We start from the raw sequence: 72089 nt of genomic DNA on the forward strand, positions 1-72089 counted from the left end.
AATATACAGGTATCTGTACCCCCCTCCCCCCTGAAAGGTGCCAACTGTGTCACCGGAGGGGGGGAGGAATCTGATGAGTGGAAGTTCCACTTTTGGGTGGAACTCCACTTTAACGTCAAGTACGCCAATGAAAAAAGGTATCACCCTGTTTTACAATTTATTCCAACAGAAAACCACATTCTCCAAATCTACCTCACACCTGCAGTGGGAAATTGATTTACAACAAGACTTCTCCCCTCTACAGTGGCAGAGGGCGTGTAAGATAACTCAGAGAGCCACTAGATGTTCCACATTGTGGGAACTCACTGTTAAGATAACATTGCGATGGTACATCACTCCTGCTAAACTCTCCAAATTCAATCCGATTAATAGCGATAGCTGTTGGAGACAATGCGGATTACGCGGTAATCTTCTTCACGTTCTCTGGCAATGCCCCAACATTCTTCAATATTGGTTGGAGATTTTCAATATCATATCTGACATTGCCAAAACAAAAATTTCACCTAACCCAGAACTCGCTCTACTTTCCATTGGCATTGAGGACTACCCTCCTAAACTTCACAACACCATTATAAACATACTTCTAGCTGCAAGATTGACACTAACCAGACACTGGAAAGATCACATATCCCCAAAAGTCTCTGAGGTAATAGACCTCATAAATTTACACTGCTCACATGAACAGATCATGATGACCAGTTCCGGACACGTCCAATCCTACACCACTCAATGGTCTCCTTGGTCTTCCTGGTATCTCAACACTGGTTTACTCCCTCTCCAATGATAACTCCTACTAATACTCCTGGTAACAATGAATATGCTGAGCTCTCTTCCAACACAACTGGATCCCAATAGGGGATCTAGGGAGAGAGGACCCAGCCCACAGCGTGGACATCCCGATTACTGTTAGTAAACCTTGCATTTGTTTAACACCGTAAGTTCTTTCCTACACCACCCCTGGTATTTGGACCCGAAATACTGGTCTCATAGTTATCTTTACGCTTGTACTCTAACTCTTTTGTGTAACTGTTTAGACGACTTATTGTTACTGAATGTTACTGCCATTCAATGAAAATAAATACAAACTATTGAAAGAGAATGCTGGTATGGCATATGGCAGTGATCAGAATGCTGGTGTAATGTGATGGTAATCAGGATGCTGGCATGGTGTATGGAGGTGATCAGGATGATGGTATGGTGTATGGTGGTGTTACCATGAGCCTTGGTAACATTGGGGCAGGTATATAGATAAATAATGCAGCGCTATCTGAATAAATCCTCAATATCACCATACCATAATCACTATAAATTGAATATAAAGTGCTATATCTAAAATAAATACATAATTGATTCATAAATATACAACATCAAATGATATGTGCATCACAGAACAATAATAACAGTGATCCAAACAGAATCCCAGTACAAAGACAAAGAGAGGGTAGACAGGCAGACCATGTAGTGGAGGGGGAGTGCCACATCCGATAGTTATATCAAAAAATGCAGAACGGTTCCCCTAAGTGGACTTTTAAGGCACTCAAAATAGTAAAGCAGTATACAAGGATATGTATAAAAAATTACATAAATTTTATTGAAAAACTTTAAAAACAAATGTAACAAAGCATTGATTATTCATACAAAACATGTATAGTGTTATAAAGAAGTAAATAACGAATTCTCCTTACACCCAACGCGTTTCGATATATGTGTCTAATCCTTCTTCAGGGGTGTGGAGATTTAGGAGAACCTTATCTAAAATGAAGTTAAATGTACAAAAAATCAGTTTAAAGGAGACTCAAGGCACAAAGTTCAAAAACAATTATTGGATTTAGACTTTGTATTTTAACACTTACACATGGTTAATTGGTAGAGATGTTTCACAATGGTTAGTTGGTTACCATAGGAACTTGCAATTGGAATGGCATCAAGTTTTAGGACTGGTAATGGATCGATCATAAGCTTGGAGAATATGTGTACAGATGATTTGTACGGAAAAAATTCTAGTAGAGGATGGGGGAAGGGAGGTCCCTCATGCACTCCACCGAAGGCGGTCAGGCCAAGGGAATATACTGAGGCAAAGGAGGAATCCCTGGGAGTAAAAAGAAATGTGGAAATGACAGTAGTAAATGATGCAAGGACGGATAAGAAAAATAAATTCAAAATAGTATATCTGTTTGTTTATTAATTTATACCTAAATGGCATTATTCTCATACAAAATATGAAATGAATTATTATATATACATATCTCTCTACCCTATTTCATATAGAGATATACACAGACTAGTTAACCCTTTTATTAAACCAACACAAACATAACCCGTATACTATATACTATTCTTCAACATTTCTCTGGTCTCTTTTTGTAGATTACATTTACTATTCCCATTTCTTCCTTTACCACACCGAGTACATCATTTAGGTATAAATTAATAAACAAACAGATATACTATTTTGAATTATTTTTCTTATCCTTCCTGGCATCATTTACTACTGTCATTTCCACATTTCTTTTTACTCCCAGGGATTCCTCCTTTGCCTCAGTATATTCCCTTGGCCTGACCGCCTTCGGTGGAGTGCATGAGGGACCTCCCCTCCCCCATCCTCTACTAGAATTTTTTCCATACAAATCATCTGTACATATATTCTCCAAGCTTATGATCGATCCATTACCAGTCCTAAAACTTGATGCCATTCCAATTGCAAGTTCCTATGGTAACCAACTAACCATTGTGAAACATCTCTACCAATTAACCATGTGTAAGTGTTAAAATACAAAGTCTAAATCCAATAATTGTTTTTGAACTTTGTGCCTTGAGTCTCCTTTAAACTGATTTTTTGTACATTTAACTTCATTTTAGATAAGGTTCTCCTAAATCTCCACACCCCTGAAGAAGGATTAGACACATATATCGAAACGCGTTGGGTGTAAGGAGAATTCGTTATTTACTTCTTTATAACACTATACATGTTTTGTATGAATAATCAATGCTTTGCTACATTTGTTTTTAAAGTTTTTCAATAAAATGAATGTAATTTTTTATAGATATCCTTGTATACTGCTTTACTATTTTGAGTGCCTTAAAAGTCCACTTAGGGGAACCCTTCTGCATTTTTTGAATCCCAGTACAAAGTGATAAAAATTCTTATATTAACCACTTGCCAACCGGCCCATAGCCAAATTATGGCTACAGGACGGTTGCATAACTCTGGGAGGGCGTACAGTGATGTCCTCCCAGAATTCCACTCTTGCACGTCCCCTGGAGCGCGCACCTGAGAACATCCGTGAACGCCGGGTCCAGAGGACCCAGTGCATCACGGATCACAGTAAATGGCCACTGATAGAGGCTGTTTACCACGTGATCGCTCCGTCAAATGACGCCGGTACATGACGTGTCATGACGCCGGTTCTTCTCTCCCCTCTGTGTACCGATCAGTACAGTGTGAGAGGAGAGGGGAAGAGATCAGTGGCAGCAGCGCTGTGGGCTGGATCTGTAGTGCTCACAGCGATGCTCTGTGACAATTGCAGTCACATCCAGCCATCCATCCATCCATGCTCAGCCATCCCTCCATGCTCAGCCATACTCTGTAATACCATGGAATACCCTGCAATACTCTGCAATACTCTGCAATACCCTGCAATACTCTGCAATACCCTGCAATACTCTGTAATACTCTGCAATACTCTGCAATACCCAGCCATACTCTGCAATACCCATCCATACTCTGCAATACTCGGCGATACCCAGCCATACTCAGTCATACTCGGCGATACCCTGCAATACCCTGCCATACTCAGCCATACCCAGCCATGCTTAGCCATGCTCAACTATACTCGGCCATGCTCAGCCATGCTCGACCATACTCTGCCATGCTCAGCCATACTCGGCCTCTGTATGTAGCCAGGCTGTGGAAGTCTCATACATGTGGTATCGCCGTACTCAGGAGGAGTAGGAGAATCTATTTTGGGGTGTCATCTTTGGTAAGTACATGCTGTGTGTTAGAAATATTGTATAAATGGACAACTTTGTGTTAAAAAAAATGTGTTTTAACCACTTCCCGCCCGCCGGCCATCATATGACGTCCTTGACTTTGTGCGGGGATATCTGAATGATGCCTGCAGCTACAGGCATCATTCAGATATCAGCTTTTTCAGCTGACAATTCCCTACACCATAAAAATGATCATGGCAGCTGTTCCAGGAGGCGAGAGGGGATGTCCCCCCCTCCCACCGCCCTCTGGTGCTTCTTCCGACTCACCGCTACGATCGAAGCCAGTATCTTTTTTTTATTTCAGGCTTCCCAGCCTAGAGGTGAGATTTGGGGTCTTATTGACCCCATATCTCATTGTAAAGAGGACCTGTCAGGACATATTCCTATTACAAGGGATGTTTACATTCCTTGTAATAGGAATAAAAGTTATCAAAAAATAAATTTTTTGGAAAAAATTGTCAAACTAAAATAAATAACGTAAAATGAACAATTAAAAAAAAAAAAAATTAAAGTGCCCCTGTCCCCGTGTGCTCACATGCAGAAGCGAACACATACATGCCCACATATGAAAACGGTGTTCAAACCACACATGTGAGGTATCGCTGCGAACGTTAGTGCAAGTGCAATAATTTTGGCCCTAGACCTCCTCTGTAACTCAAAACATGTAACCAGTAAAAAATTTTAAATTGTCGCCTATGGGGATTTTTAAGTAGCGAAGTTTGGCGCCATTCCAGGAGTGTGTGCAATTTTGAAGGGTGACATGTTAGGTATCTATTTACCTGGCGTAACTTCATCTTTCACATTATGCAAAAACATTGGGCTAACTTTACTGTTTTGTTTTTTTAAAGCACAAAACTGTTTTTTTCCCAAAAAAAGTGTTCGAAAAATTTCTGCGCAAATACCGTGCGAGATAAAAAGTTGCAACAACCGCCATTGTATTCTCTAGGGTCTTTCCTAAAAAAATATATAATGTTTTGGGGTTCTATGTAATTTTCTAGCAAATAAATGATGATTTTTACACGTAGGAGAGAAATGTCAGAATTGGCCTGGGTGCTCCAGAACGCCTGAAGGTGCTCCCTGCATGTTGGGCCTCTGTATGTGGCCACGCTGTGTAAAAGTCTCACACATGTAGTATCGCCATACTCGGGAGCAATAGCAGAATGTGTTTTGGGGTGTAATGTGTGGTATGCATATGCTGTGTGTGAGAAATAACCTGCTTATATGACAATTTTGTGAAAAAAAAAGAAAGAATAATCTTGACTTTGCAAAGAATTGTGGGAAAAAATGACAACTTAAAAAAACTCACCATGCTTCTTTCTAAATACCTTGGAATGTCTTGTTTCCAAAAAGGGGTCATTTGGGGGGTATTTGTACTTTTCTGGCATGTTAGGGTCTCAAGAAATTAGATAGGCCGTCAGTACTTCAGGTGTGACCAATTTTCAGATATTGGCACCATAGCTTGTGGACTTTATAACTTTCACGAAGACCAAATAATATACACCAATTTGTACTTATTTTTACCAAAGATATGTAGCAGTATGAATTTTGGCCAAAATTTATGAAGAAAAATTACTAATTTGCTAAATTTTATAATAGAAACAAAGAAAAATTCATTTTTTTACAGAATTTTCAGTCTTTTTTCTTTTATAGCGCAATGGTGATTAAATGGTGATTAAATACCACCAAAAGAAAGCTCTATTTGTGTGAAAAAAAAGTCAAAAAATGTCATATGGGTACAATGTTGTATGTCTGAGTAATTGTCATTCAAAATGTGAGAGCACCGAAAGCTGAAAATTGGTCTGGTTAGGAAGGGGTTTTAAGTGCCCAGCGGTCCAGTGGTTAAGCAAGTCCACAGTGAAAGAAGTTGATATTGAAGTTCAATGATATCCAATATTGTGACCTGTGCTATGTGCATCACAGAACAATATTAACAGTGCTCCAAACAAAATCCCAGTACAAGGTGATAAAAATGATTATGTTAAGCAAGTCCACAGTGAAAGAAGTTGATAATGAAGTTCAATGATATCCAATATTGTGACTGTGTGATGGTGCTCCAAACAATGATAAGGGGACTTCAAACATGTGACTGCACAACTAAGTTTGTTCTGGAAAAGCAGCTGAACCACCTCTGGGCTCTATGTGTAATGGTCTCTGTGGAATCCACAGGTAAATCCAATGATGCTTTCCTCGGTTCAAAAATTAAAAAGAGGCTGGATAGTGTAATATCGTTTAGACATGATTTTTATTACAGATAAAAGCATCAGGGTACTCACACTTTTATGGTGGTTCCAGTGCACCAAACTACAGTAAACAGACAGTAAAATTCAATGCAAAAGGCTTGAAAACTTGTGTAACAGCAGATGCTCAGAGAGCGTGTGTGGTGACTCCTCTACCATCCTGGCCCCTCCCCCAATGGGACAGGTGACAGGGGCTGGCTGCACTCTGTATTTGTATATGTTGGAGGCAGTGATCAGGGACACTGGGGCAGGCTGACACTGCAGTCTGTGAGTGTACATGCAGTGTGACAGGCTTCTGTAAACTCACAGGCTGCAGCAACGGTTCTCTCTGCTCTCACAGCAGATCTGTGTGAGAGCAGAGAAAACCAATGTTTACATTTGGTTTCCATTGAGTACTATGTGATTGCTGTGATTGGACACAGTAATCACATGGTACAAGCCCATGAGATCACCCATACACAGCAGTAAAGTGATCCACTGTGTCCAATGGACACACCAATCCCAAACTCCTGGGTGAGCGCTTTGTGAGCCACACATGACCCACCCATGTGAGCTGATGTACTGTCACGTACCTGGTGACTGAGCCTGACATGCAGAGGGAGGGCCTATTGTACAGCCCCGGCTCAGAGACCACTGATTTTGTAATGGTGAGAGCTGTTAGAGCGCATCGATGTAAGGGTGCCTGTACAGTATTTTGTGTAGGGGGTGTGTCACCAGGATGGACCGGATAGCTAGACAGTGGGTGTTAGAAAGAACAGCAAACCCAGGGCTGGTGGCAGCAGGCAGCAGTAGGCAGTTGCAATAGTTGATGCAAGAAGCCAGGCAGGTGCATGCAGAGCAGAAAAGACACAGGATACGTGGTGAGACAAGCCAGGTTGATAACAGATGGTCAGATGCAGCCATAGACAGCAGACAAGGAATAGTCAAGGTACAGGCAAAGATCGGCAACACGAGTTCAGGCAGATAAGCAGAAGGCAGAGGCAAAGTCCAGATACTGGTCAGGGTCAGGGTTGGAGATATTCACAAAGTTAGAGGCAAGCCAGGTCTAATACAGAAGTAAGCGTGATCATGTTAAAGAACACAGGTACAGCTGCAGATCAGACAGCAATGTGCTAGTTCAACTGGTGCACTTATATATGCCATTTGGCACCAGTGTAATGGTGAACACACGTGCGCTGCTGTGCGAACTTTTGCACGCATGCACACGTTCTTCCCTCTTTTCCTGGCAAGATAGGCACTTGTGAGATTGCACTTGTGCATGTGCATTTGCTTCTGCCTTTGAGCATCATCTGCGTTATGGCCTGCACATCCCTTACATGTACAGATATGTTAACCTGCATTGGTGCTGCTTCCTATCCACCCATAGCCTATAAGCGATTAAAGGGCAAGGTTTTCAGTTTTGAGTGGTCTCTTCAAATGGCAAAGTAATATATTATACATTTTTCACATACTGTATAGTTGACACATGTGGTGTTGTTTATACATTCATTTGTATTTTTTTGTATTGATTTGATTTGGTGTGGGAACACACGACAACAGCTGCTGCAATCACTGTGGATATTATTTAAAGTACATATATTTTTGAATATTTTTAATATTGTGGTATGGTAGTGTGGGAGATTTATGTTTTTTGCTATTGCCATACTTACTGCATTTGCAATATTGTCCAGTGTTCTTTTTATTTTTTTTGTTTCATAAATATTTATTGAAGTTAATGAAACTTACAAGTAACATACCTCACCTCACCTCACCCTACTCGAACATGGGCTGTTTGCGGCAAATTTGAATGCCGCGGAACACCCTTTAAAAGTCTATGGGAGAAATCAAGAGTGCTAATTTTAAAGGCTTATATGCATGGTATTGTCATAAAAGTGTTTGGGGACCTGGGTCCTGCCCCATGGACATGTATCAATGCAAAAAAAAGTTTTAAAAATGTCCATTTTTTCGGGAGCAGTGATTTTAATAATGCTTAAAGTGAAACAATAAAAGTGTAATATCCCTTTAAATTTCGTACCTGGGGGGTGTCTATAGTATGCCTGTAAAGGGGCGCATGTTTCCCGTGTTTAGAACAGTCTGTCAGTAAAATGACATTTCAAAGGAAAAAAAGTCATTTAAAACTACTTGCGGCTATTAATGCATTGCCGGTCCGACAATACACATAGAAGTTCATTGATAAAAACGGCATGGGAATTCCCCAAAGGGGAACCCTGAACCAAAATTTGAAAAAAAAATGACGTGGGGGTCCCCCTAAATTCCATACCAGGCCCTTCTCCTTCTCCTTGACACTTCTCCTCTTCTGACGGTTCTTAAATACCGGGGGGGTGGGGCCACCCGGTGACCCCACCCCCCTCTGACACACGGTGACTTGACGGGACTTTCCTGTGGCATCACGGGGAATGCCACAGGGAAGTCCCGTCATGTCCCTGTGCGTCAGAGGGGGGCGGGGTCACCGGGTGGCCCCGCACCCCCCGTTATTTAAGAACCATCAGAAGAGGAGAAGCGTCACACAGCGGGAGCCTCCCTCCATGCCAGCATGGATGCGGAGCAGCCCAAAAAGAAGATGAAGAGAAGAAGATGAAAAGAAGAAGATGAAGAGAAGAGCGGGAGCCTCCCTCCATGCCATGGATGCGGAGTGGCCGAGGAGAAGAAGGGAAGAAGACGCAGCAGAGGAGATGCTGGATGAGAACACCGGAGGAAGAACCAGAAGAACCAGAAGAAGATGAAGGAAGATAGAAGATAGAAGAAAGAAGAAAGAAGAAGCATTTAAATAAAAGAGTTGTCAAAAACTCTCTCTTGTCATTTTTAAAATTTTTGACAGTTTTTAGTGAAATGGTAGGGGTACTTTTGCACCCCCTTACCATTTCACACAGGGGGGAGGGCCGGGATCTTGGGGTCCCCTTGTTAAAGGGGGCTTCCAGATTCTGATAAGCCCCCCCGCCCGCAAACCCCCACAACCACCGGCCAGGGTTGTGAGGATGAGGCCCTTGTCCTCATCAACATGGGGACAAGGTGTTTTGGGGGGCTACGCCAAAGCACCCTCCCAATGTTGAGGGCATGTGGCCTGGTACGGTTTAGGAGGGGGGCGCTCTCTAATCCCACCTCTTTTCCTGCGGCCTGCCAGGTTGCGTGCTTGGATAAGGGTCTGGTATGGATTTTTGGGGGGACCCCACGCCGTTTTTTTTTTTTAATTTTGGCACGGGGTTCCCTTTAATATCCATACCAGACCTGAAGGGCCTGGTATGGAATTTAGGGGGACCCCCACGTCATTTTTTTTTAAATTTTTGGTTCAGGGTTCCCCTGTGGGGAATTCCCATGCCGTTTTTATCAATGAACTTCTATGTGCATTGTCGGACCGGCAATGCATTAATAGCCGCGAGTAGTTTTAAATGACTTTTTTTCCTTTGAAATGTCATTTTGCTTTCGGACTGTTCTAAACACAGGAAACATGCGCCCCTTTACAGGCATACTATAAACACCCCCCAGGTATGAAATTTAAAGGAATATTACACTTTTATTGTTTCACTTTAAGCATTATTAAAATCACTGCTCCCGAAAAAATGGCCATTTTTAAAACTTTTTTTTTGCATTGATCCATGTCCCCTGGGGCAGGTTCCAGGTCCCCAAACACTTTTTATGACAATAACTTGCATATAAGCCTTTAAAATTAGCACTTTTGATTATTCATGTTTATGTCCCATAGACTTTAACGGTGTTCGCGCGTTCGAACGGATTTTTTGCCTGTTCGCATGTTCTGGTGCGAACCGAACAGGGGGGTGTTCGGCTCATCCCTAATTTCGACATGAATACAGCATGAATTAACAAGTATTCAATTGAAACATATGAATTTTAGAGGCATAGAAAAGAATTCAGCATTCTTATTCAAAATGAGACGCTCCCTTTATTATTCTCTAATGCAAAGTAAACATAAAAGCTTGTTTATGCCAGTATATAATCTAGGGTTTTACCATTTCTTAGGAGATATTGTTGGCTGTGAGAAGTGATGTGTTTGTTTTTTATGAAGAGATGAGGAAAAGGTCTAAAATTGGAAGGGAGTGTTAGAAGAAGACGAGGGGGAAAAGGAAAAGGGAAAAGGCAAGTCCAGAATCCCCTCCTTTGCACAAGCAAGAGCAGTCAAAACAGATGTTTGTTGAAGTTAAAAGTTTATTATGAGGAAAATTTGGTGGTCCCTATATGCAACTGTTTCACTTTAGGGACAGAGGGAGAGCATCAGTCAGAGCGTTTGTTAGTTCCTATTTCTATTGAATGATTATGCTGAGAAAAAGTCAACATTTACTCTCAGAGTAAGCAGTTGCTGTCTTAAAGTGTTGCCAACTGTACCATGATGATGTGAATTTGGATATGTTTTTCTTAAATTTTTTCTATGTTGTTAAGTCTGGAGTATCATTCCTTTTTCGTTGGGATGGCCAAAGAGTGCCAGTGGCAGGGGATGCAATGACTAGCAGTGTTTATCATAAACAATACTGGTGATTTGAGATAACGTCTCTTTGGGATGACAGTATGATGAAGCAGGTATTGAGCCAGGGAGAATTCAATATTTTCTGAAGTGACCAAGAGAGTAGTGTCTTGAACTAATTTCCAAAATTTCTGGATTGTAGGGCACGACCACCAGATGTGCTGCTTTGGTCCATCCTTGGCACCACAACGCCAGCATCTAATAGGAATTGATGTTTGAAAATTTGTTGTGCAGTGCGGGGGTTCTGTACCAACTTGAGAGAGTTTTAAAACCACACTCTTGTGTGGCTACAATGAGGGAGCACTTGTGTATGTAGGAGCAGATAGATTCCCACTCAAGATTGGTGCATTACGTGTTTAGATCATTTTCCCAAGCAGGGAAAAATTTAGGGGGTAAAGGTAGTAGTGGACGGTCTGTATAGCAATTCTCTGAATTTCCACTAAATAAGAAAAGGTACCAATTACTTATGTAACCAAATTCAATCCATTGCTTTTGTGTGTAATAATATTATGTTTCTGAGCAGTTTTCTGGCTGATCATTTTAATAAAGTATACCCTGCCAGACTGAGATATTAACCAGAAATGTAACCTGTGTTAATAAGAGGAGCACATTTAATAAAAATGCAGACATTCACAAAATGGCTACAGGAATGTTTTCTGTTCCCAAGCTGAAGCAAGTGAACAGAAAAATGTGTTTTTCATTCATAATTTATGATGCTATTGTAGTTCATGACACAGGTAACTAAGCCACTGACATAATAGCCATAAAAGACAAGACAACATACATTATTCTCCATCCAGACAACCTTCTAACTGAGCCACACTTTGCAGGAACCGATTCATGCAAACATAATAATATGTTCTATGCACAGTTTTGCCCATTACAAAGAAATACTACAGTCCCTTCTATAATTAAATGAAAAGACCTTCTGAATGTGACATACGCATATTGCAATAACGTGGACTTCAGAGATAATACTAATTGCACACCAAAACAATACATCAAACTTAAAGCTGTTGTCCATACACAGAGAAATTGGCTAATTAATGGCAAATAGGCTGTTTGCTTTTTGCAAGGGAATTTTCCTTTAGTTTAATCATTCATCTTCCTTGCGTGTTATTGGGTATTGTTTGCAAGATGAGTTTTCATCACATACACTAAAAAAAATGTTTAGCCAGGTATTGGAGAAATGCTGTTAAGTCGCCCCTATTTCTCCTTTGAACCAGGGTTGGACCTATGGGTGTATGGATAGAACTCTCTGATCGATCGGGTAATCAAGACACACACATGGGATGGTGAATCAAAATTACAATGGTTTACTGGGTTTGCATATATCTTATACACTTACGGAAAGAGAAAAACCTCCCTCTTATTATCAGCCAATGAGATTGAAGCATAGACTTTATGAAAAAATAAGCATAAAATGTCATAAATTGCACATTCTGCCTAGAGATATCCCTCAGGCTATATCTAAATATAAGTTTATATATATGTGACCACGTATGCTAGGCAATCTGCCAATTGTTCCAGACATGCGACCATTGTTTTATCACTTCATATATTGCTAAATGTCAAGCTAACCACATGTACATCCTGTTCAAGTACATAGCTCATATTCTTGCAAAAAGAATTCTACACTTATAACTTTCTGCATATGAAAGCAAAATACAATTCTTCTTGTATATCATGTCATATATCTTAAAGCAGTACTCTACAGATCCTAACAATCCCTCCTTTGATCATAACAGACAAAAAGTCTGTATTGATCACCAATATTATTCATTATACCATCTATGTTTTGTGTAAAGCATAGAAACAAAAGAACATAATATACATGTCATTGAAAAAGCTGATAGGCAGACTGAAAAGTTTCTTTTAGGAGGGGAAAAAGAATCTGGCAAGTTTTGGGGAACACGGGGAGAACCAGAGTCTGTAGGGGTTTCCTGTTATTGAGAGAATTAGAGTTCCATTGTTTCATCTGTGGACATGTATATTTTTCGGTGATCAGGGGCTTTCTTTATCCTTGATGCGTGGATCCATTGTGGGCTCTGGTCAGTCAGGACTGCTGTTCTTGCAACTTTCAAGACTTCAAAAGGTCCTTGGAAGTTCGGGCCTGTGTGTCTTCTTGCTACTGGTTGCTTGAGCAACACCTTGTCTCCGGTTATAAAAGGATGTGTTGGTTCTGTGGAGAGAGGAGGAAAGGTGACAGCTACCTTGTCATAATTTTCTGTAAGGCTACTTACCAGGTTTTTCACATACTCTTCTGTAAAGAATATAGATTAGGTTCCTCTCCTATTTCTATCTATTTCCTCTGTGTTGGTTTTCCCATTAATATCTCATAAGGGGATAAGCCGTTTCTGGAATGGGGTGTGGTACGGATTTGGAAAAGTATTGCGGGAAAAAAAGTTAACCAGTTTCTCAAAGTTCCTCCTGTCACTTTCTTTAGTTTATCTGTAATATTTCTGTTCATCCTTTCTACTACTCCTGCACTCTGGGGGTGATAAGGGATGTGTAGTTTCCATTGAATATCTAACAAATCAACCTATCAGCGAGTGCATTCCCTTTTGCTATTTCTGTTTTATCATAAGAGTGCCCGCGAACCTTAATTACATTAATGTGGCGAGGAAGAAGGAGCGCTTTTAATAAAGCGTCCACATGCTATCTGTGTATACACTCACATCCTGTCCTTCAAAGAGCTGACATGCTTTAGTAAGAGCAATTAGTTCTGCTTGTTGCGCTGAAGTTACTTGCAGTGGTTTACTTTCTAAGATAATTTCTGGGAGCATGACAACTGAGTAACCAGTCTTGTATGTGTGATCGTCAGGATGTGTACAGCTACCGTCTACAAACACATGTAAGTAATCAGGGTTGGGGTTGTCTTTTAAATCAGAACATGGTGAAGTAGATTCTAAAAGCTGTTGATTGCAGTCATGTTGAGGAATAGGATCAGTTTCTGAAAGATGCAAGAGAGAGTGTAGAAACCTGACTTGTGGTGTGGTCTCTGAACATGATTTGATTTCAAGGTTCTGTGTGTTGAAAAGTATGAATTCATAACCACTTGTACGTTGTGTTGTGTACTCAGGTTTTGCATAAGGTGTACCACCGAATGTGGTGTGTACAATGTTGTGTCCTCCCAATGTGATTTTGGATGCCTCCTTTACAGCCATTGCACAAGCTACGAGAGCTTGAAGGCAAGAGGGCATCCCCTGAACCTGCACGGATAATTTCTTTGACAGATATGCAACGTCTCAAAACCCCACCATGTCGTTGTGCTAAAATTCCTGCAAACGCTGGACCTGAGACTACACATTATAAACAGAATGGTTTATTATGGTCAGGTAGACCCAATGCAGGTGCCCTTGAGAGGGACGTAGTGAGGGTGGTAAATGCTTGTAGCATTTCCTCAGTCCAATTAATCATTTTTGGAGAGCCCAACAATGTAGCTGCTCTAAGGATCGAGACCCAGTGCAAACAATCAGGTATCCATTGTCTGCAGTAGACAATCAAGCCGAAGAAGGAGAGCAGTTCGGCTTTCTCCTTCAGGGGACTGAGGCATGTAAGTGCTTTGACCCGAGCCGGTGACACCAAGCGTTTCCCTTGTTTGATTATACACCCCAAATACTCAACCTGCGACCTGCACCACTGGATCTTTTTGCAAGATGCCAAGTGACCTTCTGAGGCGAGGTGATGTAAAAGGTGCTCAGAGTCGGACTCACAGCGTCCCTGGCTCTCACTACACAGCAGTAGGTCATCTACATATTGAAGCAGTATGGAACCCTGAGGAGGTGTCCAGTCGTCAAGGGATCGTTTCAATACCATAGAGAAGGCTGCTGGGCTGTCAACAAATTCTTTGTGGGAGCCGTGTTCAGGTCAATTAACCCGGCCCCAAACAAAACCAAAGATCCTTTGTGCGTCCTCTCCAACTGGTACACAAAAAAAATGTGTTCCATGGACTAACTATTTCCTTTAGTATGCCTTCCTTTTTGTATTCTTCAATCAATGGTGAAATGCCCTGCAGTTTTTCTTCTGTAAGGGGATATTGTTTTTGGAAGTGTGGTATTGTGTTGGGTTTGAAAGTAGGAGAGTAAGGTGTACAATTAAGATGTCCTACAGAGGTTTTGTCCTTAGCCCAAATTGGGTGATTTTCTAGCGGTCCAGGTAGAAGCATGTAATGTCCCCTGAAGTCTTGATATTTAGGATTAGTCAAGTCACATAGTGGAGACTTTGCTGTCAATCCACCTTCTTGGTCAAATCTTATATTGATTCTTAAAGCAGACATTAAGTCTCTTCCCATTAAGGAAAGGTCAGTCAGTCAAAACAGCAAAACACATAGTTGTAAGAGGTTTGTCCTGTAATGTACTAACTTGTAATGGAGGAGTCACTTTATGTTGGACGTCAGTTCCATTAATACCCTTTGAGCAACCCTCTGTACATTCTGGAGTGATAAACCTACAATCAGTGAGTGATATATTTTAAGTAGACGAACCAAAAATGAGTAAAAATCTTCCCCGGGATTTTGTTTGCAAAACAACACAGTGTGTACACTTGTGTCCCCTTTGTATGCTTTCTGCCAAGCTAGTCCTAGTTGGCCCGAAAAAATATCCCACCCTTCAGGTTTGTCATAGGGAAATGCCACGATCAAAGCTGCAGCTACATCAAATTCAACCGTGGTTTCAGGGTCTACTGCTTGAATAATGATTTGGAGATCTTCTGTACTCATCCTAGCTCCTGTACAATACCTTTTTAGAAAAGTTGCAGCAGCTCTGGAATCCTTTCTAGGTTTAGGGCAGGTGTCCCTTATATCTTTAATCATGTCGACGGGGAGGGGGATCTGAACCTGAGTATTACCTAACGTGATCAAAGAAAGGGCCTTAGAGGGTTCCTTCTCTTTGTTTGCAGAACGAAGGATTATCTGACCTGCAGACTCTACTTCTTGTAATGCTATAGCTAGTTCTTATGATTTTTTTTCTAGCCTCTTTGCTTCCCTCGCTTCTTTCTCCCTGTCTTTCTTTTTCTACATTTTACATCATTTCATCATATATTTACAATCCCAGTCACTCAGGGAGGTAATTGTGTCGATTATGCGTCCCACAAATTTCTCAATGCCTCCTCCCATTCTTCCACGGAACATGGTCCCGCTGATCCCAAACTTGAAAGATGCAACTGATGTGCATGAGTTTGTACATTTTCCAAAAAAGGATTGACACAATTTGCCCCACAAGTGCCTTTTACAAAATCATAGGGGGAAGGTTGGTCCCGCTCACCTTCGGGAATTCCTTCCCTAATTTATTTCCCATAATTATTTCACAATATCCTTAATGTCACAATTAGGGATGAGCTTCGAGTTCGAGTCGAACTCATGCTCGACTCGAACATCGGCTGTTGGCCACTTTGCCGAACAGCGAACAATTTGGGGTGTTCGTGGCAAATTCGAAAGCCACGGAACACCCTTTAAAAGTCTATGGGAGAAATCAAAAGTGCTAATTTTAAAGGCTTATATGCATGGTATTGTCATAAAAAGTGTTTGGGGACCCGGGTCCTGCCCCAGGGGACATGGATCAATGCAAAAAAAAGCTTTAAAAACAGCCGTTTTTGCGGGAGCAGTGATTTTAATAATGCTTAAAGTGAAACAATAAAAGTGTAATATTCCTTTAAATTTCATACCTGGGGGGTGTCTATAGTATGCCTGTAAAGGGGCGCATGTTTCCCATGTTTAGAACAGTCTGACAGTAAAATGACATTTCAAAGGAAAAAAAGTCATTTAAAACTACTCGTGGCTATTAATGAATTGCCGGTCCGACAATACACATAAAAGTTCATTGATAAAAATGGCATGGGAATTCCCCACAGGGGAACCCTGAACCAAAATTTAAAAAAAAATGACGTGGGGGTCCCCCTAAATTCCATACCAGGCCCTTCAGGTCTGGTATGGATATTAAGGGGAACCCCGGCCAAAATTTAAAAAAAAATATGTCGTGGGGGTCCCTCTAAATTCCATGCCAGGCCCTTCAGGTCTGGTATGGATTTTAAGGGGAACCCGCTGCCAAAATTTAAAAAAAATGGCGTGGGGTCCCCCCAAAAATCCATACCAGATCCTTATCCAAGCACGCAACCTGGCAGGCCCCAGGAAAAGAGGGGGGGATGAGACAGCGTCCCCCCCTGAACCGTACCAGGCCACATGCCCTCAACATTGGGAGGGTGCTTTGGGATAGCCCCCCAAAACACCTTGTCCCCATGTTGATGGGGACAAGGGCCTCATCCCCGCAACCCTTGCCCAGTGGTTGTGGGGGTCTGCGGGTGGGGGGCTTATTGGTATCTGGAAGCCCCCTTTAACAAGGGGACCCCCAGATCCTGGCCCTCCCCTTTTCACAAAGAAACTGTCAAAAATGTTAAAAATGACAAGAGACAGTTTTTGACAATTCCTTTATTTAAATGATTCTTCTTTCTTCTATCTTCTATCTTCCTTCGGTTTCTTCTTCCATCTTCTTCTTCTTCTGGTTCTTCTGGTTCTTCCTCTGGTGTTCTTCCTCCGGTGTTCTTGTCCGGCATCTTCCTCCAGCATCTTCTTCCTTTCTTCCCCTCGGGCTGCTACACATCCATGATGGCATTGAGGGAGGCTCCCGCTGTATGACGCTTCTCCTCTTCTGACGGTTCTTAAATAACAGGGGGTGGGGCCACCCGGTGACCCCGCCCCCTCTGACGCACGGGCACTTGACAGGGACTTCCCTGTGGCATTCCCCGTGATGTCAGAAGGGGCGGGGTCACCCATTACGTAACTCCGCCCCTTCTGATGTCATGGGGAATGCCACAGGGAAGTCCCCGTCAAGTCCCCGTACGTCAGAGGGGGGTCACCGGGTGGCTCCCCCCCCATTATTTAAGAACCGTCAGAAGAGGAGAAGTGTCACACAGCGGGAGCCTCCCTCAATGTCATCATGGATGTGGAGCGGCCCGAGGAGAAGAAGGGAAGAAGACGCCGCAGAGGAAGATCCTGGATGAGACCACCGGAGGAAGAACCAGAAGAACCAGAAGAACCAGAAGAAGAAGAAGATGGAAGAAGAAACTGAAGGAAGATAGAAGATAGAAGAAAGGAGATAGAAGAAAGAAGAAGCATTTTAATAAAGGAATTGTCAAAAACTGTCTCTTGTCATTTTTAACATTTTTGACAGTTTTTTTTGTGAAATGGTAGGGGTACTTTTGTACCCCCTTACCATTTCACACAGGGGGGAGGGCTGGGATCTGGGGGTCCCCTTGTTAAAGGGGGCTTCCAGATTCCGATAAGCCCCCCACCCGCAGACCCCCACAACCACCGGGCAAGGGTTGTGGGGATGAGGCCCTTGTCCTCATCAACATGGGGACAAGGTGTTTTGGGGGGCTACCCCAAAGCACCCTCCCAATGTTGAGGGCATGTGGCCTGGTACGGTTCAGGAGGGGGGCGCTCTCTCGTCCCCCCTTTTTTCCTGCAGCCTGCCAGGTTGCGTGCTCGGATAAGGGTCTGGTATGGATTTTTGGGGGAACCCAATGCCATTTTTTTTAAATTTTACCGCGGGGTTCCCCTCAAAATCCATACCAGACCTGAAGGATCTGGTATAGATTTTGAGGGGGACCCCACGCCCTTTTTTTTGTAATTTTGGCTGGGGTTCCCCTTAATATCCATACCAGACCTGAAGGGCCTGGTATGGAATTTAGGGGGACCCCCCCACGTCATTTTTTTTTTTTTTAATTTTGGTTCGGGGTTCCCCTGTGGGGAATTCCCATGCCGTTTTTATCAATGAACTTTTATGTGTGTTGTCGGACCGGCAATTCATTATTAGCCGCGAGTAGTTTTAAATGACTTTTTTTCCTTTGAAATTTAATTTTGCTGTCAGACTGTTCTAAACACAGGAAACATGCGCCCCTTTACAGGCATACTATAGACACCCCCCAGGTATGAAATTTAAAGGAATATTACACTTTTATTGTTTCACTTTAAGCATTATTAAAATCACTGCTCCAGCAAAAACGGCAGTTTTTAAAACTTTTTTTGCATTGATCCATGTCCCCTGGGGCAGGACCCAGGTCCCCAAACACTTTTTATGACAATAACTTGCATATAAGCCTTTAAAATTAGCACTTTTGATTATTTATGTTCGTGTCCCATAGACTTTAACGGTGTTCACGTGTTTGAACACATTTTTTGCCTGTTCGCAAGTTCTGGTGCGAACCGAACAGGGGGGTGTTCGGCTCATACCTAGTCACAATGATACTTATAATACTTATTACTCCTCTTACTGTTAAACCTTCTTCAAATACAAAATTATTATGTTTATTGAATCTCAAAGTTTGAACCCTCGGGGTACCTTCTCTAAATAAAGGTTCCTTTCCCACTTTAAGGTGGTAATACACTCAGAACACCTTTGTGACATTTGTTTAACACACAACAAACACAATAACACTGATATAACTCTATAACTCTATGTATATCACTTCAAGATCAAACCAAATAGTAAATCAACTCCCTTATGTCGAAGTATATATTCACATATGCAAATGATCACAACAAAATACAGAGCAATATATTCATGAAGAAACAACGTTAAATTGTGTGCACACAATTTCCCCTTTTTTTTTAAGAAAGCATCAAATGCTCTCTATAATCCTATAAGTCCGGCCAGCCTAGCGGGACATCATTTAACCATTAAAACTATGCAACTTATTTATCCCAGGAGAGCCAACCTAGCAATCCTCTAGATTATGTGACCTCTGCATCCCAGGAGAGCCAACGTAGCAATCCTTGAGATTATACAATTTTAAAAAAAACAATAGGGGTCAATTGTGCTAGGATAAGTGAAAAGGCTTCGCAAAATAAATTTACAAAGTTTCCATTCACCTTGCAGTCGATCACCACCACTTCTGGTACCACTTCTGGAATTTACCTTTAGTTTAGTCATTCATCTTCCTTGCGTGTTATTGGGCATTGTTTGCAAGATGAGTTTTCATTGCATACACTAAAAAAAAATGTTTAGCCAGGTATTGGAGAAACACCTATACTCCTAATCTCTCAGAAGGTTTAACTTACCAATTAGTTCTTAGATAAGGATAAAGATAACGATAAGATACATACTTTATTGTCATTGCAACACAGATTACAATGAAACTCTATAAAAGCTGCACACATATGTAAAACATGTAGCAATCTTAACATACACACATGTAAACAATTACAACCACCCCCCATATGAAAAGCCTAAAATGAAACCCTACCACAGCAACAAAGCCAAGTCACTTACAGATAGACAATATTGTTCAAAATGAACATTTAGGGCCTTGATAGCTCTTGGAAAGAAACTTTCCTTGAATCTGATTGTCCTCACCTTTATATTTCTGAACCTCCTGCCAGATGGCAGTAGTTTAAAAAAGATTCCAGGGTGAGACAGGTCACTCGCTATTTTTCCTGCTCTGCTGACACAGCAGGACTTGTAAATTTAATTTAAAGGAACTAATCTGCAGCCCACAGCCTTCTGCACAGCATTTATTATTTTTTATTATTTTCTGAAGGGAAGCCTTTTTTGCCAGTGTGCAGTTGGAATACCAGGCTAAAATTCAGTATGTCAGCACACTCTCAACTGAGGCATGATAAAAGGACCCCAAGATGTTTTTCCCTAGGCCATTTTTCCAGAGAAATCTCACTAAATATAAACATTGCTGACACTTCTCGATAACAGCTATCACTTTAGATGACCTGGATAAATTGTCTGAAATATTAATACCTAAAAACTTAAAAGCAGATACCCACTATACCAATTCTCCTCTGATATAGAGTGGAACCATGTCAGTCTTATGCCCCGTACACACGGTCGGATTTTCCGATGGAAAATGTCCGATCGGAGCATGTTGTCGGAAATTTCGACCGTGTGTGGGCTCCATCGGACATTTTCCATCGGATTTTCCAACACACAAAGTTGGAGAGCAGGAGATAGAATTTTCCGACAACAAAATCCGTTGTCGGAAATTCCGATCGTGTGTACACAAATCCGACGGACAAAGTGCCACACATGCTCAGAATAAATAAAGAGATGAAAGCTATTGGCCACTGCCCCGTTTATAGTCCTGACGTACGTGTTTTACGTCACCGCGTTCAGAACGATCGGATTTTCCGACAACTTTGTGTGACCGTGTGTATGCAAGACAAGTTTGAGCCAACATCCGTCGGAAAAAATCCATGGATTTTGTTGTCGGAATGTCCGAACAAAGTCCGACCGTGTGTACGCCCTATTACTCTTCCTAAAATCAATGATTAATTCCTTGGTCTTCCCAGTGTTTAGGGACAAATTGTTTACCTCACACCACTCTACTATAGTGTTTCTCAACTCCAGTCCTCAAGGCGCCCCAACAGGTCATGTTTTCAGGATTTCCCTCATATGAAATGGCTGCGGTAATTATTAAGGCAGTGAAACTGATCAAATCACCTGTGCAAAATAATGGAAATCCTGAAAACATGACCTGTTGGGGCACCTTGAGGACTGGAGTTGAGAAACACTGCTCTACTACATTAGCCACCTCTTCCCTGTAATGCTTCTCATCCCCTCTTGTGATATAACCTACTATGGTGGTATCATCTGCAAATTTGGGGGGCTAAGTATATAACCTTGTGGTACTCCTATGCTAACCACACACTGGGAAAAAATATGCTTACCCAGTTTAACCACCTGTGGGCGGTCAACCAGGAAATCCTTTATCAAAAAGCTAAGGTAAAGGGGCAAATTCAGCTTCAACATCTTCTACACCAAATAAATCTGGGACAGCGGTGTTGAAAGCCGTACTATAGTCAATGATCAAAATTCTTACGTAGTTGCCAGACTGTTCCAGATTACCTTAATCCACATTTAGTGCAAGAGCAATAGTGTCCACAGTGCTTCTATTGGCTCTGTATGCAAATTGGTGAGGGTCAAATACCGGGTCGAGTGCAATCAGCCTATAGTCCTTCAAGCTATCTATGTTTGCCTTTTTCAGTATTGGAGTGACAATAGTAGATTTTAAGCAAGTTGGAACTGCAGTTAACGATAACGATTGATTAAATATATTAATAAAGACCCGTGAAAGTTGGTGGGCACAGGCCTTAACAACCCTCCCTGGGACCCCATCTGGACCCTCTGATTTCCAGATGTTAACTGACTTGAATGCCTGATGCACCTCATGTTCCTGTATCACAGGTGCAACGTCACCCAATCACAAACTTGAAAAGTGTGTTACTTCAAAGCTTTAGAAAAAGCTGTTTCATTTCTCAGCCAGTTGGATATTACAATTTGCACCCTGATGAGTGTTCCCTCTATGGTTTAGGATATGCAGTATCCCTTTCCAGCCTTCCCATGCATCATTCACTCTAAATTATTCTTCAATTTTATTTGTATAATCTATTTTGGCCTCTTTTATGCCCCTCTTTAGAGGTTAGTTCTAGCAACACTATACTTAACCTTGTCCCCATTCCTATCTGACCTATCCCATTCTCTCAAAAGACAAGGAACTCTTTTGTCATCCATGGCTTCTGATTAGGAAAACCTTGATATGCTTCCTTTCTGTAACAATATCTACACAAGTATTAATGTAACTCAGTATTGTTTCCTAATATGTCTGATATATTAGCAGGCTTATCCATGTGAAGAAGATATTCACTCCTTAAGCTGATTGTCCAGTTTCTAATGCTTGGCCCTCTGACATATTTTTTTTTTCATTACAAACAAAGGTATTGCTTTTCTAAGGGCAAAGTTCACTTTGCAATAGAGGTTGTGCTTTGCAGGACAAGTATCCCCAGAGTCTAGTTAATGTGTTGAATTTTACTTGCATATAATATCCAATTGCCTGCAAGGAACTCTGTCCTCAGCTTAGAGTTGAATTCCAGGCAAAAACCTAATTACATGGATAAAAAACACACACATTTTCCCTGCCAACTTATTTGTATTCCTGTAGATCAATTTCTGGGATTTGCACAGCTCTATCACAAAGCCTTGGCTGGCAAGACAGACCCAATTTCTCTCTTTTAAAGCAGTTTAGTAACACTGAGAGGTCTTGTCCCTCCCCCAGCCTGTGATGTGACACAAAATAAGAAGTAGCAGTCTGATGGGTTTATTTCTCTGTCACTCTGCTCTCTCCTTCTATCAGCATGCTTTTTGCATTGTAGGATAAATGATTGCCTCCTTGTGTTGCTTCTCCCTCATCTATTCTACACTCTGCAGCACAGGGCCTGCAAAAAGCTGATACCAAGTCAACTTTTGGTACTTACACAGCTTGCATTATTATGCATTTAAAGACATGTTAATAAATACAGAGCTGCACTACTTGTGTCTTTTATTTCCACCTGGAGTTCAGTTTTCACATGAGAAAACCATATATTCTACTTTCTTAACACTTCCTGGCACCAAACCTTTCTATGTAATGATTGCTAGGTGTGTGAAATACCTTGAAGGCCCCCTATGGCCTTATGGATGTTTGCTATAAATAAATAATGTCCATACAAAATGAATTGCCTTGCAATAGTTAGTCAATTATTTTCCTTTTGGAAGACAGGCTTACATTGATTCAATGCCTGAAGCCGAGTACATTTCCATAGCTAGACCCACTGATTGAGCTCTATGGTGTTAAGAACAACTACCAGCAAAAAAGTAAACATTTTTCTTTGTCATTGATTGGTTCTGCCCATTGGGATGTACTTAAAAGTGCAGTGGTGCTATTGTAGGTCTAGGTTGGTATCTTTCTTTGATTTTTTTTTTTTTTGGAGAAGACAAATAACACACCTCTCATTTTTCCCAGAAGACTTAGAGCAAAATAGTATATCACCCTTAATGCTTTTAGATATGCCACGGTTTCAAAATCAAATCCATAATGAAATCTGTAAACGTGTTCATATTTGTCTTAAAGTATTACATCTTAAAAATCAATAGGTGCCTTGGTGCATACTAAATAGGTCTGTAATCTGCAGCATGGTGTTTTTTTTCTGAATTAGGAAGGCACCTACACCCAAAGGGTGATCAACCTCAATAATAGGTATTGGATGCCTTACTCTGATCAATGTGTGATTAGCACATTTAAAATCCACACAGGTATGAATATCAGATCTCTTTGATACACTAAAATGGAATGGGTCCCGTCACTGGTTTAATAATATTATGTCCTTGTATTTAAGGACGCTTTTGTGCAAACCATACAAAGGTCTAAAAATTCATTGTAACTTGCTGTATCTAGAAATATTTTACATTTTCAATAACAGTATATACGTTCACTTTTCAAATTAAATAAGTACTATCTTTTTTTTTTTTTTTAAATGTAACTCTCCATGGGACCAAGTGCCAATACAATTTAATCCCATCATGATTAGTGGCCCCATGATCCCCTTAAAAACAACTATATATGCTGGATGTAGTTCCATCATTTTTTGAAGCCCAAACTATTGGCATTCCCGTGGGGGGAGATACAGCCAGCACAGAGCCCAACCACTCTGAGTGATGTCACTATTATGAATAAACAATCAGTGCTGCTTATTCACGTCTAATAGTAAAAGATCATTCATAGTTTTGTCTCTGTGTAAAGTATCTGCCCTGAGAGTGTACAAGCAGTCTCAAAAACATTACACAGAGCCACGACTCCAAATGATCTTTCATTATTATGAATGAACAAGCAACACTAATTGTTTATTCATTACAATGACAGATTACTTAGAGCTGTGACTTTCTGTGTGTCTATCGGGGTTGCTTGTACACATACATAGCCCAGCAGATGGATCACAAAGTGCTGGAACTCTATGTGAGCTTTCACTATTTTTGAATGAGTGATCAATGATGTGGGACCAATGACATGTATAACTCTTGTCTGACATTACCAATCTTTTGTTTAAAAAATGGACAGCTCTCATAGTGCTGCAACCATGTGTCATTGATCAGCTGGCTTGTGGATGTTTAAAAGCAGCCCTGATAGAAATGTGCTGCCAGCTGCCTGATCTGTTTTTGTGAATGGCAATACTGGTCTCTGTTATGTCCTCTGCTGTCTATGTCAGAGATGTTTCCTTTTCTTTTAAAAATGTCCCAGGATGCAGACTGTGTAACACTGAAATCAGCCTGTGAGCCAATCAATATGTGAAATCTGTGTTGCCAATCTTAAGAGGCAGATTTAATGCCCAAAAGGGTTAAACGTGAAAAAATGTTTGTAATCAGAAACAGCTCCGGCGTCTGACTTACTTTAACATTATCATCTAGTAATAGTAATTTTTGATCATCCATGGTTTTATTGTGAATGAATGAATGAATGATTTGTAAAGCCCTGCAAATGCAAACTGAATCGCCTCAAGGCATTATATCCGTTCTGTGTTGTCAGCTTCTTAGAAGAGATAGGTCTTGAGTTTTTTCCTGAAGGCCTGATGGTTTTCTTCCATGCGGATGTAAGTTGGAAGAGCGTTCCATAGCCGTGGTCCTTGGACTGCGAATCTTTGTTCTCCCTTTGATTTGTAGCGGTATTTGGGAATGAGGAGGAGGTTTTGGTTAGATGATCGACGACTGCGATTGGGTGTGTTTTGTTTTATTTTCTCTTGAAGGTATTGAGGAGCGTTTCCTTGTATGCATTTGTGGGTGAGGCAGAGGGTCTTGAATGTGATCCGAATCTTTATGGTTAGCCAATGCAGGCTCCTCAGGGATGAGGAGATGGATTCCCAGGGTTTTTTCCTGTTAGCAGTCTTGCCGCCATGTTTTGGATGAGTTGTAAGCGTGCAAGCTGATATTGGGGTAATCCTATGTAGAGGGAGTTTGTGAAGTCGAGTCGGGAATTGATGATAGTTCCAACTACTGCTGCTTTGTCCTCTTCTGGGATGAAGGGGATGAGTCTACGTAGCAGGCGGAGGAGATGGTCAGATCCCCTAACTACTGATCCTATTTGTGCATCCATTGACATTTCTGAGTCAAAGATGACTCCGAGACTCTTGGCTTTGGTGCTTGGAGGGATGGTCTGTCCAAAGATGGTGGGAGGTGTCCATGGGATCTTTGTTTTGGAATTTTGGTTAGCGTGTAGGAGAAGAAGTTCTGTTTTTGAACCGTTGAGTTTAAGAGAGCTAGTGGTCATCCAGTCGTCTATCAGAGTGAGGTATTTCTCTAGTTGCTAATGATGGTCTTTTTGTCTGGTGATGCGGAAATAGAGTTGAGTGTCATCAGCGTATGAGTGGAAGCAGAGGTCCGATTTTCTGATGATTTTGAGGAGTAGGCGGATGTAGATGTTGAAGAGCACTGGTGACAAGGGTGAACCTTGAGGGACTCCACAGGAGATTGTGTGGGTTTCTGAGGTGAATGCTCCTAGTTTCACTGCCTGAGAATGATTCTTTAAGAAGGATGCGAACCATTGTAGGCCAGAATCTGTGGCTCCTGCTACTTCTGTGAGGTGGATGAGTAGAGTATTGTGGTACACTGTATCAAATGCTGCACTGAGGTCTAACAGTACCAGGAGACATGATTCTCTGTCATCTGCTGCTTCGAGGGCGTCATCCCATATTTTGAGAAGTGCCGTTTCTGTGCCATGGCCTGGGCGGAAGCCTGATTATAGAGGGTCCAGGAGTTTGTGTGTGTCCAGGTGGCGTTGTAGCTGTTGTACTACTGCTTTCTCCATAATCTTGGAGATGGTGTTGAGGCTGGTTATCAGTCTGCGGTAGTTAGGGTCCTTAGAGTCGAGGTTGGGTTTCTTTAGCAGGGGTTTGATGATGCCTTGCTTGAGGGTGGTCGGAACAATCCCTTCTTTGAATGACTGATTTATGAGGTGTGTTATCGTAGGAGCCAAGATGTCGGAACATTCTTTCAGGAGTTTTGTGAGAATGATGTTGTTTGGTGATGTGTTGTCTCGAAGGCTTCTGATGATATTTTTGGTGGTGTCAGTGGTGATTGGGGTCAGAGAGAAATTTGATGATTGTGTGATGTTTGTGTCGATATCCTCTTTTTGCTTTGGTTGAGTGAGGTTGGTTATTTTTTTGTGTTGAATTTTTTCCCGAATGCTGGCAATTTTGTAGATGAAAAAATTTGGTAACTCATTGCAAAATTCTTGAGTTTCATTTGCTGGGGGTTCTAAGCAGGTTGGGTTCATTGACTTGGCGACTATTTTGAATAGTTCTCGCGGCTGGTTTAAGGCAGTTAAGATGGTGTTTGAGAAATGTTCTTTTTGGCTTTGAAGATTGCTTTGTGATATTTCACAGTGAGTGCTTTGTAGTTTGTAGGGTTTTCCTTGGTAGGATTTCTTCTCCATGCTCTTTCAGCTCTTCTGCATTCTTGCTTGAGTAGGGTGAGAGTGCCATTAAACCATCTTGAGTTTTTTTGCGGATGAGTGTTCTACGTTTTGGCACCACTGAGTCTACTGTTTGTAGTAATGCCTTGTTTAGGGAGTTGAGTGTATGTTCTGTTGAGAGGTTTAAATTTATCAATGGTATTTTGTTTGATAATGTGGTTTTGAAGAGTTCAGAGTGTAGTTTCTTCTGAGATCTGTTCCAGTGTGTTGTTGTTACGTGTTTCCGTTTTTGGAGGGTGGTGTTAGTGGTGATTTTAAATTTGATAGCGTGGTGGTCTGTCCATGGTAGTGGAATGTTGTCGGATATGTTGATGTCCATATTTTGTTTGAAGATGAGGTCCAGAGTGTGTCCTGAACCATGTGTGGGAACATTTATCAGCTGCTGAAGACCTAATTCTTCCAGTTGGTTAATGCAGGCGGTAGCGATAGGGTCCTGGGTAGAGTTTGCCCAGAGGTTAAAGTCCCCAAGTGCCAGAAAGTTTTTGGTTTTCAAGGTGTGTATTGAAATGAATTCAGTGAGTGGTGTAAGGAGATTGGTTTTCGGTCCTGGTGGTCTGTAGCATAGTAGTATGTGGATGGTGTCTTGGGGTGTTGTTTAAAGATGAAGGGAGAGTGTCTCCATGAAAGGCACTGAGTTCTGTAAAGTTGGTTTGGTGAACACAAGGTGCGATTTGAAGATCACTGCTAGGACTCCTCCTTTTTTTCCTATTCTGTGCTCAGTTAGGATACTGTAGTTCTCAGGCACCAATTCAGTTAGGATGGTGTTGCAGTCGGGTGTAAGCCAGCTTTCAATGATGAAGAGGCAATCTATGTTGTTTTTGATGATGTCATGGATTTCCAGTCTGTGCTTGTGGCAAAGGGCTAAAAAAATAACCCATCTTTCCTCACATACAAAATGGCTTTTCAATGCCAAAATGCATTTTATAGTTGAGTCCCTCACGTCCATGCTTTAAGAATTTATAGAAATGACTTCTTGGATGTTGCAGTGTTTCGCCCTTGTTGTGGTTCTCATTGTATGTAGACTTGGAAATTGCAATAATGGATGTCAATTCTTACTGTACTTATCTATATACAAAGCTTGGAGCTCAGATAATTTAGAAGACCTTGTACTCTCTTCTGGAATCTTCAAAGTGCTAGATTGGGTCTTCTAAGAAGTTTTCTTCTGAATTTCAAAAAGATACTGGGGGTTATTTACAAAAGGCAAATCCAGTTTGCACTACAAGTGCACTTGGAAGTTCAGTCACTGTAGATCTAAGGGGGACATGCAAGGAAAATAAAAAAACAGCATTTTAGCTTGCACATTATTGGATGATAAAAACAGCAGAGCGTCCCCTCATTTCAGATCTTCCCCTCAGAGCTACAGCGACTGCACTCTCAAGTGCACTTTCAGTGCTCTTACAAGTGCACAGTGGATTAGCCGTTCATAAAAAACCCCCACTGTCAATTTGATCCCTGATTTTTTTTTCCTTTGTTTATATGTCACAATTAAAACACCAAATATTTTTCCTGGCCACATAATTTTTAGTGATTTAAACCACTTTTTATGTAGTTTGTCCAGACATATGAATACCTTGGCTCAGAGTACTTGCTTAGTCTGTTTATAGCCGAATTACAATCTAAACCTTGCCCATTCCAAAGGTTTGAATAAAGTCCTTGTGACAGACCTAGCCAGGACAGAGGCTTTTGGAGGAGACTGAATGCCAGCCTCTTGCCAACCGATTATGGGCTCTGGCATTTGGGGGAACGGTGCTCTTTGTGAGCTGTATGCCTGGGGACCCTTGAGGTGGAATTACTTTAGATTCAGGTGCATGTCCCCCAGGACACACAGACTCTAGGGACCCTGGATATGCCATTGTGATGGGAGTCACTAATAGGGGCACAAGGTGAATGAGAACCCCACTATGATCTGTGCTAGTAAGACTCAATGCTTTATATATGTATATATAATGTGTGCTGTCTCATTGTGTTGTGTACTATTTGCTGTGCTAGTTTGGGGTGGGGCTGTATTCCAATTTTCTATTGTGTCTCTCTGCCTTGGATATCACAGGATGTGTAACTCTATGGAGGGAGGGGGGATTCCTCCAACAGCTCTCCCTGCTGATAAGACTGTGTACTGATGAGACGTTAAACACACCTGACCTGTGTGTCCATTGTCATTAGACAGTTTAACCCGTCCTGTTTTCCAAGGGTGGGGGGGAAGTGGGATCTGTATAACATGTTTTTGAATAAAGATATCATTCCTGCTTGAATCTCAAGACAGAGCATCTTGTCTCGTATTTGGGGGAGAATTATTTGTATGGGTTCCTTGTTTGGCTGATTGAAGTGTCCAGTAGCTGCCTTTGTGTTCGGTTATGGAATCTCCTAAACGGCTTTCACCCCTTTCATACTCGGGGTGTCGTTACAGTCCTGAACTTCAGGTTCCATTAGATAAGTTCTCACTTATGCATGCACAATTGTTCTAGTTGCTACAATATTATATTAAAGTGATAATAAAAACACACTGTTTAATTTACATTATCTCCGGAAGAAGCCACTGGCACTATATTTATATATAAAAAAAAAAAGGAGCAACTTTTTTTTATAATTGACATACAGCTATCATGTGACCCAGCTCTTTCCCAGCCTATTTGCAGTGAAACATCAGTGGGATTAGCTTCTAGTCCTCTGTGTAACATGTTCAAAACAGATTACAGAGGAAAAATACATAATTAATATTAAATAAATGTTTTAAATCATCGTACAAATATGTAGTTGAACTCAAATATTTACATTTTTTGTGCAAAACCATGGTGTGTGCTATCTAGGGAGAGGTAATGCCAATCATAGGTTTTATGTCCCTCCAGCCTGTGTCTATTGTTGTCAATTGTGCTTAGAATTACTAGGAGGTGTAATCAACATGTAATCAACAGTGAGGTGTAAACAGCCTGTAATATTCCAGTTAGCCGCATCCAGGCTTGTACATCTGTCCCAAACTGCAGCTAACCACTTTGTGTGAGGCTACATGCAATTATCGACCATTCAGTCAATCCTGCGGCTGTACCAACCCAGCCATGTGAGAGGGGCCTTACAGTGTGATGCTTTCTGAAGCACCATCCACATTCAGATAGCTCTTCAGAAGGCATTTGACAGGCAATGGGGAGGCATTGTATTGCCTCCTTACCACCTGCTTTAACCCATTAGACCCCACAGAAGCAACACCATTCATTTGAAATGATTGGATGATCTGCACATCCCTCTGACTATGTTCCTGCAGAGACACCAGTACCAGACATCCCCTGCAGACAACTGCACTCCTGAAACCACAGAAACTATTTTGTTCCTACTTTCTTTAGTCTCCTGTATTTCCTGGATAACAAACATGGCATTCCTGGGCATAGCCAGGAGCCAGTAGGCTAGGCTTGCTTGGCTTATAGGAACAAGGACTGCTATATATGGTATGCTTCTACACTAAGCTATATTGCCTGACCACTTGCTTAGAGGGGACCATTCAAGTACATTGGTTTTTATACAATTGGTTAATTTGTGTAGTACAGGCATAACCCACTTTTAAGTACACAATGGGGTTTATTTACTAAAGCTGGAAAGTGCAAAATCAGACTCACTTCTGCATAGAAACCAATGAGCTTCCAGGTTTTATTACCAACGCTTAATTGAACAATCTGGGGTTAGAAGCTCATTGGTTTCTATGCAGAAGGGAGTGTGATTTTGCGCTTTCCAGCTTTAGTAAATAAACCCCATTGTGTACTTAAAAGTGAGGTATGCATGTACACAGGATACAATGTCTGGTATATAATCAGTCCAAACATTTAAAAAGTCTCACACATGTGGTATGGACATACTCAGAAGGAGTTGTAGATTGTGTTTTGGGGTGTAATTTTGGATAAAGTTGGACAGCGAAAAAAGTAAACCTACACTGACCAGCCATAACATTATGGCCATTGGTCACTGATGATCTCATTGCAATGGCATCTGAAAGTCAGTGGTACATATTAAGCAGCATGTGACATTTCTATAAAATTGATATGTTGAAAGCAGAATACATGGGCATCACAGTTTGTTGTCCATGCTAACTCATGTCTACAGCCTAAATCATCTACAATGGGCATATGAGCATCAGAACAGGATCACAAAGCAAAGAAAAAAAGGTGGCCTAGTCTGATGAATCACATTTTCTTTTAAAACGTGGATGGCTTGGTGTATGTGCATTGATTACTTGGAAAAGAGATGGCACCAGGATGCAGTAGAGGAAGAAGGCAAGCTGGTGTAGGCAGTGTGATGTTTTGGACAATGTTCTGCTGGGAAACCTTGGGTCCTACCATTCATGTGGATATTGCTTGACATGTACCACCTAACTAAACATTGATGAGCCAAACACCCCCCTGGTCGGTTCACACCAGAACATCCGAACAGGCAAAAAATTTGTTCGAACACGCAAATACCATTAAAGTCTATGGGACTCGAACATGAATAATCAAAAGTGCTAATTTTAAAGGCTTACTGTATATGCAAGTTATTGTCAAAAAGTGTTTTGGGACCTGGGCCCTGCCCCAGGGGACATGGATCAATGCAAAAAAAGTTTTAAAAACGGACGTTTTTTCGGAAGCAGTGATTTTAATAATGCTTAAAGTGAAACAATAAAAGTGTAATATTCCTTTAAATTTCGTACCTGGGGGTATCTATAGTATGCCTGTAAAGGGGTGCATGTTTCCCGTGTTTAGAACAGTCTGACAGCAAAATGACAAGTCCCTGTCAAGTCCCCGTGTGCCAGAGAGGGCGGGGTCACCAGGTGGCCCCACCCTCCGTTATTTAAGAAGTGTCAGAGGACGAGACACAGCAGGAGCTTCCCATCATGGATGCGGAGCGGCCCGAGAACAAAGAAGGGAAGAAGATGCCGCAGAGGAAGATGCCGGATGAGAACACTGGAGCAAGAAGCAGAGGATCAGAGGAAGAACCAGAGGAAGAAGAAGATGGAGGAAGAAACCGAAGGAAGAAAGAAGAAAGAAGATAGAAGAAAGAAGACTGAAAGAAGAAGACTTTAAATAAAGGAATTGTCAAAAACTGTCTCTTGTCATTTTTAACATTTTTGACACTTTTTTTGTGAAATGGTAGGGTACTTTTGTACCCCCTTACCATTTCACATAGGGGGGCGCTGGGATCTGGGGTTCCCCTTGTTAAAGGGGGCTTCCAGATTCTGATAAGCCCCCCGCCCGCAGACCCCCACAACCACCGGGCAAGGGTTGTGGGGATGAGGCCCTTGTCTGGTATGGTTCAGGGGGGGCGCTCTCTCGTCCCCCTTCTTTTCCTGTGGCATGCCAGGTTGCATGCTCGGATAAGGGTCTGGTATGGATTTTTGGGGGGACCCATTGCCATTTTTTAAAACATTTTGGCGCGGGGTTCCCCTTAAAACCCATACCAGACCTGAAGGGGGGACGCCACGCCGTTTTTTTTTTTTTTTAATTTTTGTTCGGGGTTCCCCTGTGGGGAATTCCCATGCCGTTTTTATCAATGAACTTTTATGTGTGTTGTCGGACCGGCAATTCATTAATAGCCGTGAGTAGTTTTAAATGGCTTTTTTCCTTTGAAATGTCATTTCGCTGTCAGACTGTTCTAAACACAGGAAACATGCACCCCTTTACAGGTATACTAAAGACACCCCCCAGGTACGAAATTTAAAGGAATATTACACTTTTATTGTTTCACTTTAAGCATTATTAAAATCACTACTCCCGAAAAAATGGCCATTTTTAAAACTTTTTTTTTGCATTGATCCATGTCCCCTGGGGCAGGACCCAGGTCCCCAAGCACTTTTTATGACAATACCATGCATATAAGCCTTTAAAATTAGCACTTTTAAATTCTCCCATAGACTTTTAAAAGGTGTTCTGCGGCTTTCGAATTTGCCGCGAACACCCCAAATTGTTCGCTGTTTGGCGAACTGGCGAACAGCCGATATTCGAGTCGAACATGAGTTCGACTCGAATTTGAAGCTCATCCCTACTGACCATGTACACTCCTTAATGAAAACATTTTCTAAAAGCAGTGGCCTCTTTCTCTAAAATAATTTGCCCTGCCATATTGCAATAAATAAATAAAACTGCCAAACTGAACAAAAAAAAACTGGCTCAAGAATGGTTTGGAGAACACAACAACACATTTGTTGTAAATAATGCAAGACCTCAATCCAATCGAGCATCTGTGGGATATGCTCTAAAAACAAGTCCAATCCTTGGAGGCCCCACCTCACAACTTACAATGGATATAATGGAGTTAATGGATCTGTTACTGATAGCTTGGTGCCAGATACTACAGCATACCTTTAAAGGTCCAGTGGCATCCATGGGTTGATGGACCAGGGTTGTTTTGGCTGCAAAAAGATCTGTTTTGGCATTAGTTGGGTGGTCATAAAGTTATGGCTGACCGGTTTATATATCAAGGCCACTGGTCCAGTCTGAAGACCCAGTTATCAGTGAGGTTACTTGTTATATTGAAACAGACAAGATAAACCATGACCAATAGCTGGTCTACCTAATATTAGAAAAAAACTAAAATTTTCAGAAGATAATGTAAAGCTAGGTAAGGCTTAAATTTACAAAGAAAATAACTAACATTTTTCACAAAGTTCTTCACACCATAGAAAGTAGCAAACCAAGACTCCTGTGCACAATGAAAAGGACATATTCCTTCCCAAACAAGTTCACAAAGTAGAAGGCAGAGCATCATGTAAAGATTAATATCCTAATGTAGGGAAACATAGACAATGTATAAAAATGTGCTTATTATTTTGTCAACACAATGCTCATAAGAAAGTAACATCCCTATGCACATACAGTGTATGCAGGTAACTGCATATCAAAGGACTTCATAGAAAAATATCCCTCACCACCACCCCTGATGACCACTCTGAAATACTCAGCATTTTGAAATACTGGCCAGAGGCATGTACACATGCATACACTTTACAATAGTGGTTAATGGTGACTCTAATAATTGACCCCATCATTGACCAGTAGTATGCTTTTGATTCCTGACAAAAGCCTCATTCATACTTGTAGTCAATGGTGTCCTATCCCATCTTAATAAAACCCAATTTATTTAAGCTAAGAGTCAGCATAATACTTTCTTTGACTGATTCACTTGGCTCTTATGAACAAATTGTCTAAGGCAAACACTATTTATTTTTTTTTTACGTTCCTTATTTAAACAAAGATCCCCACAATGGATTAGAAGACATATCCTTTGGCAGTAAAATGACAACATAAATTTGCATGTTAAATATATATACCCAGAGCCATATATCTGCTTAAGTTCTTCCAGTCACAGATTTGACCGGCCTTAACTGGGATCAGTAACAGTAACTAGGTATAGGATGCATATGAGGTAATATAACCACCAATTTATAAATTGATTTTAATAATATGTCAGAGGAAGAATAAAAAAGACAAGGCATGAATAGAGCAAACAGAAAAATATAAAAAGCAAACAAAAGGGGAGGGTAGCCATGAGGACTGAGTTGGGAAAAGGAAGCAAAAACAAAAGGAATAAGGGCAGTATCCCTAATTCTAACCCCATACCCCAAACCATGTTCTGTTTGATGCAGGTACATACATAAAACCTATCAGGAGAGGCTTTGCTATAGTACAGATGCTGTTTCCAGGCATACACGTATGCGCATGCACCACCAAAGAACGAGCCGAACAGATGTGGGTAAACATGCATATCAACATGCGAGAACTAGTGTCCCCATTTGCGAGCATGCGAGAACTAGTGTCCCCATTTGCGAGCATGCGAGAACTAGTGTCCCCATTTGCGAGCATGTGAGAACTAGTGTCCCCATTTGGGAAAACCCAAAATGTGGGAATACCATTCATTTTCACTTTTTAGGGGCAATGGTAAATATGACAATTGACAAATAGAGAGGTTGAATCTTCCAAATGAAGGCATAGACAGCTATAAACATCTGACAAGTGTTCTAATCTCTCTGCATCTTAAAATAATTTGTGTGTTTTTGCTTTTTTTATGTGACATTAAAGTATATTACCTTACAGGCAAAAATGTACAAAATATTGTCGCGCTACTATAGAAAATGTAAATGAAAGTAGCAGCCAGCATCAACAGTGTAGTGACAATGTGAAAGAAACTGGAATATATATAAAGATGCAGCGCTAAACACAAAAAATAAATACACATTGCAGTGCGTATATATAGCTTTTAAACTTTCAACGTGATGGTATGGAAACCATATATGAAATTAAAAAAGAAGGTTGAGCTTCAAAGGAAAACAGTATAGTTCATAAACGCATGACTGTCCATCAATTTAAATGACATGTGTTCTTCGATGTCAAAAGAGAAGGATACTTAACTCTTTCATGACTAAGCCTATTTTTGAAATTTGGTGTTTACAAGTTAAAATCCATATTTTTTGCTAGAAAATTACTTAGAACCCCCAAACATTATATATATTTTTTTAGAAGAGAGTCTAAAGAATAAAATGGCGATTGTTGCAATATTTTTTATCACACGGTATTTGTGCAGCGGTGTTTTAAACGCAAATTTTTGGAAAAGTGACACTTTCATGAATTTTAAAAAATCCAAACAGTAAAGTTACCCCAATTTTTTTGTATAATGTGAAAGATGATGTTACGCCGAGTAAATAGATACCAAACATGTCACCTTTTATAATTGCACGCACTCGTGGAATGGCGACGAACTACGGTACCTATGAATTTCCATAGGCGACGCTTTAAAAATTTTTTACGGTTACCAGGTTTGAGCTACAGAGGAGGTCTAGGGCTAGAATTATTGCTCTCGCTCTGACAATCGCGGCGATACCTCACATGTGTGGTTTGAACACCGTTTACATATGCGGGCGCGACTTCCGTATGCGTTTTCTTCGCGAGCTCGCGGGGACGGGGGCGCTTTAAAATTTTTTTTTTTTTTTTTTTATTTATTTATTTTATTTATTTTTGTACTTTTATAAATTGTGTTTAAAAATTTTTTTTTTTTTTTTACTTTTATTGCTGTCACAAGCAATGTAAACATCCCTTGTGACAGTAATATGTGGTGACAGGTACTCTTTATGGAGGGATGGGGGGTCTAAAAGACCCCCCATCCCTCCTTTACACTTCAAAGTATTCAGATCGCCGAAAACGGCGATTCTGAATACTGTGTACTTTTTTAAATTCGGCGCCATTGGCAGCCGAGTAAACGGGAAGTGACGTCATGACGTCGCTTCCGCGTTTACAATTAGAAGGCTGGAACGAAGCCGCTCACAGCTTCGTTCCAGCCCGCCCCCAGCCGCTGGAGATTCCCGAATGGACACCGGGCCTCCCGATCGCACGGGAGGCCCGGTAACAGCGGCGGGAGGCGGCAGGAGGGGGGGATGTCCCCTCCCGCTCCTCCGGTATAACAGCCGAGCGGCTTTTAGCCGCATCGGTTGTTATATTCGGGTAGCCGATCGCCCGCTGAAAACAACGGTACCGGGATGATGCCTGCAGCTGCGGGCATCATCCCGGTATAACCCTGGAAAGCCGAGGACGCATATGTGCGTTCGGTCGGCGGGAAGGGGATAATATAGGTGATCTTCCTATGTTAGGCATCCACAAGTGAGAATAGAAGGAGCAAATACGCTTACCGGAGAGGGTGGACACGTTTGCCGTATGGCTAGGTGTCATTCAGGCTTGTGGATCAACCGATCCAGGTACATGTTTGCGAAGAGGCATATGCAACAGGTTTAACCGGTTCCTTTCTGATGACCATAGGCGACCTAGGAATTACGGATGTTCTGGAACTTCTGTTGTTCAGGATGTATATGTAGTCACCTTCCCGGCAGATGGATGGCCAGAGAGTATAACTTTTACTCAGCAAGCGTGGAAACATGCAAAAGGAGGAAATCCCACATAGTGCTTGAATCCATAAAAACAGATTTATTGCAAACCAAACAAAATACAGATCCGGACAGCAGCAGCAATAGTTAAAAGTGATCACAAAAAGAGTAAAACAGCATGGTACCGGAGGGCAAATGGCTAAGAGCAACCCGACATGTTTCGGACAAGAGGTCCTTCTACTGGGGCATTACCTTACAGTACGTGCTACAGTACATTTGAATTTACAAATACTGTCAAGTGTTATATCATACAAAACTACAGGCATACCCCACTTTTAAGTACACAATGGGGTTTATTTACTAAAGCTGGAAAGTGCAAAATCAGACTCACTTCTGCATAGAAACCAATGAGCTTCCAGGTTTTATTACCAAAGCTTAATTGAACAATCTGGGGTTAGAAGCTCATTGGTTTCTATGCAGAAGGGAGTGTGATTTTGCAGTTTCCAGTAAATAAACCCCATTGTGTACTTAAAAGTGAGGTATGCCTGTATTAAAACACCTGTATTGTAATGAATCACATGGAGCTATGTTTCAAATCTGAAGAATAATGCCCCGTACACACGGTCGGACATTGATCGGACATTCCGACAACAAAATCCTAGGATTTTTTCCAACGGATGTTGGCTCAAACTTGTCTTGCATACACACGGTCACACAAAGTTGTCGGAAAATCCGATCGTTCTAAACGCGGTGTCGTAAAACACGTACATCGGGACTATAAACGGGGCAGTGGCCAATAGCTTTCATCTCTTTATTTATTCTGAGCATGCATGGCACTTTGTCCGTCAGATTTGTGTACACACGATCGGAATTTCCGACAACGGATTTTGTTGTCGGAAAATTTTATATCCTGCTCTCAAACTTTGTGTGTCGGAAAATCCAATGGAAAATGTGTGATGGAGCCTACACACGGTCGGAATTTCCGACAACAAGGTCCTATCACACATTTTCCGTCGGAAAATCCGACCGGGACATAACAGTTAAATGAATACACTTGTCAATGCAGAAATAATGCTTAACTAATAAGTGCTGAACATCAAGATGAACTACAGTAATAAATCTAAGCAGTTCTCTATAAGATTAGAGTATATTCACTTTGCAAAGTGCCATTACTAGGCTTAGTGAATGAGATGAAGCTATGTTCACTTTGTTATATTCAAAAATTATTCACATTATTATGAATAATAATAATGAACAATAAAAATGAATAAGAATAATGAACAAATACAGTAAATATATTTCTAAAACGCAGTTGAAAAGCTGGTTCATGTTAATATTTTTACATCTATTACTTTGGGATAATTTCATCTGTTTATCTAGTTACTGCTTATTTTGATCCAGTAGTTTTGTTTATTTTCATGATCTGTTTTTTTTTTAAAGATTTATCTACTTCATTTGACTACCACAGTGTACTAAAGACACACTCTTTAAATCCCTGCAATCACTGGCATAGTATCTTTGGTTAAAGAAGTCATAATTGTGTCCCTGCCAAACTCCAGAGGGCCTGTGCAGCTTCCCTGTAATATCCAGTCTTACACCTGGACAGAAGGGGCAGCAGAGGCAGCATATACAGGAACCAATCCCCTTCATTTTCCTCCTGCAACTCCTCCACAGTTTGGTTTTCACAAAAGTTTAAGAAAACAATATTTTACAATGTTTATGTATAAAGTGATGTTAGAAGTGTTTGCTGACCATTTTAGGGATTGCACTTAATTGTAGAAATACAGTTGTGTTCATAAGTTTATATACCCTGGTAGTATTTATGATTTCTTGGCCATTTTATAAAGAATATGAATGATAGCACAAAAACTTTTCTTTCACTCATGGTTAGTGTTTGGCTGAAGCCATTTATTATCAATCAACTGTGTTTACTCTTTTTAAATCATAATGACAATAGAAACTAGTCAAATGACCCTGATCAAAAGTTTACATACCCTGGTGATTTTGGCCTGATAACATGCACACAAGTTGACACAAAGGGTTTTGAGTGGCTATTAAAGGTAACCATCCTCACCTGTGATCTGTTTGCTTGTAATTAGTGTGTGTATAAAAGGTCAGTGAGTTCCTGGACTCCTGACAGACCCTTGCATCTTTCATCCAGTGCTGCACTGACGTTTCTGGATTCTGAGTCATGGGGAAAGCAAAAGAATCATCAAAGGATCTGCGGAAAAAGGTAGTTGAACTGTCTAAAACAGGAAAGTGATATAAAATGTTATCCAGTGAATTAAAAATGCCAATCAGCACTGTTAAAACTCTAATCAAGAAGTGGAAAATGAGGGGTTCTGTTGAAACCAAACCACAGTCAGGTAGACCAACTAAAGTTTCAGCCACAACTGCCAGGAAAATTGTTCGGGATGTTTCTCTGAAAACATGTGGTGTGGCTGTTTCAAGATTGAAGAAAGTTGGGCTGCATGATCGAGTCGCAAGAAGAAAGCCATTACTATGCAAATGCCACAAAGAATCCCACTTACAATACACCAAACAGCACAGAGACAAGCCTCAAACCTTCTGGCACAAAGTCATTTGGAGTGATGAGACCAAAATTGAGCCTTTTTGGCCACAACCATAAACACTACATTTGGAGAGGCGTCAACAAAGCCTATGATGAAAGGTACACCATTCTTACTGTGAAACACGCAGGTGGATAGCTGATGTTTTGTGGATGTGTGAGCTACAAAGGCAAAGGAAATTTGGTTAAAATTGTTGGCAAGATGAATGCGGTATGTTATCAAAAAATACTGGAGGAACATTTGCCTTTATCAGCAAGGAAGCTGCTCATGGGACGTACTTGGACATTCCAACATGACAATGATCCAAAACACAAGGCCAAGTTGACCTGTCATTGGCTACAGCAGAATAAAGTGAAGGTTCTGGAGTGACCATCTAAGTCTTCTGACCTCAAGATTATTGAGCCACTCTGAGGAGATCTGAAACGTGCAGTTCATGCAAGAAAGCCTAAGAATTTACAGGAACTGGAGGCTTTTTGCCAAGAGGAATGGGCAGCTTTACCATCTGAGAAGATAAAGAGCCTCATCCACAAATACCACAAAAGTCTTCAAGCTGTTGTTGATGTTAAAGGGGGCAATACATGGTATTAAGAACTGGGGTATGTAAACTTTTGATCAGGGTCATTTGGGTAGTTTCTGTTGTCGTTATGATTTAAAAAGAGTAAACACAATTGACTGATAATAAATGGCTTCAGCCAAACACTAACCATAAGTGAAAGAAATGTTTTTGTGTTATCATTCATATTCTCTGAAAAATGGCCAAGAAATCATACATTCTGCCAGGGTATGTAAACTTATGAGCACAACTGTATATGGCTATCTAGAGGGTCTTTGATTTATGCAGGCAGATATTGTTTTCTAGCTGTGTCTTTCTATGCTGTTAACCTCCCTGGCGGTATGATTATTTCAGATTTTAGGTGCTGAAAGCGGTACCATTATTTTGCATGGAAATTTGGCGTTTTATATTGTAGGCCTGTAATTCTTAGGAATAACTCACTGAAATCTGTCCAAACAAGAGTCTAGTAGACATCCTGGGTATGATAAAGTTTGAAACACAAAATCATAAATTATAATATAATAAATAACTATAAATAATAACAAATAATAATATAATAGTAATAATACTTTTTATTCAATAAATTTTAGTAAATAATATAAATCAAAAACACTGACATTTTTTTTGTCCAAACAAGAGTGCAATATTAGTAGTCATATTGCTTTTAGTAAACGTCTCGGGTATGGTAAATTTTAAAACAGGGTACAGCGCAAAGTCCGACGTCACAGTCAGGACAGTAGAACCGGGTTTCTTTTCTGACTTTCCTTCCTGTGTTGTCACGTTTAGAGCAGCAAACCACACACATCCTTGTGGGTGCTGCCTTCTTTTCTGTTGGTGGAATGTGGTCCACAAAGTGTCGACCTGTCAGACGTTCCGGGTTCACAACGCCAGCAGCACGACGTCCAGATCTATTTACAGTGGTTGGTGTTTGGTGCTTCAGAAATATGAGTTCTGCAACTTTCAAAACGAAGTCTGCATGAATCACAGGCCTGTCACTCTTTTTTTTTAGAAGAATGAAAGCGTTCCACAGGCACTGTTCAAGAAGATGCCTGAAGATTTTTTTATAATATTTTTTTTGTTGCTTTCTCATAGCAGGGTAAAAAGTCATGGCCTGGTCAGCTCTGTCAACACCTCCCATTGTGTTGTTGTAGTCCATTACGACTTGAGGTTTCATAACATCTTTTCCAACTTTTGTACGTACCATGACAGTAGAAGTGTTGTGAATGGTACTCATTAGGCACACATCTTTTTTATCTCGCCATCTTAGTGCCATCATTTTGCCTTTTTGCCAGGCAACTATTTCTCCTGCAGTGAGCAGGGTTGGCGGCAAAGGTTGGCGGCATGTCACGCCGGTTAGCTCTAACAGTCCCGTAAGCATCTGTCTTGTGTTGTAGAAGGAACTCATAGAGTTCTGGAGAAGTATAAAAATTATCTGTGGTTACACAGTACCCCTGATTCAACAATGGCTCAATCAAAGTGAGAACAGAAGCGGTTGCCATTCCATATTGACTGAATCTGTCGTTGAATTTCGTCCCTTTCCCGGTGTAAAGGACCGAATTCCATATATAACCAGTGCTGGCTTCACAGAGCATGAATGATTTTATGCCGAATCGCGCTCTCTTAGACGCGATGTACTGTATCCAGCTAAGTCTTCCTTTGTAGGCCATAAGACTTTCGTCGATACTGACGTCTCTGTCTGGTATATAGGTCTGCTGGAAATTTTTCTGAATAATTTGATATAAGTCCCAAATTTTTTTCAGTTTTGGAGCTGGATGAGAAGTCTCATCAAATTCGTCATTATTTTGAAAATGCAGATATTTCATTATGAGTGAAAATTTGTATTCCGACATTATGGTGCCAAAAAAAGGAGTGGCTAATATTTTGTTGGTTGTCCAGTACCACTTTTGCAGGGATTTGCCCACCACTCCCTGGAGAATAATTAGGCCCAGAAACTTCCAGATGTCCTCCTTGGTCACTGGTTCCCATTTTCTGCTCCTTGAAAACCTCTGCGGTATAGCAGCTTGTTGTTCCTGGTACCGATTGGTCTCTGTAACAATTATTTCTATGACTTCATCAGTCAAAAAGAGTTGGAGGTATCCCAAGGGGCTGTCATCTTCAACCTCCACTTTTATACCAGGCGCTCTGGTAAACGGGAATCTTGGGGGCGCTGCGTGCTCCGTACCGCAATCAATCGAGCACCAAGTCCGCACATCGCTGGGCAAAGTCACAGGATCATCGCTGAAATCGCTTTCCGTGCCTGATGACGAACTTCCCCATGATTCGCTATCACTCACATCTGCAAGCGATTCTGTCTCGCTGTCGCTGTTTTCCAGCAGGTCATATGTTGCTTTTGATGTTGAAGCGCGCTTTTTGGATGCCATGGTCGCTCTGCAGTTTCCAGACACAAAGTACAGTAAAACTGCAGGCAGGGGCACTGGACAAAGCACTGGGGGGCAATCTGAGGTCAATTTTTTAATATTTATTATATTTTGTAATGTAATCCAATAGGATTACAATGTGTCAGTGTGTTTGTGCTTTATACATTTTGAATTTGCCGCCGGTTCCACCCCCTGCGTCGCTACGCTCGCAGGGAACGGAAGCCAGGGCACACAGTGGATCGGGCGGAAGATCCGGCCGCCGAACACAGCGGGAGAACATCGCGGGATCCCGGAGACAAGGTGAGTCGCGTCTTCCAGGATCCAGCGATGCGATCCCGAGTCTGGCTCGGGGTTACCGCTTTTGGTACTAAAATCTCACCCCGAGCCAGACTCGGGAATACCGCCAGGGGGGTTAAGCATTGATTGTAAGTTTCGGTCTTATATGTAGGATTTCACTTTTGACTATGTGTTGGGGGTTAACATTTGGACATTCAGATTATTCCTGAGTACTGTCCGTGATACTTTTTTTAATTGCACTAACATACAATTTTTCAGGACAAGCTTTTGGGGTATGTCCCCTTCTTCAAGGTCCGAGCAGTACTGATTCACACATTTTTAAGCAGAATGTTAAAGAAGAAGAAAAAAAAAAGAGAGAAAACCAAACACATGCAAATCAATGGTAATAAAGATAGCAGCAGAGTTAGTGAGATAAGACAGAGGGAGAGCTATATAATGCAGGGGGGGATACTAGTCACAGAGGGGTCGTAAAACTTTAGCATAATGTGTAAGGAAACCAATATCTAAATTCAGGCCATTATTTTTCTGTCAAAATGAAGTATCATTCTTAGTTCAAACGTTTTCCTTTCCTGGATAGTTCTGAAATTCCCTTTAAGAACTAAAACATTGAGGTCTTCTATAGTGTGGTCCGGTTGTGAGAAATGATGTCCCACAGGTGTGCATAAACTGTCTTCTTTATGTTCTTTGATGGTATGTCTGTGCAAATTCATCCTCGCTTGCAACTTCTGTCCTGTTTCACCAACATAAGATCCTTTGCTGCACCTTTTGCATTGGATGAGGTACACAACATTACTGGAGGTACAGTTGTAAGATCCCATGATATTGAAGGTCCCATTTGTTTGTGTAACACTTTTGGATAGGTTGATCTGGTTACATAGTTTGCAGCGTTTTTTATTGCAGGGTTTGCTCCCATTATTTGTGACTTCATAATCAGAGTGAAGTTTCCTGCTGATTAGTTTGTGTCTGAGGTTGGGTGGTTGTCTGAAAGCCAATAATGGGGGTTGTTGGAATATTTCTTTCAGAGTTTCATCCTCTGTTATAATGGGTTGTAAATCTTTGATTATCTTTTTGATCCCTTCAAGTTCTGGGCTGTATGCGGTGACTAGAGGTACTCGGTTATTTGTTTTTTTCTCTGTGTATTGGAGGAGATTTTCTCTTCGGGTTTTCAAGTCTGTGTTTATGCTGTTGTTGATGGTTTTGTCTTTGTAACCTTTCTTATGGAAGGAGTCTGCCAGTGTTCTGAGATGTTTATCTCTGTCTTCTGGGTCTGAACAAATTTGGTGGTATCTGATGGCCTGGCTGTGTATAATGGCCCGTTTAGTGTGTTGGAGTGAAAACTGGAACTATGAAGATAGCTGCATCGGTCAGACGGTTTTCTGTATATCAACGTGTGAAGCTTGTCATCCCTGATGTATACTGTAGTGTCCAGGAAGTTGACATGTGTGTTCGAATAGTCCATTTTTAGTTTGATAGATGGGTAAAAAGTGTTGATCAATGAGAAGAATTGGTTTAGATTTTCTTCACCTTCAGTCCATATCATGAAGATATCATCAATATAGCAATAAGTCTGTATGGCTTTTATGTATGCTGTTCAGGAATTTGTCCTCCAGGTCAGCCATAAATAAGTTTGCATATTGGGGTGCCATTTTGCATGTCGATATACAGAAAACCGACTGACCGATGCAGCTATTTTCATAGTTCCAGTTTTCACCCCAACACACTAAACAGGCCATTATACACAGCCAGGCCATCAGATACCACCAAATTTGTTCAGACCCAGAAGACAGAGATAAACATCTCAGAACACTGGCAGACTCCTTCCATAAGAAAGGTTACAAAGACAAAACCATCAACAACAGCATAAACACAGCCTTGAAAACCCAAAGAGAAAATCTCCTCCAAAACACAGAGAAAAAAACAAATAACCGAGTACCTCTAGTCACCACATACAACCCAGCACTTGAAGGGATCAAAAAGATTGTCAAAGATTTACAACCCATTATAACAGAGGATGAAACTCTGAAAAGAATATTCCAACAACCCCCATTATTGGCTTTCAGACAACCACCCAACCTCATACACAAACTAATCAGCAGGAAACTTCACTCTGATTATGAAGTCACAAATAATGGAAGCAAACCCTGCAATAAAAAACGCTGCAAACTATGCAACCAGATCAACCTATCCAAAAGTGTTACACACACAAATGGGACCTTCAATAACATGGGATCTTACAACTGTACCTCCAGTAATGTTGTGTACCTCATCCAATGCAAAAGGTGCAGCAAAGGATCTTATGTTGGTGAAACAGGACAGAAGTTGCAAGCGAGGATGAATTTGCACAGACATACCATCAAAGAACATAAAGAAGACAGTTTATGCATACCTGTGGGTAATCATTTCTCACAACCGGACCACACTATAGAAGACCTCAATGTTTTAGTTCTGGCAATTTTTCAATTTTATTCTCAACACTGGTTTCACTGAAATTCTACCTGGTTCTGTGTTTCACTTTTCTGTCTACTCCACCAATTGTGTTCACCTGCATTTTAAATTCCCCACCTGTCTTCCACCATGTGTAGTCATGCACTATGTCCACCAGTCCACCAGTAGAGTTGAGGAAGAGCACATCACTGTCATCAGAAACAGACATGCATCCTTGGGTAATCTATTCCTCTCTCAAATTGCTAAACATAGAGCTTGACTCCATAATAATTCCACAAGTAAATGTATCTAAGATGAATCCTAGAAAATATACACAATTATATGTAGCTTGCAGGTTCCCATAAGCTGTGATTAAACAAGTATATATAGTTGCAGACTCTGGTCATGATACGCAGAGACGCCCAAAAAATTGTCATATTTTACACAGGGCATGTCTAGTACGTCCAGTGCTTCTGCCCTGCTGCCAGGATCCCCCATCACAGTACATAGAAATTCAGCTCTGATTAATTATAGCTGCATTGCCAAGTACACAGAGAAGGTCCCGGCAGCAGGAGCTGTAAAAAAAAAAAAAGCAGTCTGGCAGTGTTTATGAACAACATTGCTCAGCCACAAATACAGAAAACTACAATGAAACATTGTTTCATTTTGTATCTTTCTGTTATCCATCTACAGATCAAATGGAAGAACTTCAATCTACAGATGAAGTCAGTTAAAGCAACCTGACAAGTTAAAAACGTTATATTTTTTTAATTAAGGAGTTTAACCCCTTGTTAACCCTTAGTTTACTCTGATCAGTCCTAATTAACTCCTTACTCTCCTTCTCCATTCAATTATACAGGCATACCCCACTTTTAAGTACGCAATGGGGTTTATTTACTAAAGCTGGAAAGTGCAAAATCAGACTCACTTCTGCATAGAAACCAATGAGCTTCCAGGTTTTATTACCAAAGCTTAATTGAACAATCTGGGGTTAGAAGCTCATTGGTTTCTATGCAGAAGGGAGTGTGATTTTGCAGTTTCCAGTAAATAAACCCCATTGTGTACTTAAAAGTGAGGTATGCCTGTATTAAAACACCTGTATTATAATGAATCACATGGAGCTATGTTTCAAATCTGAAGAATAATGCCCCGTACACACGGTCGGACATTGATCGGACATTCCGACAACAAAATCCTAGGATTTTTTCCAACGGATGTTGGCTCAAACTTGTCTTGCATACACACGGTCACACAAAGTTGTCGGAAAATCCGATCGTTCTAAACGCGGTGTCGTAAAACACGTACATCGGGACTATAAACGGGGCAGTGGCCAATAGCTTTCATCTCTTTATTTATTCTGAGCATGCATGGCACTTTGTCCGTCAGATTTGTGTACACACGATCGGAATTTCCGACAACGGATTTTGTTGTCGGAAAATTTTATATCCTTCTCTCAAACTTTGTGTGTCGGAAAATCCGATGGAAAATGTGTGATGGAGCCTACACACGGTCGGAATTTCCGACAACAAGGTCCTATCACACATTTTCCGTCGGAAAATCCGACCGGGGCATAACAGTTAAATGAATACACTTGTCAATGCAGAAATAATGCTTAACTAATAAGTGCTGAACATCAAGATGAACTACAGTAATAAGTCTAAGCAGTTCTCTATAAGATTAGAGTATATTCACTTTGCAAAGTGCCATTACTAGGCTTAGTGAATGAGATGAAGCTATGTTCACTTTGTTATATTCAAAAACTATTCACATTATTATGAATAATAATAATGAACAATAAAAATGAATAAGAATAATGAACAAATGCAGTAAATATATTTCTAAAACGCAGTTGAAAAGCTGGTTCATGTTAATATTTTTACATCTATTACTTTGGGATAATTTCATCTGTTTATCTAGTTACTGCTTATTTTGATCCAGTAGTTTTGTTTATTTTCATGATCTGTTTTTTTTTTAAAGATTTATCTACTTCATTTGACTACCACAGTGTACTAAAGACACGCTCTTTAAATCCCTGCAATCACTGGCATAGTATATTTGATTAAAGAAGTCATAATTGTGTCCCCGCCAAACTCCAGAGGGCCTGTGCAGCTTCCCTGTAATATCCAGTCTTACACCTAGACAGAAGGGGCAGCAGAGGCAGCATATACAGGAACCAATCCCCTTCATTTTCCTCCTGCAACTCCTCCACAGTTTGGTTTTCACAAAAGTTTAAGAAAACAATATTTTACAATGTTTATGTATAAAGTGATGTTAGAAGTGTTTGCTGACCATTTTAGGGATTGCACTTAATTGTAGAAATACAGTTGTGTTCATAAGTTTATATACCCTGGTAGTATTTATGATTTCTTGGCCATTTTATAAAGAATATGAATGATAGCACAAAAACTTTTCTTTCACTCATGGTTAGTGTTTGGCTGAAGCCATTTATTATCAATCAACTGTGTTTACTCTTTTTAAATCATAATGACAATAGAAACTAGTCAAATGACCCTGATCAAAAGTTTACATACCCTGGTGATTTTGGCCTGATAACATGCACACAAGTTGACACAAAGGGTTTTGAGTGGCTATTAAAGGTAACCATCCTCACCTGTGATCTGTTTGCTTGTAATTAGTGTGTGTATAAAAGGTCAGTGAGTTCCTGGACTCCTGACAGACCCTTGCATCTTTTATCCAGTGCTGCACTGACGTTTCTGGATTCTGAGTCATGGGGAAAGCAAAAGAATCGTCAAAGGATCTGCGGAAAAAGGTAGTTGAACTGTCTAAAACAGGAAAGTGATATAAAATGTTATCCAGTGAATTAAAAATGCCAATCAGCACTATTAAAACTCTAATCAAGAAGTGGAAAATGAGGGGTTCTGTTGAAACCAAACCACAGTCAGGTAGACCAACTAAAGTTTCAGCCACAACTGCCAGGAAAATTGTTCGGGATGTTTCTCTGAAAACATGTGGTGTGGCTGTTTCAAGATTGAAGAAAGTTGGGCTGCATGATCGAGTCGCAAGAAGAAAGCCATTACTTTGCAAATGCCACAAAGAATCCCACTTACAATACACCAAACAGCACAGAGACAAGCCTCAAACCTTCTGGCACAAAGTCATTTGGAGTGATGAGACCAAAATTGAGCCTTTTTGGCCACAACCATAAACACTACATTTGGAGAGGCGTCAACAAAGCCTATGATGAAAGGTACACCATTCTTACTGTGAAACACGCAGGTGGATAGCTGATGTTTTGTGGATGTGTGAGCTACAAAGGCAAAGGAAATTTGGTTAAAATTGTTGGCAAGATGAATGCGGTATGTTATCAAAAAATACTGGAGGAACATTTGCCTTTATCAGCAAGGAAGCTGCTCATGGGACGTACTTGGACATTCCAACATGACAATGATCCAAAACACAAGGCCAAGTTGACCTGTCATTGGCTACAGCAGAATAAAGTGAAGGTTCTGGAGTGACCATCTAAGTCTTCTGACCTCAAGATTATTGAGCCACTCTGAGGAGATCTGAAACGTGCAGTTCATGCAAGAAAGCCTAAGAATTTACAGGAACTGGAGGCTTTTTGCCAAGAGGAATGGGCAGCTTTACCATCTGAGAAGATAAAGAGCCTCATCCACAAATACCACAAAAGTCTTCAAGCTGTTGTTGATGTTAAAGGGGGCAATACATGGTATTAAGAACTGGGGTATGTAAACTTTTGATCAGGGTCATTTGGGTAGTTTCTGTTGTCGTTATGATTTAAAAAGAGTAAACACAATTGACTGATAATAAATGGCTTCAGCCAAACACTAACCATAAGTGAAAGAAATGTTTTTGTGTTATCATTCATATTCTCTGAAAAATGGCCAAGAAATCATACATTCTGCCAGGGTATGTAAACTTATGAGCACAACTGTATATGGCTATCTAGAGGGTCTTTGATTTATGCAAGCAGATATTGTTTTCTAGCTGTGTCTTTCTATGCTGTTAAGCATTGATTGTAAGTTTCGGTCTTATATGTAGGATTTCACTTTTGACTATGTGCTGGGGGTTAACATTTGGACATTCAGATTAATCCTGAGTACTGTCCGTGATACTTTTTTTAATTGCACTAACATACAATTTTTCAGGACAAGCTTTTGGGGTATGTCCCCTTCTTCAAGGTCCAAGCAGTACTGATTCACACATTTTTAAGCAGAATGTTAAAGAAGAAGAAAAAAAAAAGAGAGAAAACCAAACACATGCAAATCAATGGTAATAAAGATAGCAGCAGAGTTAGTGAGATAAGACAGAGGGAGAGCTATATAATGCAGGGGGGGATACTAGTCACAGAGGGGTCATAAAACTTTAGCATAATGTGTAAGGAAACCAATATCTAAATTCAGGCCATTTTTTTTGCTGTCAAAATGAAGTATCATTCTTAGTTCAAACGTTTTCCTTTCCTGGATAGTTCTGAAATTCCCTTTAAGAACTAAAACATTGAGGTCTTCTATAGTGTGGTCCGGTTGTGAGAAATGATGTCCCACAGGTGTGCATAAACTGTCTTCTTTATGTTCTTTGATGGTATGTCTGTGCAAATTCATCCTCGCTTGCAACTTCTGTCCTGTTTCACCAACATAAGATCCTTTGCTGCACCTTTTGCATTGGATGAGGTACACAACATTACTGGAGGTACAGTTGTAAGATCCCATGATATTGAAGGTCCCATTTGTTTGTGTAACACTTTTGGATAGGTTGATCTGGTTACATAGTTTGCAGCGTTTTTTATTGCAGGGTTTGCTCCCATTATTTGTGACTTCATAATCAGAGTGAAGTTTCCTGCTGATTAGTTTGTGTCTGAGGTTGGGTGGTTGTCTGAAAGCCAATAATGGGGGTTGTTGGAATATTTCTTTCAGAGTTTCATCCTCTGTTATAATGGGTTGTAAATCTTTGATTATCTTTTTGATCCCTTCAAGTTCTGGGCTGTATGCGGTGACTAGAGGTACTCGGTTATTTGTTTTTTTCTCTGTGTATTGGAGGAGATTTTCTCTTCGGGTTTTCAAGTCTGTGTTTATGCTGTTGTTGATGGTTTTGTCTTTGTAACCTTTCTTATGGAAGGAGTCTGCCAGTGTTCTGAGATGTTTATCTCTGTCTTCTGGGTCTGAACAAATTTGGTGGTATCTGATGGCCTGGCTGTTTATAATGGCCCGTTTAGTGTGTTGGAGTGAAAACTGGAACTATGAAGATAGCTGCATCGGTCAGACGGTTTTCTGTATATCAACGTGTGAAGCTTGTCATCCCTGATGTATACTGTAGTGTCCAGGAAGTTGACATGTGTGTTCGAATAGTCCATTTTTAGTTTGATAGATGGGTAAAAAGTGTTGATCAATGAGAAGAATTGGTTTAGATTTTCTTCACCTTCAGTCCATATCATGAAGATATCATCAATATAGCAATAAGTCTGTATGGCTTTTATGTATGCTGTTCAGGAATTTGTCCTCCAGGTCAGCCATAAATAAGTTTGCATATTGGGGTGCCATTTTGCATGTCGATATACAGAAAACCGACTGACCGATGCAGCTATTTTCATAGTTCCAGTTTTCACCCCAACACACTAAACAGGCCATTATACACAGCCAGGCCATCAGATACCACCAAATTTGTTCAGACCCAGAAGACAGAGATAAACATCTCAGAACACTGGCAGACTCCTTCCATAAGAAAGGTTACAAAGACAAAACCATCAACAACAGCATAAACACAGCCTTGAAAACCCAAAGTGAAAATCTCCTCCAAAACACAGAGAAAAAAACAAATAACCGAGTACCTCTAGTCACCACATACAACCCAGCACTTGAAGAGATCAAAAAGATTGTCAAAGATTTACAACCCATTATAACAGAGGATGAAACTCTGAAAAGAATATTCCAACAACCCCCATTATTGGCTTTCAGACAACCACCCAACCTCATACACAAACTAATCAGCAGGAAACTTCACTCTGATTATGAAGTCACAAATAATGGAAGCAAACCCTGCAATAAAAAACGCTGCAAACTATGCAACCAGATCAACCTATCCAAAAGTGTTACACACACAAATGGGACCTTCAATAACATGGGATCTTACAACTGTACCTCCAGTAATGTTGTGTACCTCATCCAATGCAAAAGGTGCAGCAAAGGATCTTATGTTGGTGAAACAGGACAGAAGTTGCAAGCGAGGATGAATTTGCACAGACATACCATCAAAGAACATAAAGAAGACAGTTTATGCATACCTGTGGGTAATCATTTCTCACAACCGGACCACACTATAGAAGACCTCAATGTTTTAGTTCTGGCAATTTTTCAATTTTATTCTCAACACTGGTTTCACTGAAATTCTACCTGGTTCTGTGTTTCACTTTTCTGTCTACTCCACCAATTGTGTTCACCTGCATTTTAAATTCCCCACCTGTCTTCCACCATGTGTAGTCATGCACTATGTCCACCAGTCCACCAGAAGAGTTGAGGAAGAGCACATCACTGTCATCAGAAACAGACATGCATCCTTGGGTAATCTATTCCTCTCTCAAATTGCTAAACATAGAGCTTGACTCCATAATAATTCCACAAGTAAATGTATCTAAGATGAATCCTAGAAAATATACACAATTATATGTAGCTTGCAGGTTCCCATAAGCTGTGATTAAACAAGTATATATAGTTGCAGACTCTGGTCATGATACGCAGAGACGCCCAAAAAATTGTCATAATTTTACACAGGGCATGTCTAGTACGTCCAGTGCTTCTGCCCTGCTGCCAGGATCCCCCGTCACAGTACATAGAAATTCAGCTCTGATTAATTATAGCTGCATTGCCAAGTACACAGAGAAGGTCCCGGCAGCAGGAGCTGTAAAAAAAAAAAGCAGTCTGGCAGTGTTTATGAACAACATTGCTCAGCCACAAATACAGAAAACTACAATGAAACATTGTTTCATTTTGTATCTTTCTGTTATCCATCTACAGATCAAATGGAAGAACTTCAATCTACAGATGAAGTCAGTTAAAGCAACCTGACAAGTTAAAAACGTTATATTTTTTTAATTAAGGAGTTTAACCCCTTGTTAACCCTTAGTTTACTCTGATCAGTCCTAATTAACTCCTTACTCTCCTTCTCCATTCAATTATACAGGCATACCCCACTTTTAAGTACGCAATGGGGTTTATTTACTAAAGCTGGAAAGTGCAAAATCAGACTCACTTCTGCATAGAAACCAATGAGCTTCCAGGTTTTATTACCAAAGCTTAATTGAACAATCTGGGGTTTGAAGCTCATTTGTTTTCATGCAGAAGGGAGTGTGATTTTGCACTTTCCAGCGTTAGTAAATAAACCCCATTGTGTACTTAAAAGTGAGGTATGCCTGTAATTTCCCTGGTAATTTTATTTTTTTATTTTTTTAACTAATACTGTATTTAAACTTTTTTTTTCTGTTTTGTTTGCTTTGTTCATTAATCTTTTTTACACCTATACATATACATTAATTACATGTATCACACTGAAAAAAAGTGAAAAAAACTTACTTTCCTTCATTTGTAAATAACTTTGCAAAGATTTGTACCAAAATCATAATCTTATGCCGCATACACACGAGCAAACTTGTCAACGGGCTAAACTCTGTCCGCATTTCCGACGGAAAGATTTAGAACATGTTCTATATCTGAGTCCGTCAGAAATGCAGACAGAAAAAGTCCGATGGGGCATACACACGGTCAGAATGTCTGACCAAAAGTTCCCATCGGACTTTTTCTGTCGGGAAGTCCGGCCGTGTGTACGCGGCATTAGTGTTGCTTCAAACAGGACAAATTACAAAAGAAAATATATAACTTTTATGTGCAGTAACATTCTTTATTTTAAACAAACATTGCTCAAAAGTTTTATTGTGTTTAATTGTCTGGATTGTGGAAAAAAAAATTTTGTTGCGGGACAAAATTCACAAAAAGAAAGCCTTGTTTGTCCTTAAAAAAACAATATATGTATTATGTTGTTTTTGTAAGTAATGACACAATTATTGCTGAATAGGGATGGGCTTTATGTTCGAGTTGAACATGAGTTTGACTCGAACATTGGCTGTTCATCCGTTTGCTGAGTAGCAAATAATTTGGGGTGTTCATGGCAAATTCAAAAGCCGCGGAACACTCTTTAAAAGTCTATGGGAGAAATCAAAAGGGCTAATTTTAAAGGCTTATATGCAAGTTATTGTCATAAAAAGTGTTTGAGGACCTGGGTCCTGCCCCAGGGAACATGTATCAATGCAAAAAAAAGTTTTAAAAACTTGCCGAACCAACAATTCATTATAGCCTGCACTAGCGCTAGCACTTTTAAATGACTTTTTTTTTCCCTTTAGAAATGTCATTTTGTTGTCAGACTGTTCTAAACACAGGAAACATGCGCCACTTTACAGGAATACTATAGACACCCCCCAGGTATGAAATTTTAAGGAGTATTACACTTTTATTGTTTCACTTTAAGCATTATTAAAATCACTGCTCCCGAAAAAACGGCCGTTTTTAAAACTTTTTTGCATTGATACATGTCCCCTGGGGCAGGACCCAGGTCCCAAAACACTTTTTATGACAACAACTTGCATATTATCCCTTAAAATTAGCACTTTTTATTTCTCCCATAGACAATTCACTATAGCGCCGCTATTACTTCATGACTTTTTTTTCCCTTTAGAAATGTCATTTTGCTCCGGAAAAAACGGCAGTTTTTCAAACTTTTTTTTGCATTGATACATATCCCCTGGGGCAGGACCCGGGTCCCCAAACACTTTTTATGACAATAACTTGCATATTAACCCTTAAAATTAGCACTTTTGATTTCTCCCATAGACAATTCACTATAGCCGACAATTCACTATAGCCGCTATTACTTCATGACCTTTTTTTCCCTTTAGAAATGTAATTTTGCTGTCAAACTATTCTAAACACGGGAAAAAAGCACCACTTTACATGCATACTTATAGACAACCCCTAGGTACAAAATTTAAAGGAATATTTCACTTTTGTTGTTAAACTTTAAGCTTTATTAAAATCACTGCACCCGAAAAAATGGCCGTTTTTAAAACTTTTTTTGCATTGATACATGTCCCCTGGGGCAGGACCCAGGTCCCCAAACATTTTTTATGACAATAACTTGCATATAAGCTTTTACAATTAGCACTTTTGATTTTTCATGTTCCTGTCCCATAGACTTTAACGGTGTTTGCGTGCTCGCACAAAGTTTTTGTCTGTTCGCATGTTCTGGATGCGAACCAAACAGGGTGGTGTTCAGCTCATCCCTATTTCTGAATAAACAGGCTTATAGCAGAAATTTTAAAATTGCTCTGGTTCATAAGGAGAGGACAGGTGTGTGAGCCAAAGTGGATATTAAGGCATTTAAAGATGTTTTAATAATTCATCATAAAAATACAGCAAATTCATTTCTCATAAATTTGCCTTTTATGCCGTTAATACACTCAATTACATTGGTCTAAATATTCTGTATGTACAGTTGTACATTTGTCACTGATTCCTTATAGTCAGTAGCCATGTTTTAGATAAACACAGCAATTTATTCAAGGCATTTCAAAGCTAAAATCTTCAGTATATTCTAGAGGAAAATACTGTAGTTATGAAGTTTTGTTTTAAGATAATCACAGATGAACAATCAAAGTAAGTAATATTACTGAATACATAACCTGCCTTCGACAATATGGGTTACAGAAGAAGTTCTAATAAACAGATGTTGAGATGAAATTAGGTTTTCAAATGAGCACAGCTGCTTTAGAAATGTTATGTATCTAGCTGAAGCAAGACAAAAAATATCCATATATGGCAAATAATTACAGATACTTATCCAGATTTGATTATTGCCACCATATAATTCCTGAACAAAGGAGTAAAAGCATGCAAGAAATGAAGAAATGTTTTTTTTTCACAGTCACACACCTGCTTTATAGATATAAAATTATACACAAGCCAACATTGCACTGATTCAGTAAAAGGAGCCAGCTTGGGCATTTTATTTTTTAAATAAAAGGCATGTTATGATATTTCCTTGTTGCGTCTTGTGCATATTTATTATTGCTTGTTTTCACAGTAGAATATAGCAGTTAGTTAATTTTCTGATTATTATTTATGCTGTATATAGCAAGTTTCTTCGTTTATTAGTTATTTGATAGCTACTTTCAAAATACTAAGCTTGTCCTTGATATTATTATTGTTATTATTATTTGTGCTTAATAGAAAATATATAAACTATGACAATATGTTTACTGTGTTTAAATTTGCTCAGCTGTTAGATAAAAATGCTATAGGAATTTAGAAAAAAAATGCTGGGTTAGCCTCTAAGCCAGGGTTCTCAAACTGGTGGCCCTCCAGCTGTTTAAAACTACAAGTCCCACAAGGCATTGCAAGGCTGACAGTTACAAGCATGACTCCCCCAGGCAGAGGCCTGAAGGGACTTGTAGTTTTGCAACAGCTGGAGGGCTGCCAGTTTGAGACCCCTGCTCTAAACAGACTGCCTAAATATTCAGAAAACAGTTGCAAGTTGTGCAAAAGCCACAGAGGGCTCTAAGATCTTCTGCATATGTTTGATAAGCTGCTCCACTCTGTATGCTAGTGAGTGAATTTATTGTTATCTATTAGCCTCAGTTCACACGTTTGTAACTTGTGCAATTTGACAGTTTAAAATTGCATGACAAGTCACACCCTATTTGTGCCTATGGAACCATTTAAATCGGTGTGACTTTGACTTGCACCAACTTTGAAAAGGTTTTATTGTCAAAGCTTAAGTGAGCAAGCTGATTGATTGTTATGCACAGCTGCACAAGATTCTGTGTGCACCAGTTTTAGTAACTCTCCCCCTGTATATCCTAACAAAAGATGGACTTTCAATACACACTGTCCCTAAAGTGTTCTTAAATAAGTACATTGTACTGTAAGTTATGCTGAACAATACAAGCCACCTATAAGTTCTGTATATAATAATGCTCCAAAACAACTAGAAAGGTAAAAAAACATATGTTTAATTCATTTTTATTGGTATTTAAATGGAAACACACAATACACATACAATGAGTGTTTCTCAAATTTGGCTGCAAAGGTGGAAGTTCAGCCAAACAATAACTATATTTAAATCTACTCCCACTCCCATTCTAAACCTATTCTATCTACCCTGTGAAAGGAAAGACCTATATATTTACCTACTATGAGGGTGCTCCCGTCCAGTCACATGATCGGGTCCCAGGTCCAGCTTCATTGTAGAGGAAGGGCAGCCGACAATTGATGCCACAAAGTAAGCATATGGGTGACATCATCGTCCAGACTCTGCAGTCATTTTTGGCGGGCTCTTCTCTTCATTGAAGCAAATGCTGGGAGTCAATTGTGTATCCAGACCGGAGCACCCTCTGAGTGGGTGTATACAGATATTTCCTTTACAGGGGAGATATAATATAGAATAGACTTAAAATGGGGGTGGGAGTAGATTTAGGTACAGTTTGTGTTTGACCCAACTTCTACTTTAAGCTAAATTAAATGCCAACACTTCTTGCACGCCCTGGTCCATGTGTGTGTATATCACAATTGCAGTCAACATTATCAGTCTTTTAGTAAAAAGGTAAATCAATAATATGTTGAGCATACTGTTAGTTTAAAGCTCAAATCCAGGCTCTTGCTTGACTATTGCTCACAGCACCTTATATATATTTGCTGGGTAAAACTGCTGTATTAAATAAATATATAAATATGATGCACTAGAGTGTGCTAACCATGCCCTAATCCCGGCACACAGAGATACAGTGCATATACAACAGAGTATAAAATAATTTAACCACAATATGTGCTATATCCCCAAAGATAAACAAACTTAATGTGCACAAATAAACAGTGCAATGAGCATGTGAAATGGTAGTATCAACAAAAATGCTCCAAAATGAATCAGTGCAAACCAGGTGCTAAAAGTGCAATAAACAAATAAATAATAAAATAAATAACATTAATTCATAAATTATTCATATATGCAAACAAAAGCTGAAAAAAGACATGTGCCAGCCAAACAGTACAGAGTGTCACACAATGTATATACTTAATTGTCCATCATAAAATAGACATATATTAAACACAAAAGTCCTTAATGAAAGTGATGACAACTGTGCTTCAGTGATGATGTTTTCAAACGTGCTGCGATTCCATGTGCCACATATCATGCGATGGTGAAAAAAAGGTGAACCCCCCAAGGTAAAGCGCTCACCTTAGGGAATGTGACTAAGTCGCTAGACAGAGTCAGGAAACGCTTATGAGCCACCCAGGGCTCAGTATGGATCACTGGAAAACAGGCTCCAGCATAGGCTCAAATCATAGCCAAAAAGAGAAAGGAACCATATGGTGTGATAACGTTTAAAAATTCTTTATTAACAAGGTCAGATAAAAAACTCTCCCCCAGAAGGGGGTACTCACATTTTGAGGGTGCGTCAGTGCACCACTCAGAAGAGGCATATAACCTGAATAAAACAATGAGTTGATAGATGTAGCAGTGAGGTTATGGAGACCGTCCCAGCACAGACAGCTGCTGCTGCCTAACACTCCGTCCTGGCCCCTCCCCTACGCGTCTTTGACACAGAGCATATGTGTCATCATCAGGGGGAATGTGATTGAAACTGCTGTATGCTTGAGAGATTTGCATGTTTGCATGAGGCTTGGTGATATTGCACAATTGATTCCACATGGTGCAATTAAACTTTAAAACTTTAATGATATTATAATTTTATTGTATAATAATGTGTTTTCTTTTTCCCAAAATTATTACATTTCAATATTTAAAAAAAAAACTTTTGTTGATTTGCTGCACATGCCGAACCCAGTCATAAGTCATCCTTTAGGATTAAATTAGTACCACCCACACTCTTTCCACATTGGAGTTGGGTTTAGAGGCACAAGAACTATACAGGGGTTGTGAGGGGACCAGTCTTAAAAAAGATAATAAACAGGGAAAAGTCCCTGGTCCTCAGGGTAGGAAAATAGATTAGACTATAGAGGAAACTGTGAAACATTACGGGATGGGTTTGAAAGCAGGACTGAAGAAAAAGGGCAGCCATATATGGATTGAAATTTGGTTGGATTAGAAGGGACCAGACAAATTTTGATCCATGTATGCAGGCTGGTTGTACACACGTCGATATATCAGTTGACTTGTGTACAACCAGCCTGTCAGGTTTTTCCCAAATGATCAGTGCCACTGGCTATAGCCAACAGCACTGAGAATTGAATTCTGACAGTGGGGAAGTCTCCCTGCCATCAGAACACAATCGCACAGCAGGAGTGATTCCCCCATCCACACACCAGATTGTTTTCTTTTCATTTATCCAATTGATTCAATGAAAAAAAAATAGTTTATGGCAAGTCTTAGGGAAATCATGCTCTATGCACTTTTTAAAGAAGTATTAAATCCAAAAGCCAACATTTATTATATTGCAACTTACCAGTTCTTAGATTTGATGGCTACATTAGCTTCCTCTTTTAGGTTTTTCCTTCTGTTTACATCTGGTGATGCAGCCAGTAAGTCTGTTTTTCAGCAGAAATGTTATATTGCAGTTCTTGCAGTTACAGGGATAAGACAGACCAGGGCAAGGGGGCTTAAGATGTAATGTTTTATTTATGTAAAACCTTTATACCAAAAGGAAAAAAAAACATTTTGCTGTAAATGATTATAAAGTGATAGCTGGAGTTTATGATTTTCCGCCAACAAATGTTGGATGTGAGCTTGTTGTCGGAAAGTCCAACCATGTGTATGCTCCATAGAACATTTGTTGGCGGAATTTCCGCCAACAAATGTTTGAGAGCAAGTTCTCAAATTTTCAGACAATAAAACCACATAGAAAATAAATGTCACAAGGCCTGAGAAATAAAATAATTTCTTTACACAAAATAAGGTGAAGGCTACAAGAAGATCAGCAAAGCTTTACTTATCAGTCAGAATACTGTAGCAAAAGTGATACAAAAATTTAACAGAGATGGAACTGCAACTATCTCACAGAGATGTCCAGGCCACCTGCAAAAGTTAACACCTCGAGAGGAACGTCTTCTGATGAGAATGGTTGAAGAAAATTGCCATGCAAGTTTACTGCAGTTAGCTAAAGAAGTAGAAAGCCAAACTGGGGTGATTGCTTCCAGTGACACAATACGGTATACACTGCAGAGGAATGGCTTTCATGGGTGTAGTCCACAAAGGAAGTCTCTCCTAATACCCATGCACAAAAAAGCCCACCTAGAATTTGCCAGGGCCCATGCTGAAAAAGAAGAAGACTATACGGACATCTGGAGTGATGAGATCAAAATAAATGTTTTTGAAACTGATGGCTTCAAAACTGTATGGCATTGCAAAGGTGAGGGGTACAAAGAAAAATGCATGGTACCTACAGTGAAACATGGTGGTGGCAGTGTCCTTCTGTGGGGCAGCACGAGTGCTGCTGGTGTTGAAGAGCTGCATTTCATTGAGGGTATCATGAATTTACAGAGAAGATGCTACCATCACTCCGTGCCCTTGGTTGTCGTGCACTTTTCCCAACCAAGATTGTACGCTCCCCGAGTATGCAGCAGTTGTTTATATTGATTCAACTAATCAGATTTGGAGTAAGGGTATAAATGCCCACAACAAACATGGCAGATTGCCCAGTTCCTGATGATGGCTTTGTGATAGGTGATCCACCCATAGGAAACTACCCCGGAATTAAGCTGAACGGCGCAAACGGCGGCTTTTCCTTTCAGGGCCGATTACCCTTAATAATCATCTGCTACACACGCCGGGTGTCAGGACCATAAGGCACTTTTAAATGTGAGTGAATTATTTGAATTTGTGTTTTTGATAAACCCGGTTTTACGGCATTGCTCAATAAAGGTTCTTCTTTGTCATTTCCATCCATACTTATGAGGTGCATTTATGCATGAGATGTCATCTCAACAGGCTCCCTAGGGGTATCCCCACATGCCTAAGAGACCATACTAGCGATAGTTGGTCAATATCCAGGGTAAGTGTACATCTATGTGGGGCACCCAGTCTGAACACCATTGCACAGGAGATGTCAATTTAAGCACGAGCACTTTGTTTCATCACCTAATGGGAGTATATTAATTTTCTGTTTGTTATGCATGTTTACATGAATGTGATTGACCCTAAGTGCAGCAAACTGTTTTTACATTCTCACTTTGCTTTTTTGCCAATTGCTTATTAGCAAATTTTTTACTGCAGCTGGAGTTTGATGATCAGTTCTTTTATCCAAAGGCACTAAGGTTTATATTTTTTCATTTAAACCCCATACACACTTTACATACAAACCATTACCATCATATAAAAAAGACATGTATCCTCTAACCCTGTCATTAACCAGATCTATCATATTTACTCCTCACAGAGGAGGAAAGGGACATCTTGAGAGGCGGACGCTCCCCAAATCAAAATACTAATACAGTAAAACCTTGGATTGTGAGCATAATGCGTTCCAGAAACATGCTTGTAATCCAAAGCACTTGTATAGCAAAGCAAATTTCCCCATAAGAAATATTGGAAACTCAAATGATTTGTTCCAAAACCACTTATTCATAGGTCCTTCAGTTTATAGTCATTATAAAAATATTATAGCAATGTGACAAGGTTGTGTAACCTTAAAATGTCCATTCACAAATGGAAGCCTCCACAAGGGGAAGAAGCAAAATCCATCAGGAGCTACAGAGTATAAAGAGAAGAGAGGCACCTCTAAGTGTAGCGATATGGTTACATTTAATGAAGGTACATCATGTAGCAAATCACATGGTTAATGATTAAAAGAGGCACATCTAAGTATGCAGGCATCCGGGCCATCCTCTGCACTGCCGGCTCTCACCGTTTTCAGTCTGAAATTGTGACCCAAAAGACTACCCTGCAGTAGAGAGATCTGAAAGTGTGGCTTGAATCGCTCATAGAGCGCAGAGTGGAAGGGATGACGTCAATGGCAGTGAGGAGGTAGTTTATGTGGACAGCTTTATCCCAGATGCCTGCATACTTAGATGTGCCTCTTTTAATCATCAACCATGTGAGTTGCTAAATGTTGTACCTTCATTAAATGTAACCGTATTGCTACATTTAGTAGCGCCTCTCTTCTCCTTTATACTCAGTTGTGACATGACGCTACTTGTATATCAAGACATCGCTTGTATATCAAGTCAAAATTTATTTAAACATTTTGCTTGTCTTGCAAAACGCTCTCAAACCAAGTTACTCTCAAACTAAGGTTTTACTGATCTTTCTCCTTAACAGGTCTAAGAGGTACCTGGTCTCTCTACCCAATCTATATTCTAAATACCCTAATCTATATGCTATATTCACAACTTCCTCTATAATTCTTCCCTTGCCTCCCTGCCCCATATCTGCTTTATCTCTCCCATCCCTTACTACATGTGTTTGTGGAATAACCAAAAATCAAAAAACACAAATCGTGCCAAAAACTATTTATTTGTGATATTAAAGGGAATACACACAAAAAAAAAAAAAAAATACTGCGCTACCTATAGAAAATATCCCCCCCAAAAAGCAGCAGTTAAACAGTGAGATGTGCACTAAATTAACTAATAAACAGGAAATAACCGCGCTAAATATAAGTGAAAGATGTGAAACAATCTCCAAGACTTCCGTGAGGAAGTACATATATAAATACAAAAATTTTGAAAATTATTAACAATTAAATTATGAAAAGTACATGGGTCAACACATGTATGTATGAATCAAACATGAGTGTCCATATGTGATATTTACGAATAAAAATAATAATACAGTACCTGACCGCGAGATTGTGTTTCCAGCGCGATAGCGTCGCGCTGGTTCTCGGCGACAGGGTACTGTGAATGTCGCGCTGGCTCGCTCATCGGGAAAGGAAAACTTTGTCTTCCTTCCGCGATGAGTGACAGGCAGCGCTGACAGCTGTCTGGTATGAATCCTGAGGCGGGAACACCGCGCCAAATTTTCAATGAAAAAACCGGCGTGGGTTCCCCCCTCGGAGGCATACCAGGCCCTTGGGTCTGGCATGGATTGTAAGGGGAACCCCCTATGCCGAAAAATCGGCGTGGGGGTCCCCCCCAAATCCACACCAGACCCTTATCCGAGCACGCAGCCCGGCCGGCCAGGAAAGGGGGTGGGGACGAGCGAGCGGCCCCCCCCCCTCCTGAGCCGTACCAGGCCGCATGCCCTCAACATGGGGGGGTGGGTGCCTTGGGGGAGGGGGGCGCCCTGCGGCCCCCCCACCCCAAAGCACCTTGTCCCCATGGTGATGAGGACAAGGGCCTCTTCCCGACAACCCTGGCCGTTGGTTGTCGGGGTCTGCGGGCGGGGGGCTTATCGGAATCCGGGAGCCCCCCTTAATAAGGGGGCCCCCAGATGCCGGCCCCCCACCCTGTGTGAATGAGTTTGGGGTACATGGTACCCCTACCCATTCACCTAGGGGAAAGTGTCAATAGAAAAAAAAACACACTACACAGGTTTTAAGAGTCATTTATTAGGCAGCTCCGGGGGTCTTCTTCCGACTTCGGGGGGTCTCCTTCCGACTTCTCCCGGTGTTCGGCCTCTTCTCCCGGGCCCCGCCGCTATCTTCTTCCAGCTCTATTGCCAGCGAGGGGCCCGGTCTGCTGCCGCTGTCTCGCCGCCGCTGTCCCGGTGTTCGGCCTCTTCTCCCGGTGTTCGGCCTCTTCTCCCGGGCCCCGTCGCTATCTTCTTCCAGCTCTATTGCTAGCGAGGAGCCCGGTCTGCTGCCGCCGTCTCTCCGCCGCTGTCTTGTCGCCGCTGTCTCTCCGCCGCTGTCTCTCCGCTTCTTCTCTTCTTTTCTTCTTCCCCGATGTTGACACGACGCTGTCTCCGGCTCGAATGCTGTGTGCGAGCTGCGGAGCCATTTATATAGGCGGTAACCCCACCCCCTTACGACGTCATGGTCCCAGCATGCGCAGGGACTCTGGGGCCACGCCCCCTTATGACGCCAGAGTCCCTGCGCATGCTGGGACCATGACGTCGTAAGGGGGTGGGGTTACCGCCTATATAAATGGCTCCGCAGCTCGCACACAGCATTCGAGCCGGAGACAGCGTCGTGTCAACATCGGGGAAGAAGAAAAGAAGAGAAGAAGCGGAGAGACAGCGGCGGAGAGACGGCGGCAGCAGACCGGGCTCCTCGCTAGCAATAGAGCTGGAAGAAGATAGCGACGGGGCCCGGGAGAAGAGGCCGAACACCGGGAGAAGAGGCCGAACACCGGGACAGCGGCGGCGAGACAGCGGCAGCAGACCGGGCCCCTCGCTGGCAATAGAGCTGGAAGAAGATAGCGGCGGGGCCCGGGAGAAGAGGCCGAACACCGGGAGAAGTCGGAAGGAGACCCCCCGAAGTCGGAAGAAGACCCCCGGAGCTGCCTAATAAATGACTCTTAAAACCTGTGTAGTGTGTTTTTTTTTCTATTGACACTTTCCCCTAGGTGAATGGGTAGGGGTACCATGTACCCCAAACTCATTCACACAGGGTGGGGGGCCGGCATCTGGGGGCCCCCTTATTAAGGGGGGCTCCCGGATTCCGATAAGCCCCCCGCCCGCAGACCCCGACAACCAACGGCCAGTGTTGTCGGGAAGAGGCCCTTGTCCTCATCACCATGGGGACAAGGTGCTTTGGGGTGGGGGGGCCGCAGGGCGCCCCCCTCCCCCAAGGCACCCACCCCCCCATGTTGAGGGCATGCGGCCTGGTACGGCTCAGGAGGGGGGGGGGCCGCTCGCTCGTCCCCACCCCCTTTCCTGGCCGGCCGGGCTGCGTGCTCGGATAAGGGTCTGGTGTGGATTTGGGGGGGACCCCCACGCCGATTTTTCGGCATAGGGGGTTCCCCTTACAATCCATGCCAGACCCAAGGGCCTGGTATGCCTCCGAGGGGGGAACCCACGCCGGTTTTTTCATTGAAAATTTGGCGCGGTGTTCCCGCCTCAGGATTCATACCAGACAGCTGTCAGCGCTGCCTGTCACTCATCGCGGAAGGAAGACAAAGTTTTCCTTTCCCGATGAGCGAGCCATCTCGGCGCTGGCTCCTGCGACGGGGCTCGTAGGTGTCAAATCTCGCCGAGAAGTGCGGCGAGATTGACACAATATCGCGGTCACCTACTGTAAGTGTCCATATATAGTAACAGAAAATAAAAATGTGAAGTAATGATCTGAAAACAGTCCAAGAAAGACCCCTTGGATGAATCCAATCAGAGTCAATGTTGTAAAAAATATGAGTGAAAACCCATACAGTATCCGCAAATACCAAATAATTGCGCTTACCGCAAGGCAAGCGTACACCAACCTGTATCACGTCTTGGGTTGGAGAATCCAGATGGTGCTCTTAGACTGTATACATCGTAGCTGAAAGGATGCAATGAGGACACCAAACTTCCATCTCATGGACATGTAAATAAAAGGAAACTGGCCATAGTGTAATACTGCCAAACTATTTAAAGTTTAGAAAAGGTAGAAAACTTACACTAGTGCATAAAGATACAGCAGGAAAAAATCAAACTCAGTAGTGAAGATGAGACCCCACACTCCGTGCAAATATTGCGCTTACCACAAGGCAAGCCAACAACAGCTTGTGTTCAGTATTGGTTAACCACACCACACTACGTGATCCACCACTAGGCAAAGAATGCGCTTACCGCAAGGCAAGCCAACCACAGCTTATGTTCAATAACAGGATGAGAGATCCATTGGCGTTCTGGACTGCTTGCGGCCCAGACGACGCCATTTGTGGTGAAACGTACGTCGGGAGGTTGACGCTCTGACGTCATTGCCATTTTCAGTATGGACGGGTGCTCGCTATGCCGGCCGGCTGTTTGCTGTAATTTTACATACTCATGTGAGTTTTCTACCTTTATCTATTAAATCGTTTTTATCAGTATTACACTATGGCCAGTTCCTTTTTATTTACATGCTTGTGAGATGTCATTTTGGAGTCTCTGCTGTATCCCCCCCGGTTCCTGCCACAAGCAGTCCAGAACGCCAATGGATCTCTCATACTGCTATTGAACATAAGCTGTGGTTGGCTTGCCTTGCGGTAAGCGCATTATTTTCCTGGTGGTGGATCACGTAGTGTGGTGTGGTTAACCAATACTGAACACAAGCTGTTGTTGGCTTGCCTTGTGGTAAGCGCAATATTTGCACGGAGTGTGGGGTCTCATCTTCACTACTGAGTTTGATTTTTTCCTGCTGTATTTTTATGCACTAGTGTAATTTTTCTACCTTTTCTAAACTTTAACTAGTTTGGCAGTATTACACTATGGCCAGTTTCCTTTTATTTACATGTCCATGAGATGGAAGTTTGGTGTCCTCATTGCATCCTTTCAGCTACGATGTATACAGTCTAAGAGCACCATCTGGATTCTCCAACCCAAGACGTGATACAGGCTGGTGTACGCTTGCCTTGCGGTAAGCGCAATTATTTGGTATTTGCGGATACTGTATGGGTTTTCACTCATATTTTTTACAACATTGACTCTGGTTGGATTCATCCAAGGGGTCTTTCTTGGACTGTTTTCAGATCATTACTTCACATTTTTATTTTCTGTTACTATATATGGACACTTAACACTTATTATTTTTATTCGTAAATATCACATATTGACACTCATGTTTGATTCATACATACATGTGTTGACCCATGTACTTTTCATAATTTAATTGTTAATAATTTTCAAAATTTTTGTATTTATATATGTACTTCCTCACGGAAGTCTTGGAGATTGTTTCACGTGTTTCACTTATATTTAGCGCGGTTATTTCCTGTTTATTTATTAAGGGGAATAAATAGGGGAAGATGACCACAGCTTCTCCTCTAATTCTTCCCTTGCCTTCCCGTACCATAATCACTTACCCTTCCCCTATTGTCTATCCCCCTCATTTTTATTAGTTCTGGTTCAAAACCAGATGTCAGGTAATAGTGTACATCAAACACCAGAGAATACAAATTAGACACCTGAGAATGCATTTTATGAGGCGCATGCGCGGCGGCACCTAAGATGGACGCATAGTCCGGGAGCTCCGTCCCGCCTCAGCAGACAGGATCGAAAATTCGGCATTTGGACCGGCGATCGGGACCTGGAATCGCCCTACACGGCCACCGGAATCCCTGGGGACATTCCCGATGTACTCGGGAGCGGTAAGAAGAAACCTTAAACCGGCCTTTGAAGCCGCTTTACCGCAGGCCGAGACTGCCAAGATGGCGACCGCACCCCTCAGCTCTCCTCAGGCTGCACAGCCGAATCCCCCATACACGGCCTCCCCCTCCCTGCTTCAGCCAGAACACCCTACAGGCAACATCCCATCAAACCCAGCATCCCCAGCGTCCACCGCTTCTCTCCTGGAGCATAACCTGACGAGCCTGGGATATTCCCCAATGGATGCAGGCCCTCCCCAGTCTCACCAGCTACTACAGCATGGGGACTCAGGCCTACTCCAGCCAGCATCAGTAGCAGACCTATATACCAAGTTTGCAGAACTACTGGACAGAGGCCTTCATAATACTGCACACAAAATAACCAGTGACATTAAAGCAGATCTCCAGAACATTGGCTCCCGCATGGAAATCATTGAATCTAATCTTGACTCCACGATTTCCAGAACAAACCAAAATACTGCATGTATACAGACCTTGCAGGAACAACTAGAAACCGCCACTGCTAAGATTGATGACCTTGAAAACCGCAACCGAAGATACAATTTTAGGGTCAGGGGGCTCCCTGAATCCTACAAGGACATCCCTGAAACTATAAAATCGTTCATTAAAGATTTGCTCCCAGACACCCCACAGCACAGGCTTGAGCTGGATCGGGCTCACAGAGCACTCCGACCTCCTAGAGCTGACGGCCTCCCCCGTGATGTCGTGGTGAAACCACATTTCTTCTCAATCAAAGAAGAGGTCATGAGAAAATCGAGATCCATGTCTGAAATTTTGTTCCAGGGACACCGCCTGCAAATATTTGCTGACTTATCCCCCTCGACTATACAAAAACGGAGAACCCTAAAGCCACTTCTCCAAATCCTGATGGACAGAGAAATCAAATACTGGTGGCTATTCCCGTTTCAACTCAAATTACTCCACAAAGGCAAGGCATACACATTCGGATCCCTGCAGGAAGGAGAAAAGCTTTTCCTTCAACTAGGCCTCATCAACCAGGACCCGACTGCACGCCACCCAGGAAACCAACCCAACGCTGCAAAGAGACACTTGCCCACGAGTCCCCTGAATCCAGTTTGGGAAAAAGCAAGAACCAAGAAATCCAAGGAAACTAATCCTCCGTGAACTCCAGTCCTCACTTTTTCTTCGGAACTCAATTTTTTTTCCTTGGACATATTCCTATATTTAGTAACACCCTTTTGCCCGCCCCTCTTCAGATGTTCGCCGAGGGGGTGGGGCCTCCCCATTTGTGACCCCCGAGATGAGTGTCAAGTCAGGACACCCCTACGCCTCTTTTGAGGCGATCTCGGGGGGCACGATCCTTGGGGACGTTGTTAACCCATACTTTTCATCATACACTGATTGTAATCTACGCCTCCACAGCTTTTGGTTGGTCCGGGTGGGTAGAGAGGAGGGTGGGTACCCGTCCTGCTAGACTGACCCTGGGACTTATTCTCAATAACCCATACTATCTCTGGAGGTCCCCTCATGTTGCCTCTCCCCAATCTCCCCTGCTATTCCAGGTCCCTTTGCACAGTTCTAACACTAGTTTATTAGCTTGTTTGATATTATGTTGACATGTACATCTTCTCCGCCAGGCTCTACTTAAAACGAATGCTTATCTCTGCCGGAGGTTGAGATGTATGTGTCGGGCCAAGTGCCTATTTCTAGGATCTTCATTTTCAATAATATACTAAAAGGTCCCTCTGCTGGGGCGGCGTTCATGCCCCCCTTTCTGCCTAGTGGTTTTTGGTACTCCAACGGCCACTGGACAGGACCAATCTCTTCCTACTGGAGAGATTCTTCTGTGACTCTCTCTTCCTGATGGAGGACTCTGTCCCCTCCACTCTCCGGGGATCTCCCTTGCTCCCCGTCTTTCTTCTTTACCTTCCTGCTTTCCTTCTCTGCTTATATACTAATGTGTTTTTCACCACAGGAGTCCTCTGGGGGGACTACTATAGACGTATACTGCTGCTCTCACCGCTCTCCGCTCACCGCTTGAGGAGCCTTAGAACCCGTGGACACAGGATGGTGAGTACTGTTGATTGCCCAGCTCTGCCCTCACCTCTGCTCAATGGCTAATGACACACCTGTAAACGCGGCCATTAAAATAGTATCCCATAATGCCCAAGGCCTGAACTCCCAGTCCAAAAGACGCAAAGTTTTTCAATACCTACATTCCCAAAAAGCAGACGTGATCCTTCTACAGGAAACTCACTTTCCTAAAAGTTTTAACCCTACATTTATCCACTCCAAATTCCCCTTCTTTAAACTTGCCAATGCTGAGAACAAAACAAAAGGGGTGGGTATCTTTATTTCCAAACGATGCAAATTTACCCCCAAATCTGAATTCAGGGACCCGGACGGGCGCTACCTTCTCTTAGTGGGGGAATTAGACAATCAATTATACTCTCTAATTTCGTATTATGCTCCCAATAGGGGCCAGTTTGCCTTCTTCCAAAACATGTTCTCAACACTAACGCCACTATTGGAAGGCACAGTGATTTATGGAGGCGACTCTAACTCGGCCTTTGACCAGGGCATGGACAAATCACGCCCCCTGGGCAGGCGCCTCATTAGACCGACAAAACAGAGCCTACGCATAGCTAAACTTATCTTCCAGCAGGGTCTGATAGACATTTGGAGGGAAGTAAATCCTACATTGCGAGACTACACTCATTTCTCCAACCCCCACAGTTCTTTCGCAAGAATCGATCACATCCTTATAGCCTCAGCATCCATTCCACTAACGCACAGGGCATATATTAAAGACGTAGTCTGGTCGGACCACTCAATGGTGATTCTTGTACTTCAGCGCCCGAGGGGCCATAAACCTACCCGATGATGGAGGCTTAACGAGTCCATCCTGAGTGATCCGATCAGATCAAAAGCTATTGAGACTAACATACGCGACTACTTCCTCAATAATGATACAGCAGACACTAGCCCCTCTTGTCTCTGGGCAGCTCATAAAGCAGTGATAAGAGGTCACCTGATCCAATTAGCCTCTCAAATCAATAAAGAAAACAAAACAGACATAGAAAAGCTGGATAGGGAATATACAGCCTTAATTAAACGACACAAAGCGGACCGAAATGCAGTCCCTACCACACAGCTGGATGCAGCACGCACAGCCCTAAACCTCGCCTTAACCACTAAGGCTGAAAAATGGCTTAGGTGGAATAGAAACAGATTCTACAGCAATGGCGACCGCATCGGTCCTGTGCTGGCAGGCAAATTATCCCCGAAATTTCGTTCTCCGGCCCTACCAAAGATCAGGATTCAGGGTGGTACCCTGTCCCAAAACCCACAACGGATAATGGGAGAATTCCTAACCTTCTATAAATCCCTATACAGTAGTGGAAGCAGCCCTTCTCCTGAGGCCATGGACCTCTTCCTAAACAGCATTCAGATTCCCAAATTAGAAGCTAGGCACCGCCAGATTCTGGACTCTCCTATTTCTGCTGAAGAAATTTGCGCGGTCATCAAAAACCTGAAATCACACTCAGCCCCTGGCCCAGATGGCTTCTCTATACCATATTACAAATCATTTTCTACCCTACTCGCCCCATACATGGCTAGATTCTTCAATGCTCTTAGGAAGGGGGATCCCCTTGATTCATCACTTAACACGGCCTACATCACGGTCCTCCCCAAGCCAGATAAAGACTCCAGCTCGGTCAGCAACTACAGACCAATATCCCTCATCAAGAATGATTTAAAGATCTTGACTAAGATACTTGCGGACCGCCTGGCTTCCTTCATCAGCATATACATTAATAAAGACCAAGTGGGCTTCATACCGGGGAGACAGGGGCCCGACCAAATACGAAGAGCGATAGACATAGTTTCCCTTATAAATTCCAACTGGGATGGAGGCTCACCCAGGCAGGGGTGTCTTCTGTCTCTGGACTTACAAAAAGCGTTTGACGCTGTCCAATGGCCCTACATTTTCCATCTACTACAAAAATGGGGATTCGGGGATTCTTTTCTCAATGTCATTCACGCATTATACTCAACTCCATCAGCGCAGGTGCGTCTCCAGGGGTTCTACTCAGACTCCTTCCCCATAGCCAGAGGTACAAGACAGGGGTGCCCACTCTCCCCGTTGATCTTCGCCATAGCAATCGAATCCCTGGCGATTGCCATCAGAAACAACCCAAACATTCAAGGCATTCAAAGCGGCCCCAAGTGTCATAAATGTGCATTATTTGCTGATGACATTTTACTATTTGTATCTTCTCCGCTGACATCGCTCCCCATTATCTGCCGTCTTTTGGATGATTTTGGGAAGATCTCAGGCCTTAGAGTAAATTATGACAAATCCCAGGCACTTAATATCAATATCCCAGATCCTCTCCTGGCCAGGCTCAGGGACGGCTTTCGGTTCTCATGGAGCGACTCTTCCATTTCATATCTAGGGATACAGCTGACTCCTAAGATTGAACTCCTCTATCAAGCCAATTTTCCCCCTCTTTATAAAAAACTGGAGGAGGACCTATCTCGTTGGTCCAGGCTGTCCCTGACCTGGCTAGGCAGGATCAACACGATCAAGATGACACTGCTCCCCCGCATCCTATACTACTTTAGAGCTCTTCCGATACCAGTAGACACTACCCGCCTAAAACGCTTCCAGGCCAACATTGTTAAATACATTTGGGGTAAAGGGGGACACAGATTCTCTAAAACGACCCTGTTTAGACCTAGGTCAGAGGGCGGCTTGGGTCTACCAAACCTACTCTGGTACCTACAAGCGGCTCAATTAGCCCAGATCTCTACTGTCTACTCTCGATGGGAACATCCTGATTGGATCCACATAGAGAGGCAAGCAGTCCCCCACCACACCCTGGACTTCCTCCTCTGGAGCCCAAAGAAACGTAGACCCCCATCCTCTCCCCAACATTGTCACATTCCTTTACATTATGGGACAGAATGAAAAGCAACAACCGCTTAATATCCCCAACGACACCATTACAGCACCTGTTCCACAATCCCGATTTCCCCCCAGGCCTCAATATCTCCGCTTTTAAATGGTGGCTCGACAAAGGGATGTACAGAATAGGACACTTCCTTAGATCTTTAGGTCCTCTCTCTAAAGCTTTCTGTGTCAGCAAACTCGACATGCCACAGTCAGAATCCTTTCGATTCTCCCAAATTTCAAGCTATTTACACAATAAATGTAGGTCCCTACCAAATGGACCCCAAATGACTCCTTATGAAATATGGTGTGGCCAGGCCTGCGAGCAGAGGGGGGGCATCTCGGTGATTTACAAGGCACTATCCTCTGCACAACTCAAGGCACCCTACATGCTAGCCTGGGAAGGGGATCTTTCTCAAAGCTGGCAGCTGGAAACTTGGCACAGGAATTTCTCCCAGTCTTACAAAGGCATTTTAAACACTGGTCTAGTTGAGGCTAGCTTAAAAGTGCTAACTAGATGGTACCTGGTGCCCTCCAAATTAGCTCGCTTCTACCCTTCGGCTTCACCCCTCTGTTTTCGGGGATGTGGCCTGAGGGGAGACATGCTTCACACATGGTGGACCTGTCCTAGGATTAGACAATTCTGGCACAGGATTTTCAGTTGGATTAGTAGGATAGCCGAGAGGCCTGTGCAGGTGTCCCCGCTGGTAGCACTTCTCAACTTCCCAGTAAGAGAAGTCCCCAGGGTTACGCAACGCCTCATCTTCTTCATCATTCTAGGAGCTAAAATTACTCTGGCCAAAGCCTGGAAAAAACCCTCAGTCTCAACAATTCTAGCCAAGAGAAAGATCTCTTGGATTATGAACCAAGAAAAAATGGCTAGTGTAATCCTGGAAAGCTCAACCAAGTTCAAACTAATTTGGGAACCCTGGGCAAACTACATTGGA

Source organism: Aquarana catesbeiana, linkage group LG05 (genome assembly GCF_042186555.1).
Source record: "Aquarana catesbeiana isolate 2022-GZ linkage group LG05, ASM4218655v1, whole genome shotgun sequence".
Taxonomy (NCBI): domain Eukaryota; kingdom Metazoa; phylum Chordata; class Amphibia; order Anura; family Ranidae; genus Aquarana; species Aquarana catesbeiana.